The following is a 72,089-nucleotide window of genomic DNA, read 5'->3' on the forward strand; positions in this document are numbered from 1 at the left end:
AAATTACAAGAGATAAATATTTTAAAGGTAGGCAAAGGATTTTTAAGGAGGATTTGAGGCGGTAAGTTCTTTACACAGAGTGGTTGACATCTAGAATGTGCTGCTAGAAGAGGTGATGGAATCAGAAACAATTGCTATGTTTAGGGTAACACTTCCTTAACTAGACAATGCACTGAAGAATATGGTCCAAGTGCGGGAAATGGGATTAGTGCCAATGGACAGAAAAGTCAGGATGGACAGGATGGCTAGAAAAGGGGTGTTTCTGTGCTGTATGACTTTATGAGTCTACGATAACGTCATGGTCTGGATCGGGGTCCCTTTAAATTTAGCTTGTTTATGTTACGATCCGGACTGTTGATTCCCTGTTTTCCCATTTCCCTCGACTTTGGTGATTAGACGCAATTAACGCTCGGCTGAACCGGTAGTTTATAGTCTCCGGCTTTCTGCCGTTCAGCGCGGGAGCATCTGCAAAGTCACGGCGTGCCAATGTCATCTGGCCGGAGCAAGCCTAGTCTCTGCCGAAGCGAGTGACGGTATTTCGCCCTTCCTCACTGGAGCAACCCAGTCCAGTTACCTCGCCGAAGTGAGCCTGCAAAGTTTCCTCATCAAGGTAGGTCCATCAGTTAACCCGCCGGAGGGAATCAAGAACCGCTGTCTTCTGTTCTCGGGCAGAGTTGAGAGCTCGCCACTACCCGGAGGTTCCAAGTCAAGTCCTGGCCCTGGCGGCATTCTAGCACCAAGTCAAGTCCTGGCCCTGGCGGCTTCCCAGTTCTGAGTCAAGTCCTGGCCCTGGCGGTCTGTGATTCCTGTCCTACCCCCTTGTCTGAATCTCTTCTCTGCCCCTCTCGCCTCTATCCCTCGTCTGCAGCCCCCGCCTGCACTTCAGTCTAGTTCCATCACCAGAGCTGGATAGGTACTGTCTGGTGTTCATTCGTGTTGGTCTTGTCTTGTCTTGTCCTTGCCTCCGTGGGGTAGGTCAGGCTGTCTTGCCGTTGCTCTGCTGGGGGTCATGTCTTGTCTTGTCTGGTCCTTGCCTCCATGGGGTAAGTCAGGCTGTCTTGCCGTTGCCCCGCGGGGAGTCATGTTTTGTCTTGTCTTGTCCTCACCTCCGTGGGATAGGTCAGGCCGTCCTGCCGTTGCCCCGCGAGGGGTCATGTTCTGTCTCGTCTTGTCCTCGCCTCCGTGGGGTAAGTCAGGCCATCTTGCAGTTGCCCCATGGAGGGTCATGAGTCCCGGCCCTATGTCCTGTACCCAAGGAGGGGTCCCGGCTCTCTGTTCTGTGTGTGAGTCCCGGCTCTATGTCCTGTACCCAAGGAGGGGTCCCGGCTCTCTGTTCTGTGTATGTGTCTAAGGTTCCATGTACCTGCTCTCCCGAGACCGAGGCTCAGTTTTCCATGTTCCTCCTCTCCCTAGCCCATGTCATGTCCATGCCTGGTTCTGCGGTCCGAGCCCCAGGCAAGACCCAGGTACTGGGTCCTTGCCCAGTCTCGGGCTCAGAGTCCATACCCTAGCCTCTTCGTGTCTCCTCTAGTTCTAGGAGCCAATTCCAAGTCCAAGCCCAGACCCTTGGTCCCAGTGTAGTCGTAGTCCTGAGTCCTTATCCTGTTTGATATTCCTGCTTCTGTCTTGCTCTCCTGGTATCGTACAATAAACTAAACCTAAGTAACCTCACAAGATGTGTCTTGCATTTGGGTCCACCCTTGCTCCCCATGCCCCTGCCATTGTGATAGATAATGCTCCTCGTGATAGTGACATGGGACAGACATCATTAGATACTGCTATTGAAGTTAATATCTTCAATATTATTTCTTAAATGTGTTGTATTTTCACTCTTTTTATATCTTTCAGAGTGCATAATCTCTATGAACTAGAGATTAGTCCGTATCAAGAGATTCCAAGCCATTGAAACAACAATCAATCTACGTTTTTTTAACATCTGAAATCCATGGTCCTAGCAATTCTGCAGGGTATCTTGCAGAACAAAGCATATAATCCCTATGATAGAATCAAATTATAAGCTGCTCATTTGTGGAACATCCCACTGTGATGGTTACAATAGTTGAAGTCAAAGATGAAGAATGAGTTGACTTTTCAGATTAAGGATATTTCAGAACAGAGAAAGTGGATCATTTTTCTTTCTCCTTCCTGGTTCAGTCAAAGTGACTTGATCATAAACAGTAACTTTCTTTCTCCTTCTACTGATGCTGCCTTATCTGATGAGTGTTTCCATCAATTTTCTGCTTTAAATTGGGCTTCTGGTATCTGAAGTTTATTTCTAAGATTGATAGCTAGAGAAAGCATCAGTCTCGGATTGTGAAGTTGTGGGATCGGTTGTTGAAGACCGAGCTGAGGAGAAATTTCTTAATAGGATGCTGAATCTTTGGAATTATTTATCATGGTGTGCAGAGGGGACTTAGTTATTGAGTTAATTCAAATCTGATTGAAAGATCCAAAGATGTATGGTTAAGGTTAGGTTGTAGGCATGCTATGTTGACATCAGAAACTTGATGACACTTGCGGGTTGTGCCCACCGCAATCCTTGCTGGTTTGTTTTGATGCAAAGGACACATTTCACCGTTTGTTTCAACGTACAATGTATGTGACTAGTAAAGCTATTCTTTACCTTTTGATAGATTGCTGATTATTAAGGGAATTGAAGGATTCAGGGATCGTGCTTGAAAACGGCACTGAAATAGAAGTTCAGCCCTGATCTCAATAAATGGTGCAGTAGATCATGTGATCCACCTTATTTTTTTACTTCTTATCTCAGGCCAGCAAGTAACCTTTCAAACACCATTTCCCAAGAACAGAAACGCCTTCAAGAAGTGGTGGATACAGCCCAGTCAGTCACAGTAAAGGCCTTCCACATCCCTGAGCACGTTGAGAAAGAGCACAGCCACAAGAAAGCAGCATCCATCATCAAGGACCACCAAAGCAGAACAGAAGCCATGTCTCTTCTCATTGTTATCATTGAGAAGGAGGCACAGGAGCCTTAGAGTTTCCATGCTAGCAGGTTCAGGAACAGTTCTTACACATTCAACCATCAGGGTCCTGAATCAGTGTGGATAACCTCACTCAGCACAACACTGAATTGATCACTGAGCACAACACTTTTGAGGGCTCTACAACTCAACAAAATCAGAATCAGGTTTAATATCAGTGGCATATGTTGTGAAACTTATATGCAGCAGCAGTACATTGCAGTACAAAATAATACAAACTAACTTACAGCAAGAAATATATATGTATTTAAATAGTTAAATTAAATTAAGTAAGTCACGCAAAAAGAGCAGCAGTGCAAAAAAAAGTAGAGAGGTTGCATTCATGGGTTCAACATCCATTCAGAAATCTGATGGCAGGGGGTAGAAGCTGTTCCCAAATCATTGAGTGTGTGTCTTCACGCTCCTGTACTTCCTCTCTGATGGTAGCAATGAGAAAAGGGCATGTCCTGGGTGCTGGGGGTCCTTAATGATGGATGCACGTTTTTGATGCATCACTCCTTGAAGGTGTCCTGGAAGTTAGTGCCCGTGATGAAGCTGATTGAGTTTACAACTTTCTGCAGCTTATTTCAATACTGTGGAGTGCCCCCTCCATACCAGATGGTGACGCAACCAGTTAGAATGCTCTCCACAGTCCATCTGTAGAAATTTGCGAGAGTCGTCGGTGACATACCATATATGCTCAAACAATGAAATAAGATATTTCACATCACTGAGCACATTGACAAATTAAATATAGCCATTGTCTTTGTAGCTGCACTGATACTTTGGATACAGAATAGATCCTCAGAGATGATGACACACTGGAACTTGACATTGCTAACCTTTCCACTGCTGATTGCTCAATGAGGACTGGCATGTGTTCCTTCAACTTCCCCTTCCTGTAATTCACAATCAAATCTTTGGTCTTACTGACATTGAGTGCAAGGTTGTTGCTGTGACACCACTCAACTAGCTGATCTATCTCACTCCTGTACACCTTCTCATCACCATCTGTAATTCTGCAAAAAATAGTTGTGTCGTCAGCAGATTTATAGATAGTATTTGAACTGTGCCTAACCACACAGTCTTGGGTGTAGAGAGAGTGGAGCAGTGAGATAAGCTCACATTCCTGAGATGCACTAGTGCTCATTATCAGCGAGGCAGAGATGTTATCTCCAATCTGCACAGACTGTTATCTTCCAGTGAGGAAGTGGAGGATCCAGTTGCAGAGGGAGGTAAAGAGGCCCAGGTTCTGGAGCCTTTTAATCAGAACTGCAGGAATGATTTTGTTAAACACTGAGCTGCGGTCAATAAACAGCAGCCTGGCTTAAGTATTAGTATTGACTCAGCATTATTTATTTACTTGTTTATTATTATAAATAATATTATTATTATTTTGCAGTGCACAATTTGTCTTCTATTTTTTGACTTTGTGTTTTGTTTTTCATTGATTCTCTTTATTTCTTTGTTCCACTGTGAATGCCAGCAAGAAAATGAATCACGGAGTACTATTTAGCGACATATATGTACTTCAACAATAAATTGACTTTGAACTCTGATCTTTGAGCTATTTGGCTTCTGAGTATTCTCTTAACAGTTTGCTGACTTGTGGAAGGAACCTTTTCATAATTTAGCTAAGTTATTTTCTGTGTATGCCTGAATTGCAGGGAAACTCAAATTAAGATGTAAAAACAATATTGTTTGACCTTGAGATCAGGTTCCTTGTTATCAATATGAACACTACCACTCACAGCAGTGTTCTGCAAGCTTTTAACCTTGATGATTTAATAGAAAATGGATTCTTCACTTGACCTCATTTCTTCAAGAACATCCCCTTTATGGGAAATGTGGAAGATCCATCCCTCATTTTACTGACATTGCCTGGATTTGCAGTCATCAGTTTCCATATCTCATATTACTGTAAGAAAGGCAAATGAAATATTAGCATTCATTTCAAGAGGACCAGAATATAAAAAAAAGAATGTAATGCTGAGACTCTATAAGGTATTGTCCACACCACATTTTGGAGTATTGTGAGCATCTTTGGGCACCTTATTTGAGAAAGGATGTGCTAACATTGGAGAGGGTCCAGAAAAGGTTCTCAAGAATGATCCCAGAATGAAATGGTCTGTGTATCTGGAGTGTTTGTTGTCTCTGGGCCTATACCTGCTGGAGCTTAGAAGAATAAGAGGGGATATCATTGAAACTATCCTGGACAGAGATTGCTGTCAGGATTGCTACTTGTGCCACGTGCAGGCGAAGGCAAGAATAGTCAGATTAGGCAGATGAATGTGTGGCTAAGAGACTGGTGTAGGGGGCAGGGCTTCAGATTCTTGGATAATTGGGATCTCTTCTGGGGGAAGTATGACCTGTTCAAAAAGGACAGGTTACACCTGAACCCAAAGGGGACCAATATCCTGGCGAGAAAGTCTAATAGAACTGTTAGGGAGGGCTTAAACTAATTTGGCAGGGGGATGGGAACCGGAATGACAGAGCGGAGGAAGGGCAAAACAGAAATAAATCTAAGATAGTGAGCAGTAAAGATGTCAGGATAGACAGGCAGGTGATGGGGCAAAATTGTAGCCATTGGGATGAGTTGCAGTGCAATCAAAGCAAAAAGTATCAAATACTGGTCTTAAGGTGTTGTACTTAAATGCACGCAGCATAAGGAATAAGGTGGATGATCTTGTTGTACAGCTACAGATTGGCAGGTATGATATTGTGGCCATCATTGAGACCTGGCTAAAGGATGCATGCCTCTGGGAGCTGAACGTCCAAGGATACACGGTGTATCGGAAGGATAGGAAGGTCAGCAGAGGGGGCGGCATGGCTTTATTGGTAAGAAATGATATTAAATCATTAGAGAGAGGTGATATAGGATCGGAAGGTGCAGAATCTTTATGGGTTGAGCTAAGGAATAGCAGGGGTAAAAGGACCCTGATGGCAGTTGTTTATAGGCCTCCAACCAGCTGCAGTGATGTGGACTACAAATTAAAACTGGAAATAGAAAAGGCTTGTCAGAAGGGCAGTGTTATGATAATTGTGGGGGATTTTAGCATGCGAGTGGATTGGGAAAATTAGGTCGGCACTGGATCTCAAGAGAGAGAATTTGTAGAATGTCTGCGAGATGGCTTTTTAGAACAGCTTGTTGTTGAGCCCACTAGGGGATCGGCTGTACTGGATTGCGTATTGTGTAATGAACTGGAGGTGATTAGAGAGATTGAGGTGAAGGAACCCTTAGGAGGCAGTGATCAGAACATGATTGAGTTCACTGTGAAATTTGAAAAAGAGAAGCCAAAATCTGATGTGTCGGTATTTCAATGGAGTAAAGGAAATTACAGCAACACACATCAAAGTTGCTGGTGAACGCAGCAGGCCAGGCAGCATCTGTAGGAAGAGGTGCAGTCGACGTTTCAGGCCGAGACCCTTCGTCAGGACTAACTGAAGGAAGAGTGAGTAAGGGATTTGAAAGTTGGAGGAGGAGGGGGAGATCCAAAATGATAGGAGAAGACAGGAGGGGGAGGGATAGAGCCAAGAGCTGGACAGGTGATAGGCAAAAGGTGATACGAGAGGATCATGGGACAGGAGGTCTGGGAAGAAAGACAAGGCGGGTGGGGGGGGGGGACCCAGAGGATGGACAAGAGGTATATTCAGAGGGACAGAGGGAGAAAAAAGAGAGTGAGAGAAAGAATGTGTGCATAAAAATAAGTAACAGATGAGGTACGAGGGGGAGGTGGGGCCTTAGCGGAAGTTAGAGAAGTCGATGTTCATGCCATCAGGTTGGAGGCTACCCAGACGGAATATAAGGTGTTGTTCCTCCAACCTGAGTGTGGCTTCATCTTTACAGTAGAGGAGGCCGTGGATAGACATGTCAGAATGGGAATGGGATGTGGAATTAAAATATGTGGCCACTGGGAGATCCTGCTTTCTCTGGCGGACAGAGCGTAGGTGTTCAGCAAAGCGGTCTCCCAGTCTGCGTCCGGTCTCGCCAATATATAAAACGCCACATCGGGAGCACCGGACGCAGTATATCACCCCAGTCGACTCACAGGTGAAGTGTTGCCTCACCTGGAAGCACTGTTTGGGGCCCTGAATGGTGGTAAGGGAGGAAGTGTAAGGGCATGTGTAGCACTTGTTCTGCTTACACGGGTAAGTGCCAGGAGGGAGATCAGTGGGAAGGGATGGGGGGGACGAATGGACAAGGGAGTTGCGTAGGGAGCGATCACTGCAGAATGCAGAGAGAGGGGGGGAGGGAAAGATGTGCTTAGTGGTGGGATCCCATTGGAGGTGGCGGAAGTTACGGAGAATAATATGTTGGACCTGGAGGCTGGTGGGGTGGTAAGTGAGGACCAGGGGAACCCTATTCCTAGTGGGGTGGCGGGAGGATGGAGTGAGAGCAGATGTACGTGAAATGGGGGAGATGCGTTTAAGAGCAGAGTTGATAGTGGAGGAAGGGAAGCCCCTTTCTTTAAGAAAGGAAGACATCTCCCTTGTCCTAGAATGAAAAGCCTCATCCTGAGAGCAGATGCGGCGGAGACGGAGGAATTGCGAGAAGGGGATGGCGTTTTTGCAAGAGACAGGGTGAGAAGAGGAATAGTCCAGATAGCTGTGAGAGTCAGTAGGCTTATAGTAGACATCAGTGGATAAGCTGTCTCCAGAGACAGAGACAGAAAGATCTAGAAAGGGGAGGGAGGTGTCGGAAATGGACCAGGTAAACTTGAGGGCAGGGTGAAAGTTGGAGGCAAAGTTAATAAAGTCAACGAGTTCTGCATGCGTGCAGGAAGCAGCGCCAATGCAGTTGTCGATGTAGCGAAGGAAAAGTGGAGGACAGATACCAGAATAGGCACGGAACATAGATTGTTCCACAAAGCCAACAAAAAGGCATTAGCATCAAAGCTTATGGGGAGAGGGCAGAAGAATGGGTTGAGAGGGATAATCAATCAGTCATGATGGAGTAGTGGAGCAGACTCGATGGGCCGAATGGCCCAATTCTTCTCTTATGTCTTATGGTTTTATTACATCTTCAAATTATAACTCAAAACTTAATCATGTTATGTACTTAAAATATCTTCCAATAATTTTTTACTATTGCCTGGATAAATACTGCCATTTCCTCCTGTTATTGGTTCTATTTTAAAAACAATTATGGTACATTACAAAGAAATTGAGACCAATTGTTTTGATTGGAACTAGGATTCTGTAATATTTAATTCTTGGTCCTATAACAGAAAGCTGAAATGTGTCACATGACTTCTAACTCAGAGTATAATGTGTCTTTAGAACTATCTAACCCAGAGGTTTACAGAGGACCAACAGCTGAGGCCTTTGAAAGAGAAATTAAAACATTGCTGCTTTTAAATGAATTAAGGGATATGAGGTGGAAAATATTCAGCTCAGCTGAGAGATTATAATTAAAAATAGTAATTGAGAAATTGTCTCCAGCTTGTTGCTGTTTTTTTGGATCTAATGAAAAGTGGATAAAGGACAGCTACTAATGTTCTTGCAGGAGTTAGTTTTCAATTGGTGACCTTAGATTTAACCTAGCTTGGTGGTGTTGGATAAGATCATAAGATATAGGAGCAGTAGTAGTCCATTCGGCCCATTGAGTCTGCTCCACCATTCAATCATGGGGTGATCCAACTCTTTCAATTATCCCCACTGCCCTGCTTTCACCCCATACCCTTTGATACCCTGGGTCTCATGTTTATATCCAAGGTTCTTTCAGAAGTCATGAAAGAGGCACAAAACCTGTGGCTTCATGATAATTAATTGTTAGACTGCAACAAAAATATCCACTAAGCAGGCTAATCTAAAACTTAAACAGGCAGACCTAGCAGTGAGTTAACAATGTGCATATTTGCCTTGGGAAACCCTGTCGGTTCAAGGAAGTAAGCGCAGCTTTGAGAAGAACGGAAGAACATGTTGACATTGTTTATGGGCCAAGCAGGACTGTCTCAATCATGGATTCGGCAGCGCAGTAGATATGGCAATTGTGCTTGTGAATTTGCATGTCTCAGCTAATTATTATTTAATCGTGATAGTATTTAACTCCATACTTGTCATCGTAGTGCTCGTCAAGACTTAGACAGAGCATAGCAACGCTTTGCTGCTGTTTTGCATTTGGCCTTCCCTGAGAAACTGGACTTTCGAGTCAACTGACTCTGAATACTAGCCGTATTCATTTAATGTTTAGATGTATTTTTCAGCCGCAGTGTAGGCTTCGTTTCCCATTTGAGAATTTTAGTTAACGACCCCATCTGGCCTAGTGCTTACCGTTTGTTTTCCCTTTAACACCGTTCACATTTGTGAACTACCGACCTGCTTCAGTGTCTCTCACTCCACACCTGAGTCATTTCCGAACCTGGTGACAGCAAGTCTCGACCACAAAGATGGACCCAGCAGAAAGAGAGCAGACTTGGCTGTGAGATTCATTGGTCAGATAGGAGAAAGCTACAGGCAATGGAATCTGTTCTCAATTAAGTTACGGATGCAATGAGGCAGATAATCTCGTGCCAGCTAGTCCAGTCTCACTTGAAGGAACAGGTATCGTCCCTAGTCGCAACTGTTCAGCAGCTCCCCACAGACAATCGCACTCAGGTGTCTGCGATTTCCGCACTCACGGCCACCATCCACGAACTTACTGTGAACAGCCAGCATCAGCTGACAGCCACTAATTCAGCAGCTTCAGGCCACCTCAGTCCCACTCCCACAATCTCGCAGGTCCTCCTTTTCTGCTGCCCCGACAATCTCTGCTACTAATGCTCCCAAACCAGAGCCAACTCCCACGATTGCACAGGAACCGAGTATTCCACCATCAGGCAGATATTCTGGTGATCCCGATGGTCGCAGGAATTTTATTACCCAATACGAGCTGACATTCCAAGCCCAGCCTGTTCGTTTTGGTGATGATGTGCAAAAATTGGCGTACGTGATCAATCTTCTTGATGGATCTCCTCTCAGCCTGTTCAACGCTTTACGGGAGCAAGGATACCCCGCAGCCCAGTTGTTCCGACACTTTGTGGTGGAGTTAAGGAGGGTTTTTGATCTTCCAGTACGGGGTCAGGAGGCTGTCCGCAGACTTTTGGACCTGCGCAAAGGCAGAGCAACGGTGAGAGCCCATGCAGTTAAATTGCAGTAGAGACAGGATGGAATGAGAGATCCCTCATCACTGCCTTCCAACGTGGACTGAATGCAGGGGTCTGGCATGAGATCACTGTCCGGGACGAGCAGGATAGTCTGGATGACCTGGTTAATCTGGCTATTCGAGTTGACGACCGGGTAACTGAGTGGGGCAGGGAAAGGATGTTTCAAACTTCCTACACGCCATCAGATCACCATCTTTCCTCACCCTCTCCCCCTCCTTCATCTGATCACCATCTCTCCTCGCCCTCTCCCCCTCCCACATCTGATCACCATCTCTCCTCGCCCTCTCCCCTCCCTCATCTGATCACCATCTCTCCTCGCCCTCTCCCCCTCCCCCATCTGATCACCATCTTTCCTCACCCTCTCCCCCTCCCCCATCTGATCACCATCTCTCCTTGCCCTCTCCCCCTCTCCCATCTGATTACTATCTCTCCTCGCCCTCTCCCTCTCCCTCATCTGATCACCATCTCTACTTGCCGTCTCCCCCTCCCTCATCTGATCACCATCTCTACTTGCCGTCTCCCCCTCCCTCATCTGATCACCGTCTCTCCTCACCCTCTCCCCCTCCCTCATCTGATCATCATCTCTCCTTGCCCTCTCCCCCTCCCTCACCTGATCACCGTCTCTCCTCACCCTCTCCCCCTCCCTCATCTGATCACCATCTTCCCTCGCCCTCTCCCCCTCCCTCACCTGATCACCATCTCTCCTCGCCCTCTCCCCCTCCCTCACCTGATCACCATCTCTCCTCGCCCTCTCCCCCTCCCTCACCTGATCACCATCTTCCCTCGCCCTCTCCCCCTCCCTCACCTGATCACCATCTCTCCTCGCCCTCTCCCCCTCCCTCACCTGATCACCATCTCTCCTCGCCCTCTCCCCCTCCCTCATCTGATCACTATCTTCCCTCGCCCACTCCCCCTTCCTCATCTGATCATCATCTTTCCTTGCCCTCTCCCCCTCCCTCATCTGATCACAGACTTTCCTCGTCCTCTCCACCCCCCCCCCGTCACCACCCAGCACCCGGCCCACAGACATGGAGGAGCCTGTAGAAGTGGGGCGCATCACCTGTCTCAGGAGGAAGGAGAGCGGCGCCAGAGAGCAGTTTCCTGCCTCTATTGTGTTGATCCAGGACACCTCTGGGCGGCATGTTCCAAGTGTCCAGTAAAAGAGAATTTCCCGTCAGCAGGCAGGGGAATCCCGACGGGTCGGTTCTCTCTACCGTCAGCTTCCCCTAATTCTGTAATGCTCGCAGCTTTCTTGTCGTGGAGGTCTCAGACCCATGAACTTAAGGCATTTATCGACTCTAGTGCAGCCAGGAATTTTATGGACATCTCTCTCGCTCAAAGATGGGGAGTTCCAACTCAGGAATTAAGAGAAAAGATCAACGTCAAGGTGTTGGACGGTCAACCTCTAGGAATTGGCCAGATCCACCTTTCCACCCAACCCCTCCAACTGGTGCTCGAAGGCAACCATCATGAAGAAATATCTTTCTATCTGGTCAATTCACCTGAATTGCCACTGGTACTTGGTCTCCCCTGGTTATCCCAACATAACCCACAGATTGTTTGGTCTCTGAAGGTACTCCAAGAGTGGGAACCAGCATGCCTGTCTACCTGTCTGAGTCCAGCTCAAGCTCCATTCCATGAATTCCTCCTGTGTTAACCAAGGATTCGGATCTGTCTGGGTTCCCGGCTGAATATGTCGATCTCCTTGAGGTTTTCAGTAAAAGAAAGGCCACCACCCTGCCCCCACAATGGCTGTACGACTATGCCATAGACCTCCTACCTGACACTACTCTTCCCCAGGGCTGGCTTTTTTCCCTCTCTCGTTCTGAAACGGTGGCCATGGAGGAATATATTAACGAGGCATCGAGCATGGGGCTTATCCATCCGTTAACCTCACCGGCAGGAGCAGGATTCTTTGTGAGCAAGAAAGACGGCAAGCTCCATCCCTGCATCAATTATCGGCCCTTGAACAACATCACTGTGAAGAACCGCTACCCTCTTCCTTTGCTGGTGTCTGCATTTGAACAGCTCCAGGGAGCAACAATATTTTCCAAAATTGATCTGTGCAATGCTTACAATCTGATTCTCATAAAAGAAGGGGATAAGTGGAAAACAGCTTTCAACACCTCTAATGGCCACAGTGAATACCTGGTGATGCCTTTTGGTCTGGCTAACATGCCTGCTGTATTCCAGGCCTTGGTTAACAATGTGTTCAGGGACATGTTGAACCAGTTTGTGTTTGTGTATTTAGATGACATCCTTCTCTATTCCCGCTCTCATCAGGATCATGCCCAACATGTCTGGAGAGCACTCAGATTACTTCTTGAAAATAACCTGTATGCCGAGCCTGAAAAATGTGAATTCCATAAAGACCAGGTGTCAATTTTGGGCTATAGATCTTCTTTTTCAGCCTCAGTTAGGCTTTGTTTCCCTTTTGAGAGTTTTAGTTAACGGCCCTATTTGGCATAGCATTTATTGTTTATTTTCCCTTTGACACTGTTCACATTAACGTTTGTGAACTATTGACCCGCTTCAGTCTCTCTCACTTGGCACTTGGGCCATGTCCGAACTTGGTAACGAGGACAGGAAACTTCCCTCCTGTCCCTCAGTCTTCAGGCTGACCACCCCTCCATCACCCTCCTTATTGTTTTCACATCCCTCTTGCAGGGCGGTGTGCTCTATTCCAGATGCTGTAGTTTCGTGCATCTAGAGTATGAAATCCCCAATATTACTATCCATGCCTCGGCCTATTAAAAACAAGTATACTAAATTCCTCCTTCATTACTCTATCCACTTGTGTCAACACTTACAGCAAGCTTTGGACATGTACTCCAAGGTTTCTCCGCACAGCAATGTTCCTAAGGTTCATAAGTTCTATTTCTACTCTATGTATAAGATTCAAAAGATTCAAAAAACTTTATTGTCATTCTAACTGTACATCAGCTCTGCAGGGCAGAATGAGACAGCATTTCCCAGGAGCAGTGCAATCATAACATAACAAACGCAACACTAAATAATAAACATAACAATAAATAGTAAAACACAACAACCATATGTCAGTTAAAATCAAGTTATAAGTGTCCAGTGCAAGTTAAAAGTGTCCAAAGCAGAGTCAGGTAGAACAGCTATTTAGCAGTCTGACTGCCTGTGGGAGGAAGCTAAGTACTTACTCTATGCATCCTATTACAATTCTATTTCAGGAAAGACATAAGATTATAAATTCTGACTTATTAACTACTTTCTCAACTTACTCTCTGTCATGTCAACTCATGCCCCTAGGTCTTGGACCATACGACCATAAGATATAGGAACAGAATTTGGCCATTCAGTCCAATGAGTGTGCTCTGCCAGTCCGGATCCCACTTAGCTCCATACATCAGCTTTCCCACCATATTCTTTGATAGCTTGACGGATCAGGAAATTATCAATTTCCGCCTTAAATATACCTACAGTCTTGGCCTTCACCACAGTCTGTGACAGAGCATTCCATAGGTTCACTACTCTCTTGCTAAAAAAGTTTCTCCTTACCTCTTTTCTAAAAGGTCACCTCTCAATTTTGAGGCTGTGCCCTCTAGTTCTGATAACCTCCACCATCTGAAACATCTTCTCCACATACATGCTATCTAGTCCTTTCAACATTCAGTAGGTGTCAATGAGATCCTCACGCATTCTTCTAAATTCCAGTGAGTACAGGCCCAAAGCTGCCAAATGCTCCTCATATATTAACCCCTTCATTTCCAGAATCATCTTTGTTAACCTCCTCTAGACTCTCTCTAATGACGACACATCCTTTCTGAGATGCAGGCCCAATACTGTTGACAATACTCCAAATGTGGCCTGACTATAGTCTTATAAAGATCCAACATTATCTCTTTGCTTTGATGTTCTATTCCCCTTGAAATAAATGCCAACATTGCATTTGTCTTCTTTACCACAGGCTCAACCTGTAAATTAAACTTCTACGAGACTTGCACAAGGATTCCTAACTCCCTCTTTACCTTTGAACCTTTTCCCCATTTAGATAATAATCTGCACTATTGTTCATTTTACCAAAATGCATTATCGTACAGTTCCCAACACTATTCCATCTGCCACTTTTTGGCCATTCTTCCAATTTGTCTAAGTCCTGCTGCAATTGCATTGCTTCGTCAGCATTACCTACCCCTCCACCTATCTTTGTATCATCCACAAACTTTGCCACAAAGCCATCAATTCCATTATCTAAATCATTGACAAACAATGTGAAAAGTGGTGGTACCAATATTGACCCCTGAGGAACACCACTAGTCACTGGAAGCCAACCAGAAAAGGCCCCCTTTATTCCCTCTCTCTGCCTCCTGTCTGTCAGCCATTCCTCTATCCATGTTAGTATCTTTCCCATAAGACTACAGGATTTTGTCTTGTTAAGCAGCTTCATGTGTGGTACCTTTTCAAATGACTTCTAAAAATACAAGTAAATGACATCAATTGCCTTTCATTTGTCCACCCTACTTGTTACTGCCTCGAAGAACTCTAACAAGCAAGATTTCCCTTGACTTTGAAACTATGCTGACTTTGACTTATTTTATCATTAGTCTCCAAGTAGCCGAAACCTTATCCTTAATATTGGGTTCCAACACTTTCCCAACCACTGAGGTTAGGCTAACTGGCTTATATTTTCCTTCCTTTTGCCTTCCTACCTTCTTAAAGAGTGAAGTGACATTTGCAATCTTCCAGTCCTCTGGGACAATGACAGAATCAAGTGATTCTTGAAAATCATGATCAATGCATCTGTTATCTCGTCAGCAACATTTCCCAGGACTGTGGGATGTAATCCATATGGTCCAAGTGACTTATCCACCTTAAGACCTTTGAGTTTGCCTAGCACTTTTTCCTTTTTAATAGCAATGGCATCACTCCTGCTTCCTGACACTCATGGACCTCTGGCACACTGCTAGTGCCTTCCACAGTAAAGATAGATGCACAGTACCCATTAAGTTCAACTACCAGTTCTTTATCCCCCATTACTACCTAACCAGCATCATTTTTCAGTGATCCAATATCAACTCTCTCCTCCCTTTTACTCTTCATAATACTGAAAATACTTCTACTATCCTGCTTTATGTTATTGGCTAGTTTCCCCTCATATTTAATCTTTTTCCTTCTCATAGCTTTTTTAGGACTTGGGAGTCCTCGTGCAAGACTCCCAGAAGATTAATTTATGGGCCGAGTCTATGGTAAAGAAGGCAACTGTAATGTTTGCATTTATTTCAAGGGGAATAGAATATAAAAGCAAGGAGATAATGCTGAGCTTTTATAAAACACTAGTCAGACCGCACTTGGAGTATTGTCAACAGATTTGGGCCCCATGTCTCAGAAAGCATGTGTTACCATGGAGAGAGTCCAAAGAAGGATCAGGAGTATGATTCCAGGAATGAAGTGGTTAATATATGAGGAGCATTTGGCAGCTTTGGGCCTGTGCTCACTGAAATTTAGAAGAATGAGGGGAGATCTCATTGAACCTCCCCAAGTGTTGGAGGGACTATATAAGGTGGATGTGAAGAGGATGTTTGTTATGGTGGGTGTCTCCAGAACTAGAGGGCACAGCCTCAAAATTGAGGGGCAACCTTTTAGAACAAAAGAAATGAGGAAATTTTTAGCCAAAGAGTAGTGAATCTGTGGGATGTTGTGCTACAGACTGCAGGTGGAGGCCAAGTCCATGGGTATATTCAAAGTGGAAGTTGATAGATTCCAGAATGGTTGGGGCATCAAAGGATATGGAGAGAAGGTAGGTGTATGGGGTTGTATGGGATCCGGGATCAGCCATGATGGAACGGCAGAGCGGACTCTATGGCTGAATGCACTATTTCTTCTCCTATGTCTAATGGTCTTAATTGACTTTAGTTGGATTTTAAAAGCTTCCCAATTATCCAACTTCCCACTCACTCTTGGTACCTTATATGCATTTTGCTTGGTTTTTATGCAGTCTTTAACTTCCCTTGTTAGCCACAGTTGCCTCCCCTGGTATTTCAGAATTTCTTCTTCTGTGGGACATATATATCCTGCATCTTGTGAACTATTCCAAGAAATTTCCGCCATCTTTGCTTTGCCATCATCCCTGCCAGTGTCCTCCTGCAATCCACCTAGACAGGCTCCTCTCTCATGCCTCTGTAATTCCCCTTATTTCATTGCAGTACTGAAACATGTGACTTATGCTTCTCCCTCTCAAATTGGAGTATGAATTCAAGCATATTATGATCACTATCTCCTTAGGGTTCCTTTACATTAAGCTCCCTAGTAAGTTCTGCGTTATTACACTAAGCCTTTCCTTGAGTAGGGTCAAACACAAACTGTTCCAAAAATCCATCTTGTAGGTATTCCTCAGATGACCTTATACCGGTTTTAGTTACCTGCACATGCAGTTCAACTCTTTGAGTGATTATGCAGTAAGTTTGAAGTTAATAACTCATCAGGGGTGATTGATAAGTCCATGGCCAAAGGTAAAAGGAGATGAGTTATCAACTTCAAACTTTCTGCGTATTAACTCAAAGAGTTGAACTGCATGTGCATGTAGCGAGAGCTGCATAGCTCATCTCTTTCTACCTTAGGCCACAAACTTATCAATCACCCTGCTGTGGACACTTCCTGGAGGCCCAAGTTCAGTACATTTCATGACCGCTGGACTAAGTGTGTAAATATAGGAGGGGGCTATGTTGAAAAATAAATGTTCTAGGTTTTCTAAAACTGACTCCTTCTACCTTAAGCCATAAACTTATCAATCACCCCTCGTATATTCTTTGATGTTAAGCACCCAACTATAGCCTTCTTTCAGCCATGACTCAGTGATGCCAACAATGTCATACTGCCCAATCTGTAATTGCACCAAGAGTTTGCCCACCATATTCCGAACACTACATGCATTTAAATACAGCATCTCAGTCCTGCATTTTTCACCCTTATGAATTTTGCCCTTTGGTACAATTTAACTCTTTATTTTGTCTGCATTTGTAGCCAATCATTGTCTTGTCCTTTCTTTCATTCATGTTATGTCCATCATCTACTTGTAAACCTCTTGGTTCATCCTCAGCTTCTTGTTCTTCTTCTTCCTACACCCCATTCTCACTCCAACATTTCTAGCCATGACCATTTCCATTGCCATGATGAGGCCAGGTGCAAGTCTGAGGAGGAACCATCTCATATTCAGTCTTTGAAGGCTCCAAAATCAATGCATCAACATCAATTTCTCTATCTTCTGGCAACTACTCCCTTCTGTTTTCCTTGCTCCCCCCCCATTTGTTTTCCATCATACCAGTGGCCCTCTTACTCTTCCTTTTCTCCTCCCCTGCCCTCATTATCTGATAATTACCTCCTTCTAGTTGCCCACCTCCTTTCGTTTATCCCATGGTACTCTTTTTCTATCAGATTCCTTCTTCAGCTTTTTGACTGTCACATATCACCTCCCATCTTCTCACATTATTCTCCCCCCCACCCCACTCTGTCCTCCTACCTTCCCCCTCTCACCTGGACTAGCTCATTTACTACCAGCTGTGATCCTGCTTCCCTTACCTTTTTTAATCTGGCATCTGCTCCCTTCCTTTCCAGTTCTGATACAGGGTCTTGGCCCAAAGATGTTGACTGTTCATTTCCCTGCACGTATGAGGGGAAATGAAACTGAGTTATAAAGATTGAATCAGATAGGATTCCTTAGACCAACAAAGAATGAGGGGAGATGTATACATATGTACAAAATTATTAGGGTGAATGCATGCATGTTGGGTGAGACTAAGATCAGATGTCATACCTTGGGTTTAGGATGAAAGGTATAATGTTTAAGGGGAAGATGTGGGAACTTCTTAGATGGAGCTCTTTGCCAACAATGGCCGACAGAGAGGAAGTGAAAGAGCTCAAGGAATGTTGCCAGGCAAATAACCTCTTTCTTAATGTCAACAAGGCAAAGGAAATGGTTATCAACTTCAGGAGAACTCATACCACTCACACCCTTCTTTACATCAGTGGCACAGCAGTGGAAACTGGGAGCAGTTTCAAACTCTTGGAAGTGCACATCTCACACAAACTCTCATGGTCCCAGAAACATCCTACGCAGTCATGAAAGCTCATCAATGCCTCTACTTTCTGAAAAGGCTGAAGAGAGCCGGACTTTGCACATTCACACTCATGTCAATCAGCAGGTGTGTATGAGAGAGCTTCATAACAAGATGCATCACTGTTTGGTATGGAAACTGCACTGCAGCGGACAGGAAGGCTTTATGCACCTACGCTGAGCTCGTCAATTTCATCAACTTTGCCTCTAGCTTCCACCCTGCTCTTACGTTCACTTGGTCTTTTTTGACACCTCTCTCCCCTTTCTCGATCTCTCTGTGTCATGGTTCCATTTGGTTGTTCCCCTTTAACGCTCCTTTCTCCCTGATTATGCCCTAATTACAGCCATTAGATTTCCAATTGCTGTTAGTTTACTTAATTGAGGTACACCTGGTTTGCATCAGAGACTGTGGAATAAGTACGATGGTGTCACTACACAGGTCACCAGTTTGTTGGTCTATTCTTGTGTAATACTTCGCACTCTTGTCCGCTTAGTTCTAAGTTTAGTTCCAAGTTCTGCTCTAGTTTCAAGACAGTCCCTGTAGATCCCGTCTCCTTGTCAAGATTCCTCCAGTTTGCTGTTCTACGTTCACGTCTACGCCAGCATCCCCAACTCAGTCGACGTGCCGGTGTCCTGCACTTGAGTTCTCCTCAGTCGCCCCGTGCAACACTGTCTCCATCTCTGAAGACAGACTGTCGACAGACATCTTTTATAAATGCTACCAATTCCCACAGTTATTCCCTCCCACTCCCCATCCCTCCTCTCTATTCCCAACTTGGCCTCCCATCTATTCTCCTCTGCTTATCGCTTTCCCTGGATCCTCTCCTTTTTCTCTTTCTCCAATGGTCCACTCTCCTCTCATATCAGATTCCTTTGCTTCCAGCCCTTTATCTTTCCTCACTACTTGACTTCTCCCTCCCCCCACCTTTTTATTCTACCCCTTTCTTTCCAATCCCGAAGAAGGGTCTCAGTCTGAAACGTCAACTGTTTATTAACTTCCATAGATACTGCCTGACGTTGAGTTCCTTCAGCATTTTGTGTGTGTTGTTTTAAACTTCCAGTATCTGCAGACTTTCTCGTGTTTATATTAACCTGAGGAAGTTCAGTGGCTACTATTTCCTCTCCTGTCATGGTAGAATGAAAATTTGACTTGCTGATTGTTTTGTGTGACATGATAGTACAGCAGCATATCAGTTAGGACAGCTGAATTACAGGTCCTGCAACCTGGGGTGTGATCCTGACCTCTCACGCAAACCATGGAATTTGCATAATCTCCCTGTGACTGTTTACATTTCCCCTGGGTTCTCCTGTTACCTCTCACTTCCAAATGATATGATGGTTGTTAGGGTAATTGGCTACTGTAAATTACCATTGGTGGAGATGGATCCCAAATCCAAAAGACGTGCTAGTTAATAGACAGTGTTAAGTTCTCATTATCTACATGAAATGTCAGAAAGCCCTCGGCACTCAATATACTTCCAGAAAATATAAACCAAATAAGAAGAGAGATTAAAAGTCTGCAGATGCTGGAAATCCAAAGCAACATACACAGGCGGTATCTTTCAATGGGCTTCAATTGTCACAAGCATTGCTTGTTTGGTTATGGTGGTGTAAGGTTTAAAAAGAGCTCGAGGCCTTTCCGGACTTTTCGGTGGACTTTAATCAGAACGATCTAATAGGCAATCCACAAAGGCCGATAAAAAGAAGCGAGGTGTGAGTGGTCAGGCTTTGGCTTTACAGGCTGAGGCAAGAACAGTGAGATGACTGAGGATGGGGTAGCTGGTATACAAATGATGTAGTGTAGTGAGACTATGAGGAAGGATAGGCAGATGAATGGACAAAATTGCAGTCAGTGGGATGAACTAAAGTGTAACAGAAGACTAAAATTAAAAAGGTGATGAATATAAGATTGAAGGTGTTATATTTGAATGCACGCAGTATACGGAATAAGGTGGATGATCTTGCTGTGCTGTTAAGAGGTTGGCAGGTATGATGTAGGTATCACTGAGTCATGGCTTCATGAAGATCATAGTTGAGAGCTAAACATCTAAGGATATATTTTGAAGCAAAAGGATAGGAAGGTAGACAGAAAGTGTGGGGTGACTCTGTTAGTAAAAGATGAAATCAAACCCTTAGAAACAAGTGATATAGGCTTAGAAGATTTAGAATTCTTGTGGGTGTACTTAAGAGACTGCAAGGACTAAAATACCCTGATGAGAGTTATATACAGGCTTGCAAACAGTAGTCTGGATGTGGGGTATAAATTACAACAGGAGATAGAAAAGGCCTGTAAAAAGGGCAATGTTGTGATAGTCATGGGGTATCTCTACATGCAGGCAGATTGGGAAAATCAGGTTGGTGCTGGATCCCAAGAGAGGGAACTTGTAGAATGGTTACGAGATGAAAGTTTGTGGTTGAGCCCACTATGGGAAAGGCAATTTTGGATTGGATGTTGCATAATGAACCAGATTTGATTAGGGAGTTTCAGGTAATGAATCCATAGGAAGCAGTGATCATAAGATAAAATTCACCCTGCAGTTTAAGAGGTAGAAGCTGAAATCTGCTATATTCGTATTACAGTGGTGTTACGTAACAGGCAACAATGAATATCAATCGAGTCAGGTTATATAAAAACAACCAAACATTTACTAAACACGGATAAACAATAAAAAACAAACGAAAACCTTAACCGGAAGTTAACCACCATGCGTCCGTTCAACAAATCGCCACTCGGTACTGGTTCTTAAAGCGATAAATGCGAAAACAGTACTTAAAGCGGTAAATTCAAATACAGTTCCTAAAATGGTAAATTTGGAAGCCCAGCAGATTTATACATTCAATTGGGAGAGACTTCTCTGGAGAAGGATTTCTTCATAGATGCGACTTTCCTGCTGGTTCTGTCCAAAGGATTCACGATGAAGGAAATAAATGGCTTAAAAACAACTGACCTTTATTTCTAGAGAGCAAACCTTGCATGAACTTCCTTGCTGTCTTGGCAGGAGTTATCTTCGATGCAGGTCGCTACTTCTTCAACGAAGACTCAATAAGGTCGATCCTTTATTAAACTGCCGAATGATATCAACTTCTCTTAATCCTTCAGGTCCTGTACTTCGATAAAGTCTTCACTATCCAATACCACTAAAAAGGTATATCAACAAATCTGGCAAAAATAGGTAAACTGCCAGTCCAGCACTATTGTACCTTACAATAGAACATAAAGCTCCGTTTTAAAAATGTAGCTGCGTCATAAAGCAAATACGCAATGGAACGGAGACACTGACTAACGTTCTAGCTGGAAAACTAACTGCGTCACCAGGGGTCTTCCCTTTTATACCCATGTGAACATGTCGTCACGTGACCTCACATCGACAGGAAAATTACATCAGGTGACCTCCAAAAGACTATTACACCATTCTCACAAGAAAGTCGCAAGATCTCCTTGAGGTATGCAAGAGTGGAGTAAAGTGTATTACAAAGGCCTGAGAGAGGAGATGAACAATATTGATTGGAAGGGAACCCTAGCAGGTATAATGGCAGAACATCAATGGCTGGAGTTTCCAGGAGCAAGCTGGAAGGTGCAGGAAAGATACATCCTAAAGATGAAGAAATATTCTAAAGGGAGGATGAGGCAACTGCAGCTGAAAAGGGTAGTCAAAGGCAGCGCAAAAGCAAAAGAGAGAGTATATAATATAGCAAAAAATTGTGGGAAGGTAGAAGATTGCGAAGCTTTCAAAAATCAACAGAAGTCAACTAAAATGTGATAAGGAGCAAAAGGATGAGATATGAATGTTAGCTAGCTAATAATATTAAAGAGAATTTAAAAAAAGATTTTCAATTACATAAAGAGTAAAAGAGAGGTGAGAGTGGATAGCAGACTACTAGAAAGTGATACTGGAGAGGTAGTAATGTGGGACAACGAAATGGGGAATGAGCTAAAAAAATAGAACAAACAGAGAGAGAAGAAATACAAACATAGTAATCTGATGTTTGAAAGGAAGAAGCTGTTCCTGAAACATTGAGTGTGTATCTTCAAGCTCTTGTACCTCTTCCTTGATGTTAGCAATGAAAAGAGGGCATGCCAAGGATGATGGAAGTTCTTAATGGTGGATGCCACTTTTTGAGACATCCGCATTTGAAGGTATCCTTGATGCTGGGGATCTGGCTGAGTTTAGAGTTTTCTTCAGTCTGTTCCAAACCTGTGTAGTGGCCCCCATACCAGTTAGAATGTTCTCCACAGTACTTCTGAAGAAATTTGTAAGTTTCTTCGGTGACGCCCCAATTTTCTGCAAGCTCCTAATAAAATTTAGCTGCAGTCGTGACTTCTTTGTAATTGCTAAATACGTTGGGCCCAGGGTTGATTTTCAGAGATGTTGACATCATTCCACTAATGATCCCTTGATGAGGACCGGGGCATGTTCCATTGACTTCCTCTTGCTGAAGTCACAATCAGTTCCATTGTCTTACTGAATTTGAGTGCATGGCTGTTGCTGCAATACCACTCAATCAGCGGATCTATCTCACTCCAGTACACCTCCTCATCACATCTGAAATTCTGCCAATAGTTGTGACATCGGCAAATTTATGGATGGCATTTGGGCTGTGCCTGGCCACACAATCGCTGGTGTAAAGGAAGTAGAGCAGTGGGCTAAGCACACCAGTTTTGATTGTCAGTGAGAAGGCGATCCGTACAGACTGTTGTCTCCCGAAGAGGAAGTCAAGGGTTCAGTTGCAGAGGGAGGTATAGAGGCTAAGGTATTGGAGCTCGCTGATTCCAACCAAGGGTCAGATTGTGTTTAATACTGAGCTATGGCCACTAAACAGCAGCATCACTGAGGTATTACCACTGTCCAGGTGATTCAAGGCCGAATAGAAAGCCAGAGTGATTGCATCCACTGTGGGCCTATTGCGGGGACAGGCAAACTGCAACGGGGACAGGCACCAGGCAGTATATTACACTTCAGCACATCCTGGCCCATAGAACAAGAACATGTCAAAGTCAAAGTAAATTTATTATCAAAGTACATTTATGTCACCATATACAACCTTTAGATACATCTTCATGCAGGCACTTATTGGAAAACAAAAATACAACAGAATGTATGAAAAACTATAACAAAAGACTGGCATGGAATCAATGTGCAATAGATGAAAAGTTGTGCAAATAATAAAAAAATACTGAGAACGAGTTGTAGAGTCCTTGAAAGTGATTCTATACGTTGCAGGTGTATAGGGTTATCAATAAGAATTCACACATTCAGTACAGAATCTATAAGACCATAAAACATAGGAGCATAATTTGGCCATTTGACCCATCTGAAATAACATATGTATTTTATAAGCACATTGAAACTTAGACTAAGTCTATCACACATAAAAGAGGGAACAGAAGTTTGCCACTACTTTGATAGCCCGTAAGTTACTTATCTGGTGGTGAATTCACATTAAGGGTTGCATGATTTCACAAAATTAGGATTTTAAATTAAAATGGTCCATGAGGCATAGGCATCCATGTGAAAATACCCATGGCCCAAGGACTAATGCAAACCACAACTTATAGTAAATGACATGCTAAAATACTCAGTTTGTCATAATACAATTTAAAAACTGATGGGAATTAAACTTAATGTTTGAAATTGTGATAAAGTTTGGTGAAGTGGAATGAGAGGAATTATACAGAACAATTTAATCCTGACCATGTATCATTGTGCAGACAGTAGAAGAAGAAAACCATTTGCAGAAGCATCCAAGAAGTGAAACTAATGAAAGCTTGGACTTAAATCATCTCCTTCTTGAAATTGAACAAGGGTTTTTGTCCAAATTGTATTCTAGATTATGCAGTGAATCATTCAGATATTTTTTTTTTTTTGCGATAGGATAGTTCTCATCATGCCAAACTGGTAGTGGTAGAGGCAGGTTCAATTAGAAGACATCTGAACAAGTAAAATAACAAGTAATGTTCAGCGGGATGTTGGAATGGGCATTGGAATTGCTTTATTATTGTCGACTGTACCACTTGCAATCATTACACAGTACATTGATGTAGTACAAGGAGAAAACAACAACATAATGCATAATGGTTCCAAGGTTGTCAAGCCGAGGAGTGGTAGTGGGGACAAGCTCCCATCACCTAAAAGTGCTCCTCACGAAATGCGCCTCAAATAGCCTCTGACAACCAAGTCCAACTCCTGGCCTTCTCGTGTGGTTTAGCCTCTAAGCCTGGCGGAACTGTTTCTACTGACAGGAGAAGGGGCTAAGACGGGTCCTGGTGCCTTAAAACCAGTGCTTTGGGTAGATGGAGCTCATCAGCCTGGGGAGGCAGTCCATCTAAGAGAGGGAAAACACTGATTTCAATCCTCCGCTGCCTTGCGGCCACACCCACTGACAGGAAAGGCTTCGGCAGTAAACCCTGAGGTCAAATCCAGAGCTGGAGTCCCTAAGGCAGTCCGACGATACCTTCAATCTCGTCGACACTGGTGCCAAGCTGTATCGGCCCTTTCCCTTCCCTTGGACAACATTGGTGTCGTGGAGAGGGCAGACTTGCTGCATGGGCAACTGCCGGTCTTCCATGCAACCTTGCCCAGTCCTGCGCCCTGGAGAGGACACTCCAGCGTCACCTCACCGCGACGGCACAACACGGAAGACTTTCCAGGTGCAGATCCATGCTCTCGCAAGACTAATGGATGCCACCACCAATGCAGAATAAAGTGAAACAGCTACAGAAGAAAGTGCATTGCAGGTAGTCAATACAGTGCAAAATTATAACAAAGATTGTGAGGTCAAGAGTCCAATTTATGATACTAAGGAACCACTTAATGGTTTTATAGCAATGGTGTAGATGTTCTCTCTGAGTCTGGTGGTGCATGCTTTCAGATTTTTGTATGTTCATCTTAATCGGAGAGGGGAGAAGGGAGAATATCACGAGTGGGTGGGCTGTTTTACTGAGACAGTGGGAAGTTGAGAGTAGGCTGTTTCTGTTATAGTTGAGTTGTGTTTACGCCTCTCAGCAGTTACAGGGAGTGCAGTTACCATACCAAACTCTGATGCATCCAGATAAGATTATTTCTATGGTGCGTCAGGAAAAATTGGTAAGGGTAAAGGTAGATTATGATGCATTCATTATGAAAGACCCTCACTATCCAAGACATGCCGTTTTCTCATTACTACCGTTGGGGAAGAGGTACAGGAGCCTGCAGACCCATATTCAGTGATTTAGAAGCCGCTCCTTTCCCTCCAACATCATATTTCTGAATACACAAGAATCCATGAATGCTGTTATGGTGTGGATGAAATCATCGGAGAAACATAATTACTGGTAGATACAAAGCAGCTTCTTTACTCGACACATCGAGGTACAGCAGGCATCATATGGATGGAGATGCTTTCGGTAGAAAGGTCTGCTAGCCCTATGTGGGCTCAATATTTACAGCTGGCCCTCCTTATCCGTGAGGGATTGGTGCCGGGGCCCCTTGCGGATACCAAAAAATGCGGATGCTCAAGTCCCTTATTCAACCTGTCTTAATACAGTGGATCTTAGGACCCAGCGGAACCCCGGACCTTATTTAACCTATCTCAGTGCTGTGGGCATTAGGATCCAGCGGCGGAGCCCTGAATCCGCAGTGTTTCTGTTCACAAAAATAATCATGATCACGATTTAAAATAAAGTGGAAATAAAAAAGCGATCAGAAAGAGGTGAAATGCCATCGGTCATTGGAAAAGCATTAGGCTACAGTCGGTCAATGATCCGAACAATTTTAAAGGATAAGATGAGAAAGGCCCTGCCCCGATGAAAGCTACAATTATTACTAAGCAACAAAGTGTTTTAATTATTGGGTTTTGGGGTTCTGGGTTTTTGATCCTACACATCAAGCTGGCAGGGATGGAGAGCGCTCGGGAGTGGTCTGTTTCTGGATCGAACTCGGGAACTTCCGGTCCCGAGCCCAGCGCTGAAACATACGTTTCTTAAGTATTTTATTTGCATAGAAAGGTAAAATATATACTATATACTAAGACAAATGTTTGATTAACTGATGCTAAATAATACCTGATGTACCTGTTCCGGCTTACTTAGTAAGAGAACTTCCGTTTTTTATCCATCCTGATCCATGATAACCTACGCACATCCTCCCGTATACTTTAAATCATCTCTAGATTACTTATAATACCTAATACAATGTAAATGCTATGTAAATAGTTGTTAAACTGCATTGTTTAGGGAATAATGACAAGGAAAAAAAGTCTGTACATGCTTGAACAGCAAGTGCTGGAAGAGCACTTCCGGGTTTTCTCGATTCGCGGTTGGTTGAATTCGTGCATGCGGAACTCGTGGATAAGGAGGGCCAACTGTATATGCTAAACACAAAAGGCAATCACTACTTACAAAGTTATAGACAATGCATGGACAATGCTTCCTTTTGAAGCTACATACAAGACATCACACCTTCTGACTTCATCCTTTCCTCCTGATGCCAACATTTCTCGGTTGGTACTCACAGCCTTTGGGAGTGCAAGTCAAATCCACAATACATTTATTTGATATTTTACATGCTAAATTAATACTTATAAAGTATGGATAAGGCTGTCTTCGAAACTACCCATAAACTTCACACCTCCATCTGCAGCATCTGGCTAGTATTCCGATATTTTCTGCTTTTAAGAAATGCATTGCTGTGAACTCAATCCACAGTGCTTCGTCAAACAGAAGGCTGGTGGCCAGAGTAAATTAAGTGTAAATGAATCACTTACCCAAAAACTCACTTTAACAATCCCTTCTCTTGGCCCTCCTGGACAAAAATTAAATTTGTACCTGGAAAGGTCAACATAGGAGGACCTGTTCAAATAGGGCAGCAAAAATGTCCTGTCTTGAAATCCCGACCCCCCCCCGCCAATTTTGTGTGCCTCGATATTTATCCTAGCATTCCCTAATTTCCCTAATCCAGTGGTCCCCAAACTCCAGGCCGTGGACAGATACATTGCCGTGAAGAATGCAGCGGTAGTCGGAATGCACCCAGCACATCTTTAGGAGAAAAAGCCAAAATAAACAAACTAATTAATTAGGTGCCGCCTGGCACATAAATGTCGACCCAGATCAGAGGCGACGCAATCGGCAATCGTCATCATCATCACACTTTAGCAGGCTATTCATAGTTTTCCAACATGCTCTCAACGTTTTCTGCCTTTGCGTTTTCTCCGGGTATGTTTTCATCAGCTGTGGTCAGGTCTGGCATGGCCAGCTGGTGTTCCTCTCTTAGGTTCTCTGTAATTACATGGTTGCTGGGTATACTTGATCCCCCGCTCTGTCTGTGGGAGCCACAAGAGGGTGAGTTGTATGCTTTAACCTGCGTCCAGTGTTTCCACTGGCTGCCTCGCCGAGTCTGTACACAGACACACGTATCATTCGTTAAGAGTACCATCTGTGGTCCTATCCACCTGGGGGCAAACCCCGTCTTTCTGGCAGCACCCTCACCATAACTTGGTCGCCAGGCTGTGGAAGGACGATCCCCTTTCCCTCTGGGTCTTTCTCATCAGCGATTTGCTGTTGTTGTTTCGCTCGGTCCTTCAACACTTTAAGTTGGTTACAGAGGTCTTTCACATATTGGGTCATTCCATCCCTGTAAGCCCCAGGCTCCCCGCAACCAGTAATTACCCCATAAGGGAGTCGCATTGCTCGCTCCATCAATAATTCGTAGGGGCTGAGACCCAACATGCGGTTCAGGGTTGCGTGCAATCTCATTAGGATTCCTGGTAATACATCAACCCATGCCTATCCCGTCTCAGCTATAGCTTTGGCTAATGCATTCTTGATTGTTCCGTTCATCCTTCCTACCATTCCTGAACTCCGGGGGTGGTAGGGTACGTGGAACCATTGTCGAATCCCTAGCAGTCGACACATTTCCTTCATCACTTTCCCTGTGAAGCGTGCTCCCTGATCTGAATCCACCTGAACTAGGGTTCCCCACCTTGGGAGGGTTTCCTGAACTAGGATCCATGCAGTGGTGTGGGCGGTGCAGTCCCTTGTTGGGAAAGTCTCTACCTACCGGGTGAACTGATCCATAATTACTAGACAGTAGCCTTTCCCCCTGCTTTTTGGCAGGGGCTCTGTGAAGTCTATCTGGATGTTTTCCCAGGGCCCCCTCGGCCGAGGCTGATTTGCCAGCTGTAGCTTTCTGCCTTTACCAGGATTATGCTGGGCACAAATGATACAACAGCAGCAGAATTTCTCAACAACCCTGCCCATCCCTGGTCACCACCAGTCCTGCTGGAGGATTGTGATCATGCTCTGCCTTCCCTGATGCATCACCCCATGATATAACTTTAGTAGTATCTGTCTAATAGAGGGTGGGGCCACTGCGACTCTTTCCTCCCCATGTATCCAGCACTCATCTGGTCCCTCCTTTGCTCCTTTTCTCCTCCAATTTTCCTTCTCTTCTGCCTTTACCTCTTCATATAATTTTACTAAGCTGGCTTCTGTCATTTCCTCCTGCACACTTGCAATTTCATTTGCTTCTTGATCCCCTGCTGCCTTATTCGCAGTAATGTCTGCCCTCGGAGGAACTGGGAAAACTTTATGTTCCGGAGCGGCCACAGTCTCTCTGAGTATCCCCTGGTGTTTTTGTTCCTTCGCTATACCCTGAACAGTGGTTAGTGTGGCAGTTTGTATAGGGTCCTGCTTAGGGGGTTTATACAGACCCTCCTTTATTTTAACTGGGTCTATCTTTACTTGACCATAATCTTGCTTGTGTGTAGCCCACACCGCTGGAAATTAGAAATGTGTGCAATAAAGGAACAGCAGTTATAATGGGTGACTTCAATCTACATATAGATTGGGTGAACCAAATTGGTAAAGGTGCTGAGGAAGAGGATTTCTTGGAACATATGCGGGATGGTTTTTTGAACCAACATGTCGAGCAACCAACTAGAGAGCAGGCTATTCTAGACTGGGTATTGAGCAATGAGGAAGGGTTAATTAGCAATCTTGTCATGAGAGGCCCCTTGGGTAAGAGTGACCATAATATGATGGAATTCTTCATTAAGATGGAGAGTGACATAGTTAATTCAGAAACAAAGGTTCTGAACTTAAGGAATGGTAACTTTGAAGGTATGAGACGTGAATTAGCTAAGATTGACTGGCAAATGACACTTAAAGGATTGACGGTGGATATGCAACGGCAAGCATTTAAAGATCGCATGGATGAACTACAACAATTGTTCATCCCAGTTTGGCAAAAGAATAAATCGAGGAAGGTAGTGCACCCGTGGCTGACAAGAGAACTTAGGGAGAGTATCAATTCCAAAGAAGGAGCATACAAATTAGCCAGAAAAAGTGGCTCACCTGAGAACTGGGACAAATTCAGAGTCCAGCAGAGGAGGACAAAGTGCTTAATTAGGAAGGGGAAAAAAGATTATGAGAGAAAACTGGCAGGGAACATAAAAACTGACTGTAAAAGCTTTTATAGGTATGTGAAAAGAAAAAGATTGGTTAAGACAAATGTAGGTCCCCTACAAACAGAAACAGCGGAATTGATTATCGGGAGCAAGGACATAACAGACCAATTGAATAATTACTTTGGTTCTGTTTTCACTAAGGAGGACATAAATAATCTTCCGGAAATAGTAGGGGACAGAGGGTCCAGTGAGATGGAGGAACTGAGCGAAATAAATGTTAGTAGGGAAGTGGTGTTAGGTAAATGGAAGGGATTAAAGGCAGATAAATCCCCAAGGCCAGATGGTCTGCATCCCAGAGTGCTTAAGGAAGTAGCCCAAGAAATAGTGGATGCATTAGTGATAATTTTTCAATACTCTTTAGATTCTGGACTAGTTCCTGAGGATTGGAGGGTGGCTAATGTAACCCCACTTTTTAAAAAAGGGGGGAGAGAGAAACCAGGGAATTATAGACCAGTTAGCCTAAGTTATCCCTTGTGGCTAAAGGGATCGGGGGTATGGAGGGAAGGCTGGTACAGGGTTCTGAGTTGGATGATCAGCCATGATCATACTGAATGGCAGTGCAGGCTCGAAGGGACGAATGGCTTACTCCTGCACCTATTTTCTATGTTTCTATGTTTCTATGTTACGCCAGAATTCTGAATTCCCACAGGCGACTTTAAGTGAGGGCAACTCAGACAAGATGCTCTGTTTCTCCCCGGGGGTGAAGGACTTATGAATTTTCATAATCAAGGTCAAGGGCTGGCTCAGATCACCAGGGTTCTCAACCTGACATTGCTTGACCTCAATAGGTGCCATTCTGGTAGATCTATCTGGGTAAAACCTCTTCCTGAGATATCTCCACACTAATTCTCACACTACGCAAAATATCAAAGACGGGTAGCAGTTAAACAGTACATACTTAAAAAAGCGGAGCATGTGTTCCGCATTCTGCCATTTTTGGGTACCTGAACTCATGATGCCTGCTGTATTCCTTTGCATCACACTTGCAAAACGCGTACACTAAAATGCAACTCCCCGAATGAGTATACACTCCTCTACTCTGGCGTCTTGAACCGTACCGTCGGTTACCACCTTTTGCAACTGGTGGTCCAAGTTAACCAAGTTAACACGTAAAGATTCCTCACTTACATAAACACACATGCACACGCACACACTACTTTTATACCTACCAGATCAGGTCACCACGTTGGTGATAGCTCATGTTCCCATGTACCACCGACCGACAGATCCAAGTGTGAGTGTTATTTTAGAAAAAATACTCACCAACTTAGACTGCTAGGAACACTGGTCACATGACGAGTCATGAAGTATCTCACTCCTGACACCAAATATTGTGGTGTGGATGAACTCACCGGAGTTACTGGTAGATACAAAGCACAAAAAGGTACAGCAGGCATCATACGGACGGAGATACTTTCAGTAGAAAGGTCTGTTAGCCCAATGTGGGCTCGATATTTATTTGCTAAACACAAAGGGCAATTGCTATTTACAAAGTTATAGACAATGCATAGACAATGCTTCTTTTTGAAGCTACATACAAAACATCACACCTTCAGACTTCATCCTTTCCTCCTGACGCCAACATGTCTGGGTTGGTACTCACAGCCTTTAGGAGTGTAAGTCAAATCCACAATACATTTATTTGGTATTTTACGTGCTAACATAGAGGAGAATTCATATTTATAAAGTATAGATAAGGCTGTTTTCGAAACTACCTGTAAACTTCACACCTCCACCTGCAGCATCTGGCTAGTATTCCAATATTCACAGCTGTTAGGAAATGCATTGATGTGATCTCTATCCACAGTACTTTGTCAAACAGAAGACTGGTGGCCAGAGTCGTTTAAGTGTAAATGAATCATCTACCCAAAAACTCACTCTAACAAATGCTACCTCATTACTCCTATTTTGACATTATTTATTCATTTCGTAATTTATAACATTTTATGGTTTACATTGTCCTGATGCTGCAGAACAAAAAAAATCATGTGATATAAAACAGTCATAATAACTAAATCAGGTTCTTTTTCTGAATTGGTCATGTTATAATCAATTCACAGCAAATTTGGGACTTATCCTTAAAGCCTGTGGCTGTGCAGATCTTAAATATTATTTCCATATTTCATTGTAACAGAAATAGGTCAATCATATTTTCCGGCTCACACAGCAATCCCGCTCTCTCACTATATTGCCCTGTAACCGGTTCCATCTATTCCCCAAATTCTGCAATCCGACTACACTAGGGACAAATTGCCTTTAAACCACTTCTGCTCATTTACGCCGAACCTACTCCACTATATATCAGGAATGTTTGAACAATTATTTCCAGCTCCCTTATCCAGATTCCTGATGATGCTTTAATTCACTGTGCTTTAATTTAATTTTATTTTTTAACGTAACATAGAGCTACAGCATGGTACAGGCCCCTCCAGCCGGATAACGCCGTCCTTCACAATTACACCCATATAAGTAATCAACCTACTAACACACACATCTTTTTGGTATGTGAGAGAAAACCACAGTTCCTGACCAAAACCAATGCAGTCACAAGGAAAATGTACAAACTCCTTAAAGACTGCAGTGGGAATTGAACCCTGGTCACCAGCACTGTAATACCGTTATACTAACTGTTACACTACCCATGATTAACCATCTTTATCCATCAGTAACCAGTTACCAAACTGTAGTCACAAGGATTCAATTAATTTACTTTTCAACATGATTGCAAGCTCTTGAAGATAATGATTTTACTTTTGGGTTTGCCATTTCTTGGGTCAATGTTTAAGTTAGTCTTCAGCTTGTAAAATCATATAATTATTATTGCACAGGTGCCTTAAGACTATCACAGTTAGGGAGGAGGGTATTCTCGGGATAAACGCCCAGTACTCATTAAATGCTCTCAATGGCGTATGTCTCAAATAGCCTCTGGCAATCAAGTCCAGCTCCTGGCCCTCACGTGTGGTTTAACTACTAAGCCCAGTGGAACCATTTCCACTGATGAGAGAAGGGGCAAAGGCAGGTTACTGGTCCCTTAAAACCAGTCACTTCGGGCAGATGGGACTCACTACTTATGGTTGGCAGCTCAACTCGGAAAAGGAAAACTCTGATCTCAAACCTCCACTGCTTTACAGCAATATCAACTCATAGGGAAGGTTTTGAGAGTAAACCCCAAGGAAATACCCAGAGCTGGAGTCCCTAAGGCAGTTCTATGTTGAGTTCAATGCTGATTGGCATCTTCTGCAAACTGTATCTGTTTTTTGCCATTCTTTTGGATTTATCAGCTGTGTGGAGAGGGGGAGTCTGCTATATGGACAACAGCGTGCTCTCCATATCGTACTATATTGGTCTGCATATCAACTGAATATAGACAGCTAGAAAGCAACATCAATGATCGACCCTGAACAATGGAGGGTCTCTCTTTGCATAGAAAGCCATTCTGTACATCTGTAGAGCAATGCACTCAGTGTCAGTTCCCCATCCCATCACTGTCATTTTGCCTAATAGCCAAATAACATTCACTACCCGATTTAGCATGATCTTAGTACTCTCTATATTAAGTAACCCTATTTTATCATTGCAGGCTACACTCTCTTCTCACTGCTGCAGTGGGATGATGATACAGGAGCCTTAGATCCTAAACCACCAGGTTCAGGAACAGTTATTACCCTTCACTCATTAGGCTCCTGAATAGGGATAAATCACTTCACTCACCTCAATACTGAACTAATTCGACAACCTATGGTCTCACTTTCAAGGACCCTACAACTCCTCTTCTCAGTGTTATTTATTTATTTATTTATTTATTATTTGCACAATTTATCTTTGCAATTTTCCTGTAGTATGTCACCAGGACAGCCACAATAACCTAGTCATGGCCAAGCAAGCAAATAAGTACAGCACAGAAGTATGGACATCTTTCTGCAACTAGAGAGATAGTTGGTGAGACCCAACTAGAATTCTGCATGCTTTTTGATGTCTTTATCTGAGAAAGGGTATTTTGGCCAAGAGTAGTCTAAAGTAGAAATAGCGACTGTCAATTTCTCTTATCAGATGCTGGGTTTGTCCTGCAGAGCTTGTCCCATATTTTGTATGTTGCTGCAAATTCCAACAATTGCATTCCATATCTTTCCAAATAGATCCTTGACCAATTTGCCAGGATGGCAAGATTGATGTATGATGGGAGACTGAATAGATTTGATTGAGATACACTGGAGTTTTAATAAGTGAGAGATCATACAGAAGCTATTGAAATTCTAATGTGACTTGTGAGATCAGATTTGGGGAGGTTCATTGGGAGAAATCCAGAATCAGGGGTAACTGTTTTAAGAACAGAAGATGGTTAATGAGAGGAATTCGCGTCTAAGTCAATTTCAGGAATGAGGAAGGAATAGGGAGGAATATTTTTTGAAGCTAAAAATCAGCAAGGGGTATGGGGAGAAAGCAGGAAGGCCCTGGGTCTGTACTAACTGGAGTTTAGAAGAATGAGGGGAGGGGGATCACATTGAAAGTAATTGAATATTGAAAGGCTAGGATGGGGTAGACGTGGAGAGGACATTTCCTATAGTAGACGAGTCTAAGGCCAGAGGGCATGGTGTCAGTATAGAAGGACATTCCCTGAGAACAGAGATGAGGAGGAATTTCTTTAACCAGAGGGTGGTGAATCTGCTGAATTCATTCCCACAGGAGGCTGTGGAGGCCAAGTCATTGGGATACTTAAAATGGTGGTTGATAGGTGCTTGATTAATAAGGGTGTCAAAGGTTATGGGGAGGAGGCAGGAAAATTGGGTTAAGACAAATAATAAATCAGCCAGGATGGATTAGTAGAGCAGGTTTGAGGGGTTGAATGGCCTAATCCTGCTCCTATGTCTTATAGTCATTGACTTGTACAGTAGACCCAAAAGGGAACTGGCCAGTTCTTGATTCTATCATTTTCACGTTTCAAGATTCTAAATGGTTTAATGTCATTTCCTGTACAAAAGTATAAGGAGAATGAAATATTTGTTATTCTGGCTCTGATGCAACACAAATAAGCACAAATGATAAAGAACACAGTGATAAACACACAATAAATGTAAGTATATTAGATAGCTTATATACATAGGTTGATTTCATGACCCTAAAGTGATGCTTGGCTGTACATAAAGCGACTGATGGGAAATAATAAAGTATTGGTGGACTTAGTGGGTGGAGGTGTTGATCAGCCTTACTGCTTGGGGAAAGTAATAGTTTTTGAGTCTGGTGGTCCTGGTGAGATGCCACATATCTCCCCCTTGCTGGGAGTGGCCTTATTTCTATTTCTACACCCTATTTTTAAAACATTGAATTCTGTTTTTTTCTTGAAGCATTACTCAATTTGACTTGTCACTTTTAGTGGTTCTATGCTCTGCTGCCCCCAGATTTCTCAATATTCTGCAGCAAACTGTTGGCATTAATTATTTCTCCTTCTCCTCTCCCAACCCATTACTGTCACCTCATCTGGCACTCAATCACAAACACATGAGAAACCAGGAGTGAGGAAGACAAAGTTAGGTATAAGTTCGTTGACATTTTTCGTTAAATCATATTTTCTTTAATGTTCCTAATTATTGAGAAAATGTTTTAAAGTGGTTTTAATTAATTCAGTTCATTTTTAAAGCAATAATTTTCTAAAATATTTTAATTATTTAATTGATTATAGTAGTTTTAGAATGACAAGGATATTAAGCGTTGAAAGTCCTTGGCAGTGTTTCAGCTATAAGATGTAACATATAAAAGCAGAATTAAGCCATTTGACCCATCAAGACTGCCCTACCATCCGATCAATGCTGAGCCAGGAAGGCCTGGGTTTGCAACTTCGTCAGCTGTCAGTTTCATGCCAACATCTCACACGCAGGCTTGTTGCATCCAGCCCATCTCCACGCAATTGTCCTTTTGCAGGCATCATTGGTTATTTTCTAGATGTACTGGTAAGTTGACATTGGGAAACACACAACAGGTTAAGTATAAAGTAGCTTAGCTTTTCAGTATGAGTGGGGGCGACATCACTGACAGCAAGTTCTGCTCAGTATCTCATCTTCCATAAATAAATACACCCAACATTTTACACTATAATACTGCTAGCTTCTATGAAAATAAGTTTTAACAAAGTTGGTTTATGGACTTGATTCATCTTGATCTTTGCTGTATTAAAACTGATAAAAGATATGACTTGAATTTATTTAACACCCCTGTGTGATTGACTTAAAGGACTTTGAGTCGACAAGTTATTTTTGAAGTGTTTTCCATGATGTAAGGTCAGGAAGGCAATGGGGGAAGAAATGTGATCCACGTAACTCTAACCATGGAATGATTATGGGATTTTCATGCATAACAGTCTCTAAAGCTTACAGAGAAAAAGATGATAAAGAAAAAAATTTCTTCCAGTAAGTGGCAGTTCTGCAGGCAAACGTGCCTTGTTAATCAGTGAGGTCCAAAACTAGCCAAATTGGTTCAAGCTGACTGGAAGGCAACAGTAGTTCAGATACCATGCATAACAGAAATGGTGTGCAAAGAGCATCTTTGAATGCACTACACATTAAATCTTGAAATGGATGGGCTACAGACACAGAAGATCACAAACAACCATTCAGTGGCCACTTTTGGATACTGGAGATATCTAATACATTGGTAACTGAGTGTATTTATTAGTCAATGTGGCTTGTGTGTGTGTTTTAACCACATTTTAAATGTCCTCAAACTGAATTCACCCACATGTTGTCTTCCCTCTCCATTCTCTTTTCAAAACAGCTTCATTCTCCCTTCTTCTGCTCATATTCAAACAATTTCTGCATCAGCTAATGTAGTCCAACAACATCACGATAAATGGCAAGTAGACCCGAGGAAAATTATTACACCATTAAATAGTACAGGACGGAAAGCAGACTTTTGGCAAATCTTGCCTGTTCAATTTGTTGTCTTGACCTGGTCTTTCCCTATAATCGTACAAAGCATACTCATTCTACCTGTTTTCAGGTATATGGAGACACTGAATGTAGCAGTAACAACTTGAAATAGACATAATTAGACTGTAGAGGTTTGCTGAATTCATTTGAATGGAATATAACAACTCAGATAAGGATGTTTGGACCCAACAATAGGAAATTCAGTCTTGTGTAAATATTTTGAATACAATAATTGCACGTTTACACATGTAACTGTTAAGAGTAGAATTAGTAGTGAGTATCTTAACCTTACCAATTTGAAACCCTCAGGGTGAAACCCCTGGAGAAGAGACAATAGTGATAAAAGATCCACTACACGTGTACACATGTCATTTTAAGGAGTTTGAATGGAAAATGTGATTATATTAGAATGCTACAAGGAGTTCTTCCTCCCAGGTGACCCTTTGCATATTGTCTCCTGGTATTTATGGAACTGTCTGCAACTGTCAATAAGCAATTTCCATAACAAAATTCCAAATGCTTTGATGACAAGTCCGAACATTCTCAAAAAAAATCAATATTCAAGATTATTTATGTGAAGGAGAATGAAATCATTTGGATCTAATGCATCACTTAAAAAACCATCATCACCATCATCATCAGCGATCACTTGTAGTCACCTATGATTCTTCTCCTGGTGGTTGATCTGGTCTCTTGCGGGTCTTGAGATGACTGAAGAGGCCGATCTGTGATCCACAAGTCCCGTTGCAGCGTTGGCATGTGTAGGTCATTGAAGTTGTAACCCAGGTTAATTAAATCCAAAGATGTAATCTGAGAAAGTTCTACCTGCGGAAGGATGAAAACGAGGTTTACTGATTTAAAAAAGAAGAGAATTAGGGAAAAAAGCACTATGCGGGAAGAGATGTGGCTGATGCAAGCACGGACACAGAGGGGCAGCAACAGTTAGAACCTGAAGGGATGAACTGTTAAGAGTGGAATCAGTAGTGAGTATCTTAACCTTACCAATTTGAAGCCCTCAGGGTGAAACCCCTGGAGAAGAGACAATAGTGATAAAAGATTCATTAAAGCTGTGACTAGAACACACAGCAGCTGTAACAAGACAATATCAGCAGAGACGAGTGTCCAAAATTCTTTAAAATTATACCAAGGGATTTGGTCAAGTTTTTGTACAAGTTTGTGAACTGACCTTCCATAGATGATCAACTATTTCATTCCAATAAACCAAGAAAAAAGATGGCGAGCTGCCCAAGGTTCAATGAACAGCGTGGGGATGAAATGTGTAATGACGCAGAGGATTTAAAACGGTTGGATGTATAAGTTTATTTTCATTCAAAGCATCTGAAATTGATTTTCTGCAAGAACTGATTATTTTTGCAAAGACCTAGATAAGTTACTGAATGAGATTTACTTTGTTTAAAAGTAGTCATTTTGGAGAATTGTCATGAAAGTTAAACAGTGTATATGTAATTTTTGAATTTGAATTTAAACTTGTAGATATACTGCCTGGAACTGAAACTGAAGTTAACTATAATACTTGAGAATAGTGATTATATTTGGTTTTCTAACTAACTAACGATGAGTAAAAAGGGAAATTTAGCCTGTAAACTTTTAAATAGGGAATAACACTAGATTTAATTAATTAGAGAGATTACAGTGATAAAAGAATCTTACTGATTTAAATTAAAAGGGATTTGTTTTGGTTTGATATCTAAGATTTGGAACTGAAACAATGTTGGAATTCTGAATTGTTCTTGTTCATATAAATATTTTGTACGTATTGTTTTCTTATAAACAAACCTCATCTCCAAAAGTGTGTAGTTTCTATTCACTGCCTCCTTTGGATACCTAGAATCTTATGATGGCCTACTAGCATCCAGTGTGATTTTCTCAAAGAGTACGGTGACCAGTCACACACGATAAGACCAGTACTACAGAGGCGTTGCGAAGTGCTGGTGGATGTAACTGGTTGGGCCTTTCCCAGTCTCTCCTTATGATGAAGCCACTTAATCTCAGTGGTGTGGTGGAAGCATTCTTCGAGCTGTGCAGTCCCCTCAGAGACAGCCCTTCCCCAGCTTTTCCTACCCTGTGCTGAAAAAAAGCACAGGATTAAAGAACACAAAAAGAAAAAACAAAAAAATTAAATGTAACTGCAATACTATAATGGACAATGTACAAGAAGCTGAGTGTGGCTATATCAGACGGAGATCGAAACAGATTATGTTAGCCAAGACCCTCCACCTGAATTGGTCCTGTCGGCCTGCGTTTGGGCCATCTCCCTACTTCTCGCTACTACCATCAGGAGGGAGGTGCAGGAATCTTGGGTCCAATGCCACCAGGTTCAGCAATGGCTGTTGCCCTGCAGTTGTCGAGCTCCTGAACGGGCTTCATTCGCCTTAGTATTGGACTGACTCCACAGCTGGGGACTCCCTTTCAGACTCTCTGCAACACATGTTCTATCTTCCATTTGTTTATATTTGCATGACTTGACCTTCTTTGCATGTTGGATCTTTGTTGGCCTTTGTGTGTGGTTTTTCGTGGATTCTGTTTTATTTCTTTGCTTTCCGGTGGGTGTCTGCAAGAAAATGAATCTTAAGGTTGTATATGGTAAACACTCTTTGATAATAAATTTACTTTGAACTTTGATTGCGTGTATATGAAGTGACGCTAGTTGCAGGAGTATCTGAGTATGTGAATACCAGCCAGTTGTCAGTGTTACAAGTATTAATTCATTTGCCGGAGGCCAGCTAATGAAGTTCTTTGGGACTGAGAATGATTTGCTTGCACTGCAGTTCTGTGGATTGCATCCCATGCAAGATGTACAGACGTTCCTGCAAGAATAAGGGAGTAAACCGGAACACCCAGAGTAAATCCACATGGCCACGTTCCTTACAGAGAGTAGCAGCAATTGAACCCTGTTTGCTAGCACTGCAAAGTGATGCACTAACCACTATGCTATCGCGAACCTGGTGATACAGGTTTTCAGGCTACCTTGCTATAACAGAGCTCAGAGCAGAATGCCTTTCTGCAACTTGGTGTGGGGCGTGCAGGTGATATGTTGGTTGAGTGTGATTGAAGCCACGCTATTGGAAATGTCATCCTGGGCACTGTGAACTTGGAGGTATTTGTGAAGGTGTTAATGACTCCCCTCACCCAGCATATGGCCTGTTCGCATTGCTACCATCAAAGAGGAGGAACAGGAGCCTGAAGACACACACTCAGCAGTTCAGGAACAGCTTCTTCCCCTCCAGCATCAGATTTCTGAATGGACAATGAACCCATGAACACTACCACACTGTATTTTCCTCACGTTTTGAACTACGTAATTAATTTACTCTGATATACTCTGGTGGAGATAAATATGAAAAAGGTGTTGCAATCATTTTAGACAAAGAAACATCCAAGATCCTGCTAGGATGCTGGCATATTTGAGACAGAATGATGTTAATCAAACTAAAAGGACAACAAAATAACATCAAGTCAAGTCAGGTCAAGTCACTTTTTATTGTCATTTCGACCATAACTGCTGGTACAGTACACAGTAAAAATGAGACAACATTTTTCAGGACCATGGTGCTACATGAACTATACAAAAACTACACTGAACTACGTAATACAACACAAAACTACACCAGACTACAAAACTACCCAGGACTGCATGAAGTGCACAAAACAATGCAGGCATTACAATAAATAATAAACAAGACATTATTCACAGGAGAGGGCAGTAGGTTGGTGTCAGTCCAGGCTCTGGGTATTGAGGAGTCTGATGGCTTGGGGGAAGAAACTGTTACATAGTCTGGTCGTGAGAGCCTGAATACTTCGGTGCTGTTTGCCAGATGGCAGGAGGGAGAAGAGTTTGTATGAGGGGTGCGTGGGGTCCTTCATAATGCTGTTTGCTTTACGGATGCAGTGTGTGGTGTAAATGTCTGTAATGGCGGGAAGAGAGACCTCGATGATCTTCTCAGCTGACCTCACTATCCGCTGCAGGGTCTTGTGATCCGAGATGGTGCAATTTCCGAACCAGGCAGTGATGCAGCTGCTCAGGATGCTTTCAATACAACCTCTGTAGAATGTAAGAGTTGCTGGTGAACGCAGCAGGCCAAGCAGCATCTCTAGGAAGAGGTACAATCGACGTTTTGGGCCCAGACCCTTCGAAAGGGCTAACTGAAAGAAGAGCTAGTAAGAGATTTGAAAGTGGGAGGGGGAGGGGGAGATCCAAAATTATAGGAGAAGACAGGAGGGCAAGGGATGGAGCCAACGGCTGAACAGGTGATTGGCAAAGGGGATATGAGAGGATCATGGGACAGGAGGCCTAGGGAGAAAGAAAAGGGGGAGGGGCGGAAACCAGAGGATGGGCAAGGGATATAGTGAGGGGGACAGAGGGAGAAAAAGGAGAGAGAGAAAAAGAATGTTTGTATATAAATAAATAATGGATGGGGTACAAGGGAGAGGTGGGACATTAGCAGAAGCTTGAGAAGTTTATGTTCATGCCATCAGGTTGGAGGCTACCCAGATGGAATATAAGGTGTTGTTCCTCCAACCTGAGTGTGGCTTCATCTTTACAGTAGAGGAGGCTGTGGATAGACCTATCAGAATGGGAATGGGACGTGGAATTAAAATGTGTGGCTACTGGGAGATCCTGCTTTCTCTGGAGGACAGAGCATGTGGCCTTCTATATATTGGCGAGACCTGACGCAGACTGGGAGATCGTTTTGCTGAACACCTACGCTCTGTGTGTTATTTGAAATTATAGCACCTGCAAGTTTCCTCGTGTTTGCCTCTGTAGAATGTGGTGAGAGTGGGGGTGGGAGATAGACTTTTCTCAGACTTCGCAGGAAGTAGAGACGCTACTATGCTTTCTTTGCTATAGAGCTGATGTTGAGGGACCAGGTGAGATTCTCCGCCAGGTGAACACTAAGAAATTTGGTGCTCTTAATGATCCCTACGGAGGAGTCGTCGATGTTTAGCGGAGAGTGGTCGCTCTGTGTCCTCCTGAAGTCAACAACCATCTCTTTTGTTTTGTTCACATTCAGTGACAGGTTGTTGGCTCTGCACCAGCCCGTTAGCCGCTGCACCTCCTCTCTGTTTGCTGACTCATCATTCTTGCTGATGAGACCCACCACAGTCGTGTCATTGGCAAACTTGATGATGTGGTTTGAGCTATGTGTTGCAGCACAGTTGTGGGTTAGCAGAGTGAACAGCAGTGGACTGAGCACACAGCCTTGGGGGGCCCCCGTGCTCAGTGTGATGGTGTTGGAGATGCTGCTTCCTATCTGGACTGTCTGAGGTCTCCCAGGATCCAGTGCAGAGGGAGGTGTTCAGACCCAGTAGGCTCAGCTTTCCAATCAGCTTCTGAGGAATGATTGTGTTGAATGCTGAACTGAAGTCTATGAACAGCATTCGAACGTATGTGTCTTTTTTGTCCAGGTTGGTTAGGGGCAGGTGGAGAGTGATGGCAATGGTGTCGTCTGTTGAACGGTTGGAACAGTACGTGAACTGCAGGGGGTCCAGTGAGGGGGGCAGCAGGGTCTTATGTGCCTCATGACGAGCCTCTCGAAACACTTCATCATGATGGATGTGAGTGTAAGGGGACGGTAGTCGTTGAGGCAGGACACTGAAGACTTTTTAGGCACGGGGACGATGGTGGCGGCCTTGAAGCACGTAGGAATGACGGCGCTGCTCAGGAAGATGTTGAAGATGTCAGCGAGAATCTCAGCTAGCTGGTCTGCACATCCTCTAAGAACTCTGCCAGGAATATTTTCTGGTCCAGCAGCCTTCAGTGGCTTGACCCTGCACAGGGTTCTCCTCACATCGGCCACGGTAAGACACAGCAACTGGTCGTTCGAAGGAGGGGTGGTTTTCCTCGCCGCCACGTCACTTTCCACCTGAAAACGAGCGTAGAAGTTATTCAACGCATCTGGGAGGGAGGCATCACCAGCACAAGCAGGTGGTGTTGTCTTGTAGTTGGTGATATCCTGAATGTCCTTCCACATGCGCTGCGTATCGCCACTGTCCTGGAAGTGGCTGTGGATTCACTGGGTGTGTGCACACTTTGCCTTTCTGATGGCCTCGGACAGTTTGGCCCTCGCTGTTGTTAGGGTTGCCTTGTCGCCTGCTCCGAAGGCGGAGTCACAGGTTCTCAGCGGCGCATGCACCTCCACGGTCATCCACGGCTTCTAGTTAGCGTGTGTAGTGATGGTCTTGGCCACAGTGATGTCATCAATGCTCTTGTTGATGTAGCTAGTCACTAATGCTGTGTACTCCTCTAAGTTGGTAGAGTTGCCATTGGTTGCAGCCTCCATCTCTATCATCCAAGTATATGCACCCACAATGGCAAGCTCAGAGGAAGAAATTAATGCCTTCTACCACTCCTTAGACAAAGCACTAGAAGAATGTAAATCACAAGAAGCCATCATAGTCATGGGCGACTTCAATGCAAAAGTTGGTGAGGGAAGAGAAGACAATATTGTTGGAGACCAGGGATTGGGAGAAAGAAATGAAAGAGGAGAAAAACTTATATCATGGTGTAAAACAATCAATCAGGTAATCACCAACACTTGGTTTAAACAATATCCAAGAAGGAAATGGACATGGAGAAGCCCAGATGGGAACAACAAAAATCAAATTGACTACAGAACAATCAATAACAGATTCAAGAACTCGATAACTCAATCTAAAAACTACCGTGGAGCAGACTGTGGAAGCAACCACTTACCAGTCATTTGCAAAATGAAAATAAAGAGAGAAAATTAAAGAAACCAAAAAGATCTGAACCACTGGATTATCAACAACTACAAAACAACCCTCATCTGAAAGCAAAATACACAATCAGATGCTGTTTGGCCTGCTGCGTTCACCAGCAACTTTGATGCGTGTGGCATCAAGGTGAAAAACCATTTTCAATTGCTGCAGGATGAAGGAGGCAAATCTTCCTGGGACATACTGAAGGAATCCATGGTTGAAGCTGCAAAAGAAACCATCCCACGAAAAGAATGGAAAAGTAAGAAGAAATGGATAACAGAAGATATAATACAATGGATGCAACAGAAACAGACCATCAAACTAAGAGACAGTGAAGAATACAAACAACTTGATAAGACAATAAAAAGAAAATGCAGAGAAGCTAAAGGCAGATGGCTAAATGAGAGATGCTTAGAGATAGAAATGCTACAAACCCATAACCATCGGAACAAAGTTGATGCACAATAAGATTAAAGAACTAACGGGGAAATTACCTTGCTCAGCAAGTGGATGCATCAAGACAAAAGATGGCAGCTTAATTATGAGCAAAGAGGAAATCCTGAACACATGGACAGAATATATAAAATAACTTTTTGAAGACCAAAGAGGAGAAAAAGTGAACATAAAGAAGAATCATGAAGGACCTAGAGTCAGAAATTCGAGCAGCCGTAAATAAAACAAAACATAACAGAGCAACTGGTCCAGACAACATCGCTGTTGAAATGATACTGGCCTTAGAAGATTTTGGAATAGAGAAAATAACAGAAATAGCAAATGAAGTCTATGATCATGGGGAGATACCTGATGATTTAAGTAAATCAGCGTTCATCACACTTCCAAAGAAAGAGGGAGCTACAGAATGTGAGTTACATCGTACAACAAGCCTGATGAGCCACGTGGCAAAAATTATTCTCAGAGTCATCATGATGAGAGCAAGATGCTGTATAAAACCAGAATAAAGAACAATGCGACTTTGTGGAAAACACTGGAACCAGAAATGCAATTTTCATGCTACAGATGATCTGTGAACGAGCCATCCAGATACAAAAAGACATCTATCTATGTTTCATCGATTACACAAAAGCTTTTGATACTGTCAGACACCAAGATCTTCTGGAAATGCTTCAAGATCTTAACATAGATGAAAAAGATACATGTTTCTTAAGAAACTTATACTGGGACCAGACAGCATCCATCAGAATAGAAGGAGAAGTGAGTGAGTATGTGAATATCATGAGAGGAGTCAGGCAAGGTTGTGTCTTTTTAACAGACCTTTTCAACCTGTATAGTGAAAATATCTTGAGAAGTATCAAAGACATCAAAGGATTCACAATTGGAGGCCATAATATAAATAACATCAGATATGCTGATGACATCATACTAATAGCTGACTCAGAAACAAAACTTCAAGAACTACTCACTATAGTTGCAGCAGAAAGTAATCACAGAGGCCTCTCAATCAATACCAAGAAGACAGTAAGCATGGTCATCTCCAAAAAGACAAACATCCCACAATGTGTGATCAAGATTGGAAATACAAACATCAAACAAGTCAACAAATTCAGATATTTTGGCTGCCTAATAACAAGTAATGGCAGGTGTGACACAGATATCAAATACAGAATGGCAATAGCGAAAGAAGCTTTCCAAAAATGAAGACCATATTGAAAGAGAGAAAGATAAGCATGCACACTAAAAACAGAATACTGCAGTGCTATATTTATTCTATCCTGACCTATGGAAGTGAATGCTGGACCATTTCCCCAGCAATGGAAAAGAGACTAGAAGCAGCTGAATTGTGGTTCTACAGGAGAATGTTAAAAATACCAGGGACCACACACACATCAAATGAAGAAGTTCTCAGAAGAACCCAAGCAGTTAGATCACTCATACCAACAATAAAAGAAAGACAACTCAGATTCCCATATCACATCATGCGGAAAGATGAACTAGAAAAACTCATGCTCTCTGGAAACATCGAGGGGAGCAAACCTAGAGGAAGACCTCGGCTTATGTACATCAAAAGTCTAGCCAGGTGGCTACAAATCGAGGAAATGGAAGTCATCCAAAGAACGAGGGATAGATCAATATGGAAAACCATGGTCACCAATGTCTGCATTGACTATGGTACCTAGACGGACATTTAATTTAGTTTTTGTTACACTTAGTGCAATTTATATTTTTTTTATTTACTGCTACTGTAGAACAACAAATTTCATGACATATATTAGTAATAGTAAACCTGATTCTGATATGTTGACCATGTCTAGTGTTAAATTGGTGCTGGGTTTAAGACACAACCTCCAAATGCCTCTTCTTTATTCCAAATTTATTTACTTATTGGGATATAATTCATAATAGCCCTTTCCAGCCCTTTGAGGCATGCTGCCCTGATTATTAATCCTAGCCTAATCACGGGGCAATCTACAATGACCAGTGAACCTACCAACCAATATGTTTTCAGAATGTGGGAGGAGACAGGAACACCAGGAGAAACCTACATGATCACAGTACAAACTGCTTACAGGCAGCGGCAGGAACTGAACCTAGCTTGCCTGTACTATAATGTGTAGTGCTATCTGCTATGTTACCATGCTACAAACACCAGCATACATTAATCTGAAAACTGCTGAAGCATGAGGTGTATCAAAAATATGCCAAAAATATTGTCAAAAATAGGTTGACAGTATGTTTAAGAAGGCGTATGGTGTGTTGGCCTTCATCAACCGTGGGCTTGAGTTCAGGAGCCGTGAGATAATGTTACAGCTATATAAGACCTTAGTAAGACTCCACTTGGAGCACTGTGTTCATTTCTGGTCACCTCATTACAGGAAGAATGTGGAAACTATAGAGAAAGTGCAGAGGAGACTTACATGAATGCCTGGATTGGAGAACATGCCTTATGAAGATAGGTTGAGTGAACTTGGCCTTTTCTCCTTGGAGCGGAGGATGAGAAGTGACCTGATAGAGGTGTATAAGATGATGAAGGGCATTGATTGAGCGGATAGCCAGAGGCTTTTTCCCAGGGCTGAAATGGCTAACATGAGTGGGCAGTTTTAAGGTGCCTGGAAATAAGTACCAAGGAGATGTCAGTTTTCACACAGAGAGTGGTGGGTGTGTGGAATGCACTGCCAGTAATGGTGGTGGAAGTGGATACAATAGGGTCTTTTCAGAAACTCCTAGATAGCCACATGGAGCTTAGAAAAATAGAGGGCAATGCACTAGAGAAATTCTAGGCCGTTTCTAGAGTAGGTTACATGGTCGGCACAACATTGTGGGCCGAAGGGCCTGTAATGTGCTGTAGATTTCTATGTTCTATGCAAGAATAGAAATGCATCACAAACTTTTTCCATTATACTTTATTGTCGCCAAGCAATTGATACTAGAATGTACAATCATCACAGTGATACTTGATTCTGTGCTTCCCGCAGTGATACTTGATTCTGTGCTTTAAATATTTACAAATCGATAGTAAATATTTAAAATTTAAATTATAAATCATAAATAGAAAATAGAAAAATGGAAAATAAGGTAGTGCAAAAAAAACCGAGAGGCAGGTCCGGATATTTGGAGGGTACGGCCCAGATCCGGGTCAGAATCTGTTCAGCAGTCTTATCACAGTTGGAAAGAAGCTGTTCCCAAATCTGGCCATAGGAGTCTTTAAGCTCCTGAGCTTTCTCCCGGAGGGAAAAGGGATGAAAAGGGTGTTGGCTGGGCTGGTCGTGTCCTTGATTATCCTGGCAGCACTGCTCTGACAGCGTGCGGTGTAAAGTGAGTCCACGGACTGAAGATTGGTTTGTGTGATGTGCTGTGCCGTGTTCACGATTTTCTGTAGCTCCTTCCAGTCTTGGACAGGACAACTTCCATACCAGGTTGTGATGCACCCTAGAAGAATGCTTTCTATGGTGCATCTATAAAAATTAGTGAGGGTTTTAGGGGACAGGCCAAAGATCTTTAGTTTTCTCAGGAAGTAAAGACGCTGGTGGGCCTTCTTGGCAGTGGACTCTGCTTGGTTGGACCAAGTCAGGTCATTTGTGATATTGACCCCGAAGAACTTAAAGCTATTCCACTTGCGCACCACCGATGTAAATTGGGTCATGCGGTCCGCTACTCCTGCTCAAGTCAACAACCAATTCCTTCGTCTTGCTGACGTTGAGGGATAGGTTATTGTCTTTGTACCATGCCACTAGGTTCTTAATTTCCTCTCTGTACTCAAACTCATCATTACCTGAGACATGGCCTACAATTGTTGTATCAGCAAGCTTATATATTGAGTTCAATGGAAACTTAGCTACACATTCATGGGTGTACAGTGAGTACAGCAGGGGGCTGAGTACACAGCCTTGTGGGGCACCGGTGCTCAGAGTGATCGTAGAGGAGAGCTTGCACCTGTTTTTACAGCCTGGGTCCTGTCTGTGAGGAAGTTGAATATCCAGCTGCAGATCTGAGTGCTAAGGCCCAGGTTCCAGAGATTAGGAATCAGTTTATTTGGAATGATGGTATTAAAGGCAGAGCTGTAGTCAATGAAAAGGAGCCTTACATATGCGTCTTTATTCTCTAGGTGTTCTAAGGAGGACATTCAAACTTTCCAAACTCCAAATTTTCCAGCAAAACATTTAAGTATGCATACAGTATCTTGGAAATCATTAGGTAAAGCATAATCACAAAATGTTAAACTGTCGTTTGGAAAGAAGAATGTTATCATTCAAATCATTTTTGGATTTTGGTGGCACAGTTTAATAGAAAGGATAAATCCCAATGATTCTTCAACATTTTGGCCCTTTTGCTTTATATTAAAGGCTCAATATTACAGCAGGCAATGAATCAAAGAAATCCCTGTGATGTTATTTCAATGAAAGGTCTTATTTACAGATACCACATAGCTTATTCCTTTGTCCCGACTCATAATAATTCCTAAATAACTTCTCAAGCAATTGAAATTGGTTTATTACTGTCGCAAGTAGAGAAGTACGGTGAAAAGCTTGTCTTGCATACTGTTCATACCAATCAAACTATTACACGGTGCATTCACAAGGAAATCTGCAGATGCTGGAATTTCAAGCAACACACATAAAAGTTGCTGGTGAACATGGCAGGCCAGGCAGCATCTCTAGGAAGAGGTACAGTCGATGTTTCAGGCCAAGACCATTCGTCAGGACTAACTGAAAGAAGAGCTAGTAAGAGATTTGAAAGTGTGAGGGGGAGGGGGAGATCCAAAATGATAGGAGAAGACAGGAGGGGGAGGGATGGAGCCAAGAGCTGGACAGGTGATTGGCAAAAGGGATATGAGAGGATCAGAGGACATGAGGCCTAGGGAGAAAGAAAAGCAGGGATGGGGAAACCAGAGGATGGGCAAGGGGTATAGTGAGGGAGACAGAGGGAGAAAAAGGAGAGAGAGAAAAAAAATGTGTGTATATAAACAAATAACGGATGGGGTACGAAGGGGAGGTGGGGCATTGGCCGAAGTTTGAGAAGTCAATGTTCATGCCATCAGGATGGAGGCTACCCAACAGAATATAAGGTGTTGTTCCTCCAGCCTGAGTGTGGCTTCATCTTGACAGTAGAGGAGGCCGTGGATAGACATATCAGAATGGAAATGGGATGTGGAATTAAAATGTGTGGCTACTGGGAGATCCTGCTTTCTCTGGTGCACAGAGCATAGGTGTTCAGCGAAACGATCTCCCAGTCTGCGTTGGGTCTTGCCAATGTATAGAAGGCCACATTGGGAGCACCGGATGCAGTATATCACCTCAGTCGACTCACAGATGAAGTGTTGCCTCACCTGGAAGGACTGTCTGTGGCCCTGAATGGTGGCAAGGGTGGAAGTGTAACGGCATGTGTAGCACTTGTTCCGCTTACACGGATAAGTGCCAGGAGGGAGATCAGTGGGGAGGGATGGGGAGGACGAATGGACAAGGGAGTCGTGTAGGGAGCGATCCCTGCGGAAAGCGGAGGGTGAGGAGGGAAAGATGTACTTGGTGGTGGGATCCCGTTGGAGGTGGCGGAAGTTACGGAGAATCATATGTTGGACCCGGAGGCTGGTAGGGTGGTAGATGAGGACAAGGGGAACCCTATTCCTAGTAGGGTGGCAGCAGGATGGAGTGAGAGCAGACGTGCGTGAAAGGGAGACTTTGAGAGCAGAGTTGATGGTGGAGGTAGGGAAGCCCCTTTCTTTAAGAAAGGAGGACTTCTCCTTCATCCTAGAATGAAAAGCCTCATCCTGAGAGCAGATGCGGCGGAGACGGAAGAATTGTGAGAAGGGGATGGCATTTTTGCAAGAGATAGGGTGAGAAGAGGAATAGTCCAGATAGCTGTGAGAGTCAGTAGGCTTATAGTAGACATCAGTAGATAAGCTGTCTCCAGAGATAGAGACAGAAAGATCTAGGAAGGGTAGGGAGGTGTCGGAAATGGACCAGGTAAACTTGAGGGCAGGGTGAAAGTTGGAGGCAAAGTTAATAAAATCAGCGAGCTCAGCATGCGTGCAGGAAGCAGCGCCAATGTAGTCGTCGAGGTAGTGAAGGAAAAGTGGGGGACAGATACCAGAATAGGTTTGGAACATAGATTGTTCCACAAAGCCAACAAAAAGGCAGGCATAGCTAGGACCCATAGGGGTGCCCATAGCTACACCTTTAGTTTGGAAGAAGTGGGAGGTGCCAAAGGAGAAATTACTAAGAGTAAGAACTAATTCCACTAGACGGAGCAGAGTGGTGGTAGAGGGGAACTGGTTAGGTCTGGAATCCAAAAAGAAGCAGAGAGCTTTAAGACCTTCCTGATGGGGGGATGGAAGTATATAGGGACAGGACATCCATGGTGAAAATAAAGCGATGGGGGCCAGGGAACTTAAAATCATGAAAAAGTTTCAGAGCGTGAGAAGCGTCAGGAACATAGGTAGGAAGGGATTGAACAAAGGGGGATAAAACAGTGTCGAGGTATGCAGAAATGAGTTCGGTGGGGCAGGAGCAAGCTGAGACAATAGGTCTACCAGGACAGTTAGGTTTGTGGATCTTGGGTAGGAGGTAGAAACAGGAAGTGCGGGGTGTGGGAACTATAAGGTTGGTAGCAGTGGGTGGGAGATCCCCTGAGTGGATAACTTTGGTGGTGGCGTGGGAGACAATGGCCTGGTGCTCCTTAGTGGGATCATGATCCAGGGGTAAATAAGAGGAGATATCTGTGAGTTGTCACTGTGCCTTGGCAAGGTAGGGATCAGTGCGCCAGACTACAACTGCATTGCTTGTCCATCATATCCAACAATAAAGTGAGAACTCTGTTGGGAAGGTTTTTAAAAGATTGATAATTTTTGAATGATAATTATCATTCAAAAACAAGTTGTATAAGGAAAGGAGTGATGCTGATGGAAAGGAAAATTTAAAGCTAAACAATTGAAAAACAAGTACTTCTTGTGACTTTTAACAACGCAAATGCAGTCCTAACTACATAAGTACAATGAAGGTATGCAAAGCACCAAGCAAGGAGGAAAACTGATTTGAGCCACAAACACGGGGTTTTCAAATGAGAAAAAAAGCCTGGAGATATAAATAGTGTCTACAGTAAGCACTGCAATACCCATCAAAAATCCCTGCTATCCAGACCATGCCATCTGCTCACAGCTACCATCAGGACAGGCAGTACCGAAGCCTGAAGTCCCACACTACCAGGTTTATGTAAAGCTACTTCCCTTTAACAATTTGATTCTTGAACATTCCACAGCAACCCAGTCATGGCAGTTTGCCAATACAGGTTGACCTTCACTAATCCGACTACCTGTAATCTGTTTCCTTCGATAATCCGGCACTGATTATGCTTAATGTGATCCATCTGTAATTCGGCAATTTCACTGATCTGGCACTCCTCAGGTCCCAATAGTGAAGGATTACTGAAGGTCGACCTGTACTATGATCACCTGGGTCACTTTGCACTAAAATGGGCATCATACCTCTTTTTGTTCCAATTGTGTTCATCCTTGTAAAAACTGTGTTTAAATTATGTTTTTGCTTTCTCTTCTTGTGAATGTTGTTATGTGTCTGTAGAGCTGCTGCAAATAAGTTTTTCCATTGGATGTGTCCATTCACATGCATATGCCAATGAACTTGAATTGATTTTAACTTTGGCACTGGACAAATTATAGGAGTTGTGGAAAAATTATAAACATGCATTTATTTTATAAATGTACAAATGGAGAACCGATTGCATGATATAGCTCACTGGTTCCACTTTCCCAGGAACATTTCATTCTGACTTTGAGATACAACACAATTCCATCATAGTTAAAATGTGTCAAAACCTCTTTGAACACTATTGTGGAATACTTTCACCACAAGGAGTGCAGCAATTCAAGAAAATGGCTCACCTTCACTTTATCAAAATTAAGTAAAGATGGACATTAAATACTGTCCTTGCCAGCAAAGCTAACATACAGCAAATGAATTTTTAAAAAGCTGTTCTATTCTGTTGGTTGGAATAATGTTTAACAGATAAACCATTCAGACAACTGCAGTATCTAATTGATTTCTGTAACAGGAAGATTTAAAGCACCCACTTATACATAATGTTTAATTACATGAAGTGCCAAACATATTTAAAAGTATATTATTCAGTGATATTTAACTCAACCAAAATATTGTCATGTATTTAACGTTGTCACCAGTTTTTGTAATTCTTACACTTAAGGGATTTTTTCCTTCAATTTTGTATAGCATGGATCAATCAACCTTTACTCATTATTTAATAGCATCTATCAGACCATTATTTGCAAGCTGATCACAGTAAATAGATAGATAGATAGATAGATATACTTTATTAATCCCGAGGGAAATTTGATTTTGTTACAGCCGCACCAACCAAGAATAGAGCATAAATATAGCAAAACAAAAAACCACCAAAAAACCACCAAAAAGTTATGGTATGAGAGGAAAATACGAATAGGAGAAGGGAAAGCCCAAAGAGCTCTGCTTGATTTATGATTAAACATTCCATTTTAATCATTTAATTTTATCATACACTTAGTAATTAATTATCCAATGATTTTGCTACATTTTTGAAACTAGCAGGCTAAATCCAATATTTTAAGTCAATTTTGTGAAAACGCTACTTGCCTCTTTTGGTAAACCAAATTAACTTCAGAGTAAAATTGACCAAGTGACACAGCATCAACTGCTTTTTGAGGAAAAGAGTAAAAATATCAACTACCCTTTGTGTGAAGTTAGCATTGCCTATTTATACCATCATTTCAAATTTCCAGCATCAACAGTACTTTTATTTGATGTCACAAGAATCTGCAGATACTGGAATCTGGAGCAAAAAAATAAATAAACTGCTGGTGGAACTCAGCAGGCCAGGATTCATTGTGAGAAATGGACAAGGACAACATGTGTATTGGGTTGAAATATTTCATCCCGGCTGAAAAACCAGAGTGGAGATAGCTAGCACAATGAAGAATTATAGTAAAACTCTTTCCATTTATCTTCAGTTAAAGTGTTTAACATAGGATGTAATCAAATGTACAGTGCCTATAAAAAGTATTCCCCCCACCCCCCAAAAGTTATCATGTTTAATTTTTACAACATTGAATCACAGTGGATTTAATTTGATTTTTTTTTTTGACACTGATCAACAGAAGAAGACTCTTTCATGTCAAAGTGAAAACAACTTTCTACAAGTCGGTCTAAACCTATAACAATTATTAAACACAAAATAATTGATTGCCTAATGACTCATCCACTTCAAGTCAGAATTTAGTAGAAGCAGATTGGACAGCAATTATGGCTTTGAGTCTGCGTGGATAGGTTTCTATTAGCTTTGCAAATCTGGACACTGCAATTTTTCCCCATTCTTCTTCACAAGACTGCTCAAGCTCTGTCATTTTGCTTGGGGATCATGAGTGAACAGCTGTTTTCAAGTCCAGCCACAAATTCTCAGTTGGATTAAGGCCTGGTCTCTGACTTAGCTACTCCAGGACATTAACTTTGTTGTTTATAAGCCCTTCCTGTGTAGCTCAGGCTTTATACTAGTGGTCATTGTCTTGATGGAAAACAAATCTCCCAAGTCGCATTTCTCTTGTGGACAGCATTAGGTCCTTCCTCCAGGATTTCCCTGTATTTTGCTGCATTCATTTTACTCTCTGCCTTCACAAGCTTTCCAAGATTGCTGCAGTGAAGCATTCCCACAGCATGATGCAGCCACACCATACTTCAAGGTAAGAATGGTGTGTTTTTGATGATGTGCAGTGTTTGGCTTATGTCCAACATAACATTTAGTTCAATGGCCAAAAAGCTCAATTTTGGTTTCATCAGACCATAGAACTTTCTTCCTGCTGACTTCAGAATTTCCCACATGCCTTCTGGTAAACTGTAACCGAGATTTTATGTGAGTTTTTTTCAACAGTGGTTTTCCCATTGCCACTCTTTCATAAAGCGGCAACTGGTAAAGCACCCAGGCAACCGTTGTATGCACAGTCTCTCCCATCTCAAACAATGAAGCTTGAAGCTCCTCCAGAGTTGTCATAGGCCTCTTGGTGGCCTCCCTCACTAGTCCCCGATTTTCACGGTCACTCAGTTTTTGAGGACAGCCTGCTCTAGGCAGTAGAGCTACTAGGACTTGATGTTTCAATCCGTATGGTAAGTTGGCACTCTCGATGTTGGCAGTGGGTTTGGAGTGGTGACAAGGAGGGAGGGTAGGTACATCATCGGGGTCATCAGGTGGGCACCCTCCTTCTTTGATGTTTCGTTGATAAGCCCACAACGTCTTCAGAGGGCTCAAAGGTGCTACCTGGCATCCCAGATACACCCCCCTTAGTTCCATACTCTCCCGTCTTCATCTTGCAGCCCAGTTGTCGTCTTTTCTTTTAATTCAAATCCAGTTGCTGCTTTTTTCTGCTGCATTTGACAAGGACTTGATTGCTTGTTGGAAGGAGTGACCCCTCACCCCCATCTTCTTTAATAGACTGGTCGTAGATGTAGCAACAAATCCCCTGCATCCCACTTCTGCAGGGAAAATCTTGGTCTTCCAGCCATTCTGGGCAGCTTCAGTTGCCAGTTCAAAGTACTTGGTCTTTTTCCTCTCATAAGCTTCTTCGACACTATCTTCCCATGGCACTGTCAATTCCACAACATATGCCATTGGCTGTTGTGGACCACAGGACCATGTCTGGCTGGAGTGTTGTAGCTGCAATGTCTGGGGGAAACACAAGCTTTTTTTTCCATGTCCATTTTCCAATCCCGAGCAACCTGCAGAATGCTTACATCTTTTGACGTTATATGGTGCTCTGGAGGTTGGCCTGCTGGTACAAATCGTGTAATGTGGACATTTCCTGCTGATGTTTGTGGGAGAGCATTTGTGGTGATTCGCCTCTGTTCCGAGATAGATGCCAGCTGTCTGAGAACTTGGTTATGCCGCCAAGTGTACCACCCCTGGGTGAGGCTCGTAGTGCATCTTGTTAAAATGTGCCTTAGTGATCTGGGTGCTTGACAAAGAGAACAAGCGGGGTCTTCTCCCCACCACTTGCTCAGGTTCTGGGGTGTGGGTAGGAGGTCATAAGTGGCTCTGATGACAAAATTTAGCCGAGGTCCCTCCATCTCCCAGATGTCACGCCAGCTAAGTTTCCTCTTTTCCAGGTTCTCCCAATTAGTCCAGTGGCCCTGCTTGGTCATTGAGACAGCCTGACATCTCGCCCTGCCTCCTCCTGTCTTCTCAACTCCTCCACCACGAGTCGTCTCTTCTGCACTGATGCTGCCTTGTGCCACTGAGGAGCCTTTGGGACAAGCCCGAGCCCGGCTCTCCCATGTTGGACTTGGCCAACCACATCCCTGAAGCGAAGAGCAGATGTAGCACTCTGAACAGCTTCAGATGGGGTTCACTTCCTCCCCGTTGCCACACGGGGGGGAGGGGGGGGGGGGGCGGCGCTGTTCAAATAACAGTATCTTCAGATTCAGTGAAGGTCATGACCAACCCTGCTTTGGTTCATTTGAATTCTTCCACAATGGCTTGCAATTGGTAATTCCGATTTGCCATTCCCGTACAGTCCAACAGGACTTAAGCATTGTGGAAGTCCAAGCCACTGTTTTACATGTGTGCTGATCGCTCTTTCGAGCTTTTCCACCTTGCTGATGGGGATTTCATACACTGTTAAAGGCCACATGAGTCTTGGGAGTAGGCCGCACTGGAAGCAACACAGCTTGAGTTTCCTGGCAGCAAGGTCTTGTTGATGCGAGCTACGTACATGATGGTATCCTTTTTGAGTTGTTCAACCTGCTCAGTGTCCTTGAGCTTAGCATCATACCATTGGCCCAAGCTCTTCACTGGCATTTCTGAAACAGTTGGGACAGGTGTCCCATCAACCTGAAATCTTTGATCTGTGACTTGACCTTTGACAATGGAGATGGTTCTGCACTTGCTGGGCTTGATCTTCATCCTCGCCCATGTGATGTTTTGATGAAGCTTTTCCAGAAGTCTGTTGGTGCAGGGGACAGTTGTCGTCAGTATCATTATATCATCCATATAGGCTCGTATCGGTGGTAACTGTTGACCAAACTGTAGCCCTTTTCCTCCTGCATGTCATTTTGAGGCTCTGATAATGAGCTCCATTGCCATAGTGAAGGCCAATGGGGAGATGGTGCACCCCGCCATGATGCTTACTTCCAGTGGTTGCCACGCTGTGGTGAAGTTTGATGTTGTGAGACAAACTTGCAGATCCTGGAAGTAGTGTTTTACCAGATTTGTTATTGTTGCAGGCACCTGAAAGAATTCAAATGCAGTCCACAGTAGGGAATGAGGAACTGATCCATAGGCGTTGGCCAGGTCGAGGAACAAGACAAGCAGATCCTTTCATTCTTTCTTAGCCATCTGGAGTGATGCCACATGACGCTGGTATGTTCAAGGCATCCCGAGAAGCCTGCTATGCCTGCCTTTTGGATTGACGTATCAATGAAATGATTTTGTTTCAGATACTTTGTAAGTCTTTGTGACAACATGCTGAAAAAGATCTTGCCCTCTATGTTCAAAAGGTTTATTTGGCGAAACTGCTCGATGGTGGACGAATTCTTTTCTTTTGGGATCAGAACTCCCCCCTCTCTTCTCCAGGCTTTGGGGATAATTTGCTTTTCCCACGCAACCCTCATGTTTTTCCAAAGGAATTTCCGAACATCCGGGGTGTTCTTGTAGACACAATACAGAACACTGTTAGGGCCTGGCGCTGATGCTGATCTTGCCTTCTTCACTGCCTCTTTCACCTCGCTCAGCATGGGAGGGCTGATGTTAAATTGATGTTGTGGGGGTGAGATTGGTGGGATGTCAGCTGGGACAAATATCGGTTCATCTTTTCGCTTATCAGTGTGGATGATTCTGAGATGTCTTTCAACCTCCTCTTTTGATACTTTCAAGGATCTGCTTTTCTCTTTTGTGAAAATGCCGTCCACATATTTAAAGGGATCTTTGTAGAAGTCTGTTCTTGCTTTTTCCTTCTTTTTGTGTTGTTTCCTTAAATTCTCTGCTCGGCACAGTTCCGAGATCCTCTGTTTTAGGTCCAATTGCAGGAGGTTGATGCCCTCCCTTTCTTCTGCTGTTGCTTTTTTCCACAACTTCCTCAGGCCTCTTCTCTCTTTAACAAGTTGTTGGATATCCTGCAGACGACGGGATTTGGGGGAAGGAGGCACATTTTTCCTGCTGACTTCTTCCTTCACTCCAAATTTCTCCTTTCCGTAGCTGTAGATCAGGTCACCCATCCTCTCCAACTTCTTTTCTGCTGATCCCTCGATGCCACTTAAGATCAGGCTCAGATCTGCATTGATGGTTTCCCACTCCTTGCTGTTAGACTTTGGCCATTTCACCAACGGCTTATGTCCTTGCATGTTCTCCATTTTACGATGTGCCTGGCTGTGTCTTGGACTGCTGCTTGTGCCTGAAACTTCTTCCACATCCCGTAGGGTGCTGATACTCTGTGGACTGTGGGTTTCTTCCTGCCACTGAGTTTCATCCAACTGATTTGACCTTCCTCTTAACAGAATCTGGTCAATGCGGGGCCCTGGGTTGGAGATTTTCAAGCATTTCTTCCATCCTTGATGAATTTTTAGACCACGAGTTGATGTTACTTTAGTCCAGCCACACCTACAAGTCTGAAGAACATGTCCAGCTGCTGGTTTCTCAAGAGTATTCCACTTTCTTGATTCATTGTTGTGTCCATGCCAAGGTTCGTTACCAGGTGGTCAGTCAGAGAGTCTTCTTGTGCCCCCGCTCTCAGATTTACAGCTGTTCCATATTCTTTCCATTTCTTGATGATTGTCTTAACTGTACTCCAAGGGATATTCAGTGACTTGGAAATTTTCTTGTATCCATCTTCTGACTTGTTCTTTCCAATAACCTTTTCACAGAGTTGCATGGTGTTTTCTTTTATGTTCATGGTGAAGTTTTTGCCAGGATACTGACTCACCAGCAGTTAGACCTTTCAGTTTCGGTTGTACCTTTACTACAATCAATTGAAACAACTTGATTGCACGTAGGGATCTCCATTTAACTTTAACATGTGACGTCTAAAACCAAATGGCTGCACCAATGATAATTTGGTGTGGTGTCATACTAAAGGGGGGGTCAATACTTATGCAATCAATTAGTGTTTTATATTTGTAATTAGCTTTTATTCCTTTGTAGAGATCTGATTTCACTTTCCAACACAGAAGAGTCTTTTTCCTGTTGATCAATGTCAAAAAAGTCAAGTTAAATCCACTGTGATTTAATGATGTGAATATAAAAACTTCCAAGAGGGTTGAACACTTTTTATAGGTACTGTAGTTTGGAATTTTATATTAATACCATTCCTCTATTTTAATCATTTTTTTATTATGCGCAACAATTAATTATCCAATGCTTTTGGTACATTTTTGCAAATAACCTGCAATATTTTTAAGCTAGTTTTCTGAAATTGCTTTGATGAATAAATTATTTGAATTCCTTCTAATTTTCGATAGGATGGTGGTATGTTGGAGGATGCAGCTGTGGAGGGGAGTAAAGTGTTGAAAGGATGATGCAGAGGTTGTGGGCTGGGTTGTTCAGGGGTGAACGGTGGCTGTATGTGGGAGACGGATGTTTGAGCAGAGGGAAGAAGTCTTTTATTTATCTGTATAGTGTAAACGGTTTTAAACAGGTTTAAGAAAATAAGAGCAACACACATCAAAGTTGCTGGTGAACGCAGCAGGCCAGGCAGCATCTGTAGGAAGAGGTGCAGTCGACGTTTCAGGCCGAGACCCTTCGTCAGGACTAACTGAAGGAAGAGTGAGTAAGGGATTTGAAAGTTGGAGGGGGAGGGGGAGGGGGAGATCCAAAATGATAGGAGAAGACAGAGGGGGAGGGATGGAGCCAAGAGTTGGACAGGTGATTGGCAAAAGGGGATACGAGAGGATCATGGGACAGGAGGTCCGGGAAGAAAGACAAGGGGTGGGGGGAACCCAGAGGATGGGCAAGAGGTATATTCAGAGGGACAGAGGGAGAAAAAGGAGAGTAAGAGAAAGAATGTGTGCATAAAAATAAGTAACAGATGGGGTACGAGGGGGAGGTGGGGCCTAGCGGAAGTTAGAGAAGTCGATGTTCATGCCATCAGGTTGGAGGCTACCCAGATGGAATATAAGGTGTTGTTCCTCCAACCTGAGTGTGGCTTCATCTTTACAGTATATGGATAGACATGTCAGAATGGGAATGGGATGTGGAATTAAAATGTGTGGCCACTGGGAGATCCTGCTTTCTCTGGCAGACAGAGCGTAGATGTTCAGCAAAGCGGTCTCCCAGTCTGCGTCGGGTCTCGCCAATATATAAAAGGCCACATCGGGAGCACCGGACGCAGTATATCACCCCAGTCAACTCACAGGTGAAGTGTTGCCTCACCTGGAAGCACTGTTTGGGGCCCTGAATGGTGGTAAGGGAGGAAGTGTAAGGGCATGTGTAGCACTTGTTCCGCTTACACGGATAAGTGCCAGGAGGGAGATCAGTGGGGAGGGATGGGCGGGACGAATGGACAAGGGAGTTGTGTAGGGAGCGATCCCTGCGGAATGCAGAGAGAGGGGGGAGGGAAAGATGTGCTTAGTGGTGGGATCCCGTTGGAGGTGGCGGAAGTTACGGAGAATAATATGTTGGACCTGGAGGCTGGTGGGGTGGTAGGTGAGGACCAGGGGAACCCTATTCCTAGTGGGGTGGTGGGAGGATGGAGTGAGAGCAGATGTACGTGAAATGGGGGAGATGCGTTTAAGAGCAGAGTTGATAGTGGAGGAAGGGAAGCCCCTTTCTTTAAAAAATGAAAACATCTCCCTCGTCCTAGAATGAAAAGCCTCATCCTGAGAGCAGATGCGGCGGAGACGGAGGAATTGCGAGAAGGGGATGGCGTTTTTGCAAGAGACAGGGTGAGAAGAGGAATAGTCCAGATAGCTGTGAGAGTCAGTAGGCTTATAGTAGACATCAGTGGATAAGCTGTCTCCAGAGACAGAGACAGAAAGATCTAGAAAGGGGAGGGAGGTGTCGGAAATGGACCAGGTAAACTTGAGGGCAGGGTGAAAGTTGGAGGCAAATTTAATAAAGTCAACGAGTTCTGCATGTGTGCAGGAAGCAGCGCCAATGCAGTCATCGATGTAGCGAAGGAAAAGTGGGGGACAGATACCAGAATAGGCACGGAACATAGATCGTTCCACAAAGCCAACAATAAGGCAGGCATAGCTAGGACCCATACGGGTGCCCATAGCTACACCTTTAGTTTGGAGGAAGTGGGAGGAGCCAAAGGAGAAATTATTAAGAGTAAGGACTAATTCCGCTAGACGGAGCAGAGTGGTGGTAGAGGGGAACTGATTAGGTCTGGAATCCAAAAAGAAGCGTAGAGCTTTGAGACCTTCCTGATGGGGAATGGAAGTATATAAGGACTGGACATCCATGGTGAAAATAAAGCAGTGAGGGCCAGGGAACTTAAAATCATCGAAAAGTTTAAGAGCGTGAGAAGTGTCACAAACATAGGTCGGAAGGGATTGAACAAGGGGTGATAAAACAGTGTCGAGGTATGCAGAAATGAGTTCGGTGGGGCAGGAGCAAGCTGAGACAATAGGTCGGCCAGGACAGGCAGGTTTGTGGATCTTGGGTAGGAGGTAGAAACGGGAAGTGCGGGGTGTGGGAACTATAAGGTTGGTAGCAGTGGATGGGAGATCCCCTGAGCGGATAAAGTCGGTGATGGTGTGGGAGACAATGGCCTGGTGCTCCTTAGTGGGGTCACGATCGAGGGGTAAATAAGAGGAGGTATCCACGAGTTGTCACTGTGCCTCGGCAAGGTACCTGTCCAGCTCTTGGCTCCATCCCTCCCCCTCCTGTCTTCTCCTATCATTTTGGATCTCCCCCTCCCCCTCCAACTTTCAAATCCCTTACTCACTCTTCCTTCAGTTAGTCCTGACGAAGGGTCTCGGCCTGAAACGTCGACTGCACCTCTTCCTACAGATGCTGCTTGGCCTGCTGCGTTCACCAGCAACTTTGATGTGTGTTGCTTGAATTTCCAGAATCTGCAGAATTCCTGTTGTTTAAGAAAATAAGAATTAGGAGTTGAACTGTATTCGCTGGAGTTTTGAAGAATGAGGGGGGATCTCACTGAATCCCATTGAATAGTGAAATTCCAAAATAAAATGTATGCGGGTAGGATGTTTCCTATAGTAGAGGAGCCACAGACTAGAGGGCACAGCCTCAGAATAGAAGGACGTCCCTTTAGAAATGAGATGAGGAGGATTTTCTTTAACCAGAGGGTGGTGAAATTGTGGAATTCTTTCCCACAGACATCCATGGAGGCCAAATCTTTGGATATATTTAAAGCAGAGGTTGGCAGGTTTTTGATTAGTAAGGGTGTCAAAGGGTACGGTGAGAAGGGAGGACAATGAGCTTGAGGGGGGATAATAAATCAGCCATGATGAACAGCAGGGCAGAAATAATAAGCCGAATGGTCTAATTCTGCTCCAATTCTTATGCTCTTATGATGTTAAATAGATTATCTGGCTCTTCAAGCCTTTTCTGTCATTCATCAAAATCATGGCTGAACTTCTATCTCTGTTACATTATCATGAATCCTTCCCATATCTATTAATTTCTGCAATATCCCACTCTCCCCTCCTACCCCTCCTCACAGTCCCCCACCCTGCTCTCATGACTATACCCCTTCTCCACACGAAACCACCACAGTGGGCTTCACAGCTGAACAGGTGAGAAGACAGCTGAAATGTCTCAACCCAAGCAAGGCTGCAGGACCGGATGGTGTCAGTACCAGGACACTCAAAGCCTGTGCCCCTCAGCTATGTGGAGTACTTCGCCATGTATTCAACCTGAGCCTGAGGGTTCCTGTGCTGTGGAAGGTGTCCTGCCTCGTCCCTCTGCCGAAGACGCCGCGCCCCAGCGGCCTCAATGACTACAGACCAGTGGCATTGACCTCCCACATCATGAAGACCCTGGAGAGACTTTTTCTGGAGCTGCTCCAGCCTATGGTCAGGCCACACTTAGATCCCCTCCAATTCACCTACCAGCCCCGACTAGGAGTTGAGGATGCCATCGTCTACCTGCTGAACCGTGTCTACGCCCACCTGGACAAGCCAGCGAGCACTGTGAGGGTCAGGTTTTTTGACTTCTCCAGTGCATTCAACACCATCCGCCCTGCTCTGCTGGGGGAGAAGCTGACAGCGATGCAGGTGGATGCTTTCCTGGTGTCATGGATTCTTGATTACCTGACTGGCAGACCACAGTACGTGCGCTTGCAACACTGTGTGTCCGAAAGAGTGATCAGCAGCACTGGGGCTCCACAGGGGACTGTCTTGTCTCCCTTTCTCTTCACCATTTATACCTCGGACTTCAACTACTGCACAGAGTCTTGTCATCTTCAGAAGTTTTCGGATGACTCTGCCATAGTTGGATGCATCAGCAGGGGAGATAAGGCTGAGTACAGGGCTACTGTAGGAAACTTTGTCACATGGTGTGAGCAGAATTATCTGCAGCTTAATGTGAAAAAGACTAAGGAGCTGGTGATAGACCTGAGGGGAGCTAAGGTACCGGTGTACTGTTTCCATCCAGGGGGTCAGTGTGGACATGGTGGAGGATTACAAATACCTGGGGATACGAATTGACAATAAGCTGGACTGGTCAAAGAACACTGAGGCAGTCTACAAGAAGGGTCAGAGCCGTCTCTATTTCCTGAGGAGACTGAAGTCCTTTAACATCTGCCGAACGATGCTGAGGATGTTCTACGAGTCTGTGGTGGCCAGTGTGATCATGTTTGCTGTTGTGTGCTGGGGCAGCAGGCTGAGGGTAGCAGACACCAACAGAATCAACAAACTCATTCGTAAGGCCGGTGATGTTGTGGGGATGGAACTGGACTCTCTGACGGTGGTGTCTGAAAAGAGGATGCTGTCCAAGTTGCATGCCATCTTGGACAATGTCTCCCATCCACTACATAATGTACTGGGTGGGCACAGGAGTACATTCAGCCAGAGACTCATTCCACCGAGGTGCAACACAGAGCATCATAGGAAGTCATTCCTGCCTGTGGCCATCAAACTTTACAACTCCTCCTTTGGAGGGTCAGACACCCTGAGACAATAGGCTGGTCCTGGACTTATTTCCTGGCATAATTTACGTATTACTATTTAACTATTTATGGTTTTATTACTATTTAATTATCTATGGTGCAACTGTAACGATAACCAATTTCCCCCGGGATCAATTGGATATTGGTTTTAAATTAACTCACTGCCAAAGCCTCAACAACTTTCTTCCATGGTAGAAAATTCGATAGGATCACCAGTTCAAAGAGTTTCTTTTCACCTCAGTGCTAGGTGGCCTATTTCTTACTCTGAGACTGTGATCACAGGTTCTCGATCTCTGAGCCAGGGAAACCTCTTCACTGCCCCCACATAGATGAACATTGTAAGAATGTGGTGTGGACAATATGTTGAAATTTCAGCAATTAACTTCCTTCCACAGATGTTTCCTGACCTGCTGAGTTCCTCCATCAGACTGTACATCCCAACAACCAGTTGCTGATTCACTCTTTTGATGATAGGTCTATATCTTTTGGAGACAAAAACTACATTCAGTGCTCCCAGTGTGTTAAAATATCTGCAATGAAATATAATTGCTATGAAGTCTGACATTTTTTATTGTCCTAATTATTTGCTACACCTGCACATTGACTTACAGGACACCGATGGTCCTTTAACCATATAACCATATAACAATTACAGCACGGGAACAGGTCATCTCGGCCCTTCTAGTCCCTATCCCATTATACAAACTGTCTGCATTTAATAACACTACTGCACATTTCCACATAGAAGAAGTTAATTTAAAATTTAACACAGCACAGTCAAATGCACAGTATCTCAGGAATGCAGATGTTAATTAGCTTTTCCTTCACAATTCAAACAATACACCAGGTAGCCAGTTTAATAGATGTACCTAATAAAGTGGCCACGGTCTTCCACGTCAAGGATCGACTTGTTGCATTCAGAGATGTTCTTCTGCAAATTGCCATTGTAAATTGTGATTATTTGAGCTACTTTTGCCTTCCTATAAGCTTGAACCAGTCTGATCATTGTCCTCTGACCTCTCTAATTAGCAGAACAGCTGCTCACTGGATGTTTTCTCTATTGTATCATTTTGCACCATTCTCTGTAAACTCTACCAACTTGTGTGTGAAAATCCCAGGTGCTTAGTGGTTTCTGAGATACTCAAACCACCCAGTCTGGCACCAAAAATGATTCCATGATCAAAGCCACTTAGGTCACATTTCTCCCCCATTCTGACGTTTGGTCCATACAGTAGCTGAACCTCTTGACCATGTTAGCATGCTTTCATACATTGAGTTGCTGCCACATCTCTGGCTGATTAGATACTTGCATAATATAGAGCAGATATCCAGAGGTACATTACAAAAGTGACCACTGAATGTATATTGAGAGCTGAAAACACAGGTACACAGGGGAAAATATACCGGCAGCAGCAATATAAAAATGCATTGGCTGTGTTTAAGATGCAGAATTTACCACATAAGAAATCATCCCATTGTATTTGCTGTCACCAAGATCATTATCCCCTTGTTACTTTAATAAGGGCGTCTTTATTGAACGATACAAAAGTTTTATGATTACTAATGATTATTCGGAGCAATATCTGGTTTCATTGTTTCATTTCAAGTTTTTCAACGTGGAAGAAAGAAGTGCACTTTGTTCAGGACCTGTGATTGATGTTGCCTTATTCAGATATTCCTACATTTCAATTAGTCTAGTCTTTTGTTGGGAAAACATCAACCCATCTCATCAAACCAAAATTAATCTCATAATTTGTCAAACTAGTCATTATAAAGTAATACTCATTAAATCAAAAGCTTTAGTTGTCAATAAACACAAAGAAAACTGTCGTAATTGCCTTCAATATCATTATAGAAATGATGCAGCAGTTAGAGTAAAACATTGCATTGTTGATAATTTCTTGCAACCGTGTTGGATTCTGATCAATACAGTCATTTTAAAAAGCTCCCAAAACCTTTCATATATTAATACCTCATTACTTTTAATCAGATATATATTGTTCAAAAATACTGAATATTTCCTAATCTGGAATTCTGTCATTTATAATTTTCCAATTCGTGTGGTTGTTTTCAATTGCAAATTATTCTGATTCCATAAGACCGAGGAGCAGAATTAGGCCATTCTGCTCATCAAGTCTGCTCAGCCATTCCATCATGGCTTGTTTCTTATCCATCTCAACTCCATTCTCCTGCTTTCTCTCCATAAACATTTATGCTCTGACTAATTAAGAAAGTATCAACCTCAGTTTTAAATATACTCAATGACTTGGTATCTACAGCTGCCATGGAAATGAATTCCACAGATTTACCACCCTCTAGCTAAAGACATTCCTTCTTCACTCTATTCTAAATAGACATCCCTCTATTCTGAGTCTGTGGCTACTGGTTGTAGACTCCCCCACTATAGGAAACATCCTCTCCACATCCATTCTATCTAGGCCTTTCAGTATTTGATAGGTTTCAATGACACTTCCCCCTGCACCCCGCCCCCATTCTTCATAACTCCAGCAAATACAATCCAGAGCTAGCAAATACTCCTCATATGTTAATCCTTTCATTCCCAACATCATCCTCGTGAACATCCTCTGGACCCTCTCCAATGCCAGCACATCTTTTCACTCACAGTACTCCAAGTGCAGTCTGACAAGTGTCTTAAAAAGCCTCAGCAGCACATCCTTGCTCCTATATTCTAGTCCTCTTGAAGTGAATGTTAACATTACATTTGCTTCCCTCACCGCAGTCTCAATCTGCAAGTTAACCTTTAGAATGGGAGTTCCCAACCTGGGGTAATCGTATTGGTCCATGGCATAAAAAAATGTAGAGAACCCCTGCTTTGGAGAATTCTTCACAAGGACTCCCAAGTCCCTTTGCTCCTCTGATTTTTGAATTTTAGCCCAGTTTAGAAAATATTCTATCCCTTTATTCATTCTACCAAAGTGCATGACCATGCACTTCCCTGCACTCTCTGCTACTTCTTCGCCCATTCTCCCAATCTAGATCCTTCTGTAGACACCCTGCTTACTCACCACACCTTGTCCCTCACCTATCTTTGTACCATCTGCAAATATGGCCACAAATCCATCAATTCCATCATCTGAATAATTGACATATAATGTGAAAAGTAGCAGACCCAATACTGACCCCTGCAGAACACCAATAGTTACTGGCAGCCTGCCTGAAAAGGCAGCATTTATTCCCATTCTTTGCTTCCTGCCAATCAGTCAGTCACCTATCCATGCTAGTATCTTTCCTCTAATACTATGGGCTCTTATCTTGTTCAACAGCTTCATGAGTGACACTTTGTCAAAGGCCTTCTGAAAATCCAAGTAAATAGCTTCCACTGACTCTCCTTTGTCTATCCTGCCAGTTATTTCCTCAAAGAATTCCAACAAATTTGTCTTCAGAACAAGCAGATGATTGTCCGGGTAAGGAAAGTTGAACCAGGAATGGTCCATTCAGTCTACGAAGCTTTCTCTCCTACTGCATCACAAATGGCCAATCTTCTATTCCCCTCTATTCTATATCCACTGCTTCTATTTGTATCCAAAATGTTACAATTTCAAATACGTTCAAATGAATATCCACACTAACAAACTTCAAAGTACTTAAGTATTTTTAAATCAAAGTACAATATGGCACCATATGCTGCCCTGAGATTCATTTTCTTGAGAGCATTAGCAAAGAAACACAATAGAATCAAGGAAAATCTGCACATAACAAAGATTCCACACCACCAGGTTCAGAAACAGTTGCTGCCATCAGGGAGGAGGTACAGGAGGATGAAGATCCACACTAAATATTTTAATATCTCTCCCTCCACCAACAGATTTCAGAACGGTTCATGAACCCACGAACACCATTTCAGTTAATTATTTTTGCACTCTTTGTTTATTTTGTAATTTGTAGTAATTTTATGTCTTGCACTGTACTGCCACCACAAAACAAGAAATTTCATGAGATATCTCAGTGATGATAAACCTGATTTAGATTCAGTTTCTGACTCTATGTCCCTCTCGTCTAACATCAGCCACTCGATATTCAGTAAATTCTGTGTTGTTTCTTGAATTTAACATTTCTAGGCATGGTATTCCCTCTGAAATTCTTTGTCCAAGTTTCCATGATATGGCCAGTTTCTTCATTAATTTACAACTACTGACTCATAAAAGTTTGAGTTTAGTAGAAGATCATCCCTTAACTCTCTGCCCACAGATTCTGCAGGGCTGCTGCATGTTTCGACTATTTATTGATTTTTTTTGAAGATTTCTAAGTTTGCTTTGAGGCATTTTTTAAAATGTTTAATTGCTACAAATACAAACAGCTGCGTAATATGGAAATATGAAATATAAACCAGGCACATTAGAAGTTGGCAGCATCTTCAAAGAAAAGAGTGAGAGCTAAAGGACTTAATCTTTCAAATTCATGAACTTCTTGATTAAATTTACTGATCTGAATATTTAGTCTTGATTCTCACTCCACTGACACTGTGTGGTCTGCTAGCTCCACTATTTTCTGTTGATAACTAATAGCCACTTGTCAAAAGTGCTGAGTTCTATCTGATAGGAACATCTGTTCTCGTACCTATGTCCTATTTGGAATGTCTTTATAGTTATTTATATAGATCTCCAAAGGGTAGCAATTCGATGTACAAATGTACATTATTGTGTTCTAACACTCTGATTACATAGGTTTGAAGTCCTTTGTCACATTTATCAAGATTAGATCAGGTTTTAGTATTTTTCAATTATTAATCAATATATGCCTATTTGACTGCCACTGGATTTCAAGAGTTCATTGGATCAAATATTTCACTTATCCAGCAATTCTATATGAAATACACATTATGATCAGAAGGGCAGTTCTATACCACAGCAATCAACCACAAATTCCATTTAGATAATGCCATAATCTCAGGCTGCATAATTATTAGTGTTGTTTCAGAGAATTTGTCTCTGAGAGATTTTTAATCTCATGAATTGAGAATGTTCTTTGATCAATCCTGTCTCTTTCTTGCAGTTTAAAGTTTATTTGCCTTATTTAATATTAATGATATTCACATGTTTAAACTTGATCAATGCAATCTTAGTGAGATTGTTTTCAACATGGGTCCACGGATTTACAATTCATTCAGGCAGAGACAGTGACATTCTGAAAGAACACAGGACTAATGCCCCCCCCGGCCCCATTACTTACAATGGGCATGCAGCAAAGCATCAATAAAGACACAGACTCGCAGTACCCCAAAGACTACTTGTTCACCCGGTAATTCGACATACCACAGGCTCTCTCTCTCTCTAGTAAGGGAAAGAAAGGAGTCCCCATTTCACAGTGTCAGGGGAGACATAACAAACAACTCACAGATTTATGATGTTAAAAGTCTGTTGTGTCGCTTTTCTGAGCCCTGTGTCCGAAGAACTCAAATCTCTGGGCACACAGCCAGCTTGCTGCTTTTGATCTTTGGTGTACTCCCACAACACACCAGTTTCCTGCGGAGGCACTGGCCTTAGGCCACCCGCCCCCACAGCCATGAAATTCCAGAACCTCAAAGGCACACTAGTCCTCTAGGCCCATTCCCACAAAGAACCAGTCAGCATGTAACTCCAGGTTAGGGTCTTCAAAAGAACCCTGAAAGGGAAAAATAGGGATTTTACTTCTCTTCTCCATCTTGTTTTACGGCAGTTGGCACCCAGCTTAATGGCGCATTACCGCCACCTTCTGCTCCGGAGTGTGCAATAGACTTACATTCTAAATTCCTTCACCCAATCACAAACACACACACATACCCTAATCTACATTTTATCCTCCCATCTTTGGCCATCCTAGTACCCTATTCCTGCTTATCCATCACATCCTATAAAAAACCCCTGTACCTCCTAAGAGATTTTAAAGATAGAAACAGAGCTGTTTCCGAAGATGTAAAGAAAGGAGTCAGCGTTAGGCGCCAGCGTCCTCCTAAGCTCCATGTCTATAAGTTACTATAAATACAGTGAGTTATGGTTAATTAGTATACATTGGGATCAGTGCATTGACCCAATGAATCGGTTGCCCAATTAGCCGAATTTTCATGGAAATAACCAGAAAATTAGAAAAAAATGTCAAACTGAGTAACAAATTATGTATTTAAATAAAATGCAGAACAAATTAGATCAGGATTATAAAACTGCATATTATTTCCTAATAGTTATGAACAGAGGATACAATCAACAAAATCAGCACAGACACCCAGTGCAGATAATGGAATGGAATAAATGCCAATGAAGAATGCATCTCCAAGCCTGAATGATTGAAACCGCAGTAAGCAAAACAGTTTGGAATTGCCTTACTATTTATTTTCGGCCAGCTATCAGTGATAGAAGTACGCTTGAACACAAACACATGCAAAAGAAGCTTTTTAGAAGCAGTTTGCTCTAAGCACAATGTAGAGTCTAACAGCCATGCAAGTTAGAATCTGTTTGGCAACAGTCTCCTGCTCCAGTTAAGCAGTGTTGTGTCCCAAATAAACGAAGGGAGTCCTGGCAATTTTCTCAAAGTTTTGTTCTCTAAGAGTTGTCCCAAGTAAGCAAATGTGAGATACACGCTTCAGTGTAGTATCACACTTTCAATACACAATGGATTCCAGTTAATTAGACCATCATTTCATCAGGGCAGCTACTTACTTGAGACAACTCTTAAAGAACAAAAACTAATTGAGAAAATAGCTGGGATTCCCTTCCTTCATTTGAGGCAGTAGATGCAAGAGACGGTTGATCAACAGTTTTTAATTAGCATTGCTAATTGGCCATTGGACACTACGCCATGCTTGGAGCAAGCAGTCAATTGCGTGTGCTTGTGTTCAAAAAGCAATGATTTTTGTCACTGATAGTTGCTGAGACACAAGCAGTAAGACAATTCAGAACTGTTTTGCTCACTGCAGTTTCAAGCATACAGGCTAGGAGATGCCAGAAATGGCTGGAATGAAAATGAAATGATTACACTAGAGCAGGGGTGGCCAACCTTTTACATTACATGTGATAATTTTTTCACTCACAAGTTCAGATGCGCCATACAACTCTTGTACCCTCATTCAATTCTTGTAATATAGAACTTGTGCATGAAAAAAATCACATCTGAACTTGTGCGTGAAGAAATTGACACATGGAATGTAAAAGGTTGGCCACCCCTGCACTAGAGTCATAGAAACAGGACCATTAGCACATCTAGACCATGCCGAACAATTTAAACTGCCTAGTCCCATCGACCTGCACCCGGACCATTGCCATGCCCCTCCCAGTGGAAAAAGCCTACTTGCATTTATACTATTTATATCCCTCATAATTTTGTACATGTGTATCAAATCTATCCTCAATCTTTTACGCTCCAAGGAGTAGAGTCCTAACCAATTCAATCTTTCTCTATAATCAGGTCTTCCAGCCCTGGAAACATGCTTGTAAATCTTCTCTGCACTTTTCCAATCATATTTACATTTTTTGCTGTGGGTAGGAGACCAAAACTAGACACAATAATCCAAATTAGGCCTCACCAATGTCTTTTATATCTTCAACAAAACATCCCATCTCCTTTACTCAATACTTTGATTTATGAAAGCTAATGTACAAAATGATTTCTTTACAACCCTATCTACTTATGACATCACTTTTAATGAATTTTAGATCTCTATTCTCAGATCTCTTTGCTCTACCACACTCCTCAGTGACCTATCATTCTCTGTGTAGGACCTACCCAAGCTGAAGTACGACACCTCACACTTGCCTGTATTAAATTCCATCTGCCATTTTTCAAACCATTTTTACAGCTGGTTCAGATCCCACTGCAAGCACTTATAGTCTTTCTCTCAGTCACCTACATCCCTAATCTTGGAGTCATCTGCAAATTTGCTGATCTATTTAATCACATTATCATCCAGATCGTTGATATAATTAGCAAGCTACAATAGACCCAGTACCAATTCTTGTGGCATTCCACTAGTCACAGGCCTCCAGTCAGAGAGGCAACCATCTACTACCACTCTCTGGCTTCTACAGAGCCAAATTCTAATCCAATTTACTACCTGATCTTCAATGCCAAGTGACTAAACCTTCTTGACCAACCTCCCATATGGAACCTTGTGAAATGCTTTGCTGAAGTCCATGTAGTCAATATCCACTGCCTTGTCTTCATCAACTTTCCTGGTGACTTCCTAAAAAGCTCTACAAGTTTGGCTAAACATGACCTACCATGCATAAAGCCATGCTGGCTATCCTGAATCAATCCCTATCTATCCAAATACTCATATATCCAGTCTCTAAGAATACCAATAACTTTCTCATTACTGATTTCAGGCTCACTGGCCTGTCATTTTCTGGTTTATTTTTAGAACCTTTCTTAAACAGCGCAACAACATTAGCCATCCTCCAGTCCTCTAGTACTTCACCTGTCACTAAGGATAATTTAAATATTTCTGATGCAGCCCATGCAATTTCTGCATTGTCTTCCACAGGATCTGAAGGAACACCCTGTCAGGCCCCGGGGATTTATCCACCCTAATTTCCTCAAGATAGCAAACACCTCCTCATAATTCATCTGTATGGGGTTCATGACCCCATGCTGTTTTGCCTCACTTCTATAGACTCTGTGTCCATTTCGCGAGTAAATACAGATGCAAAAAATCTATTTAAGATCTACCTCATCTCTTTTGGCTCTACACATAAATTACCTTTGCACCTTTGATATCTGAATTTTCTCCCTATTAATAGAAGAATTGTTTTAAGCTTTACAGTATTAAGAACTTGAGATTGGAGCAGTACTTACTATTCCCCCTGCCAACAACCCCATTTAATGAGATTATTCCAGCTCTGAGGTTGTCAGCTCTACTTTCATGTCAAATCCCCACAACTCTTGATTCCCTTACCTAAAGTGCGAAAATCTACCTATAATCAGTTACGAATATATTTAATAACTTAGCTCTCTACAGTGCTCTAAGATAGTGAATTCCAAAGTTTCATTAGCCTCCCAGAGCAGCTCCTTCTCATCTCAGTCTTAAATGAGTTCCATTTTATGCTATGGATCAATTACAATATAAATAGATAGATTATTCATTGTATGAACTCAATGACCCTCAGAAAGTGAGGAAAATGACCTATTAATCTCTTCTGTTAGAAAAATAATAGCTGAAGCACCAGTAGAAATCTCCCTATGCAGCATTTCAATAGCTTTAATTTGAATTACCTGAAGAGG

The sequence above is a fragment of the Mobula birostris genome, chromosome 5 (genome assembly GCF_030028105.1).
Source record: "Mobula birostris isolate sMobBir1 chromosome 5, sMobBir1.hap1, whole genome shotgun sequence".
Taxonomy (NCBI): Eukaryota; Metazoa; Chordata; class Chondrichthyes; order Myliobatiformes; family Myliobatidae; genus Mobula; species Mobula birostris.